Below are 71,863 nucleotides of genomic sequence, written 5' to 3' on the forward strand. Positions count from 1 at the left end.
TCTCTCACTACATCCTCTTCTACGAGCTGTGTGGGAGCAACACTCACGTGTGAACTCACTCACTCACACTCTCACTCACTCACACACTCACTCTCTCACACACACTCACACTCTCACTCACACTCTCACTCTCTCACACACACTCACACTCTCACTCACTCACTTACACTCTCACTCTCTCACACACACTCACACTCTCACTCACTCTCTCACTCACACTCTCACTCACACACACTCACACACTCTCACTCACTCTCTCACTCACTCTCTCACTCTCTCACTCAAACTCTCTCACTCACTCTCTCTCTCACTCACTCTCTCACTCACACTCTCACTCACTCTCTCACTCACACTCTCACTCACTCACTCACACTCTCACTCACACTCTCACTCACTCACACTCACTCACTCTCTCACTCGCACTCTCTCACTCACTCACTCACACTCTCACTCACTCACTCACACTCTCACTCACTCTCTCACTCACACTCTCACTCACACACACTCACACACTCTCACTCACTCTCTCACTCACTCTCTCACTCAAACTCTCTCACTCACTCTCTCTCTCACTCACTCTCTCACTCACACTCTCACTCTCTCACTCACTCTCTCACTCACTCTCTCACTCACACTCACTCACTCACACTCTCACTCACACTCTCACTCACTCACACTCTCTCACTCACTCACTCTCTCACTCTCTCACTCACACACTCTCACTCACTCACTCACACTCTCACTCACTCACTCACACTCTCACTCACTCACTCACACTCTCACTCACTCACTCACTCTCTCACTCACACTCTCACTCACTCACTCACACTCTCACTCACTCACTCACTCTCTCACTCACACTCTCACTCACTCACTCACTCTCTCACTCACACTCTCACTCACTCACTCACACTCTCACTCACACTCTCACTCACTCACACTCTCTCACTCTCGCACTCTCTCACTCACTCACTCACACGCTCACTCACTCACTCACACTCTCACTCACTCACACTCTCACTCTCTCACTCACACTCTCTCACTCACACTCTCACTCTCTCACTCACTCACTCTCTCACTCTCTCACTCACCCTCTCACTCACTCTCTCACTCACACTCTCACTCACACTCTCACTCACTCAAACTCAAACTCTCACTCGCACTCTCACTCACACTCTCACTCACATTCTCACACCCTCTCACTACATCCTCTTCTACGAGCTGTGTGGGAGCAACACTCACGTGTGAACTCACTCACTCACACTCTCACTCACACTCTCTCACACTTTCACTCACTCACACTCTCACTCACTCTCTCACACACTCTCACTCACACACTCTCTCACACACTCACACTCTCACTCACTCTCTCACACTCACTCTCTCACACTCACACACTCACTCACACTCTCACTCACACACTCTCTCACTCACACTCTCACACCACTCTCTCACACTCACTCTCTCACTCACACTCAAACTCTCACACTCTCTCACTACATCCTCCTCCGTGCAGTTCCCTTCCCCTCCTTCCTTCCTTCCGTCGCCTCCCTCCGCGTGCCTCCCCGCTCATCATGTGTACGTCCGTTGAACCTTAACGTAGCCAAGCCGCGTGAATCGGAGGAGCTCGGGGAGAAGGAACAAGAAGACACGAAAAGCAGTTCTAGAGGAATTGTTTTTTTTGAAATGCAGGGGACTATGAAAACGCGCAAGCTCCAGGTGGCCTCTTCATGTCGGACGGAAGAGCGTTCCAGACGGCCCTAGGATGCGCGCCCGAACGCGGCGGCCGCCGTCTTTGTCCGACGAGCCACCAAGCCGCCCCCCTGCGTGAGGGCGGCCGGGGAGGATTTTGTTTCGTGACGGGCTGTTTGTACGTACGTTGATCTTGTGCCGCGTCGGACGTAGCCAAAGCCGCCGCTGATCGATGGCGGCGATGGCGGTGGCGACTCATTGTCGCCGCCGCCATCGCCGCCATCGCCCTTTCATCATCCCCGACGTCGTGGTCCCAAGTTGCTCCTTCACCTCCGTCTCCCCCTCTCTTCCTGCTGCCGCTTGTGATCCTGGACCGTGCCTTCCTCCCTGTCCATCCTTCTCCGCCCACTGCACTCCCGACGTCCCTTCAGCAGTCCCGGCATCCCTTGAAACTGGCGCTCATTTATGTTTAGTTTCTCCGTACGGCAACGTCCCTTCCCGTGGTGGTGGTGGTGGTGATGGTGGTGATGGTGGTGATGGTGGTGGTGATGGTGGTGGTGGTGGTGATGGTGGTGGTGGTGATGGTGGTGGTGATGGTGGTGATGGTGGTGGTGGTGATGGTGGTGGTGGTGATGGTGGTGGTGGTGATGGTGGTGGTGGTGGTGATGGTGGTGGTGATGGTGGTGGTGATGGTGGTGGTGATGGTGGTGATGGTGATGGTGGTGATGGTGGTGGTGATGGTGGTGGTGGTGGTGATGGTGGTGGTGGTGGTCGTGGTGTAGCGGTTAGCACGCCGCGCTGCAAACCCGGGTCGACCCGAATTCGATTCCCGCTCACGGCTAGCAACACCAGTGACGGCTGTCTGCATCCATAATAGAGGTTGTTTGGGTTATATTGCCACGTAAATATAGAAATGTGTCGTTAAAACCCGCCACCACCCCCAGGCGCAGCCAACTAACGAGGGTTGTCACGTAAACAGAACGTGGCCAGTTGGTCACTAGTACAGCACTCGTGTGTAGTGTAGTGTATAATGTAGTGTATAGTGTAGTATACTAGTACAGCACTAGTGTATAGTATAGTACACTAGTACAGCACTAGTGTATAGTGTAGTATACTAGCACAGCACTCGTGTGTAGTGTAGTGTATAATGTTGTGTATAGTGTAGTATACTAGTACAGCACTAGTGTATAGTATAGTGTAGTACACTAGTACAGCGCTAGTGTATAGTGTAGTGTATAGTGTAGTACACTAGTACAGTACTAGTGTATAGTGTAGTATACTAGTACAGCACTAGTGTATAGTGTAGTGTATAGTGTAGTATACTAGTACAGCACTAGTGTATAGTGTAGTATATAGTGTAGAATACTAGTACAGCACTAGTATATAGTGTAGTGTATAGTGTAGTGTATAGTGTAGAATACTAGTACAGCACTAGTGTAGTGTATAGTGTAGTACACTAGTACAGCACTAGTGTATAGTGTAGTGTATAGTGTAGTACACTAGTACAGTACTAGTGTATAGTGTAGTATACTAGTACAGCACTAGTGTATAGTGTAGTGTATAGTGTAGTACACTAGTACAGCACTAGTGTATAGTGTATAGTGTAGTATACTAGTACAGCACTAGTGTATAGTGTAGTGTATAGTGTAGTATACTAGTACAGAACTAGTGTATAGTGTAGTGTATAGTGTAGTACACTAGTACAGCACTAGTGTATAGTGTAGTGTATAGTGTAGTACACTAGTACAGCACTAGTGTATAGTGTAGTGTATAGTGTAGTATACTAGTACAGCACAGTGTATAGTGTAGTGTATAGTGTAGTATACTGGTACAGCACTAGTGTATAATGTAGTGTATAGTGTAGTACACTAGTACAGCACTAGTGTATAGTATAGTGTAGTACACTAGTACAGCACTACTGTGTAGTGTATAGTGTAGTATACTAGTAAAGCACTAGTGTATAGTGTAGTGTATAGTGTAGTATACCAGTACAGCACTAGTGTATAGTGTAGTATACTAGTACAGCACTAGTGTATAGTGTAGTATATAGTGTAGTGTATAGTGTAGTATACTAGTACAGCACTAGTGTATAGTATAGTATAGTGTATAGTAGTGTAGTGTATAGTGTAGTATACTAGTACAGCACTAGTGTATAGTGTAGTGTCTAGTGTAGTATACTAGTACAGCACTAGTGTATAGTATAGTGTAGTGTATAATAATGTAGTGTAGTGTATAGTGTAGTGTACTAGTACAGCACTAGTGTATAGTGTAGTGTTGTACACTAGTACAGCACTAGTGTATAGTGTAGTATACTAGTACAGCACTAGTGTATAGTGTAGTGTATAGTGTAGTATACTAGTCCAGCACTAGTGTATAATGTAGTGTATAGTGTAGTATACTAGTACAGCACTAGTGTATAGTGTATTATATAGTAGTGTAGTGTATAGTGCAGTGTATAGTGTAGTGTAGTAGTACAGCACTAGTGTATAGTGTAGTGTAGTACACTAGTACAGCACTAGTGTATAGTGTAGTATACTAGTAAAGCACTAGTGTATAGTGTAGTGTATAGTGTAGTATACTAGTACAGCACTAGTGTATAGTGTAGTGTATAGTGTAGTATACTAGTACAGCACTAGTGTATAGTGTAGTGTATAGTGTAGTATACCAGTACAGCACTAGTGTATAGTGTAGTGTATAGTGTAGTATACTAGTACAGCACTAGTGTATAGTGTAGTATACTAGTACAGCACTAGTGTATAGTATAGTGTATAGTAGTGTAGTGTATAGTGTAGTATACTAGTACAGCACTAGTGTATAGTGTAGTGTCTAGTGTAGTATACTAGTACAGCACTAGTGTATAGTATAGTGTAGTGTATAATAATGTAGTGTAGTAGTGTAGTGTATAGTGTAGTGTATAGTGTAGCGTATAGTGTAGTGTACTAGTACAGCACTAGTGTATAGTGTAGTATATAGTGTAGTGTACAGTGTAGTATACTAGTACAGCACTAGTGTATAGTGTAGTATATAGTGTAGTGTATAGTAGTGTATAGTGTAGTATACTAGTACAGCACTAGTGTATAGTGTAGTATATAGTGTAGTGTATAGTGTAGTTTATAGTGTAGTATATAGTGTAGTATAGTGTAGTGTATAGTGTAGTATATAGTGTAGTGTATAGTAGTGTATAGTGTAGTGTACTAGTACAGCACACTGGTGTGTTGGAGAGCCAGTTGTAATTACTGGTGAAACGTCGTACTCAGATTGCCAATGTTGTGGCTTGGCTCTCCAACACACAACCGGTGTGCTGTACTACACTATACACTACTATACACTATACTATACACTACACTATACACTACACTATACACTAGTGCTGTAGTAGTACACTACACAATACACTTCACTATACACTAGTGCTGGACTAGTATACTACACTATACACTACACTACTATACATTACACTATACACTAGTGCTGTAGTAGTACACTACACAATACACTTCACTATACACTAGTGCTGTACTAGTATACTACACTATACACTACACTATACACTACACTATACACTAGTGCTGTACTAGTACACTACACTATACACTACACTATACACTACACACTAGTGCTGTACTAGTATACTACACTATACACTACACCACTATACACTACACACTAGTGCTGTACTAGTACACTACACTATACACTACACACTAGTGCTGTACTAGTATACTACACTATACACTACAACACTATACACTACACACTAGTGCTGTACTAGTACACTACACTACACACTGGTGCTGTACTAGTGACGAATTGGCCACGTTCTGTTTACATGACAACCCCTTACTGGTTGTCTGTGTCGGGTGGTGGCGGGTTTTAACGACACAACATTTATTTATTTCCGCGTCTTAACCCAAAAAAGACCTCTAATGGATGATATTGCCTGCGGAAACCTACGTGTTAAACTGACTCTCTGTATGCCTGTTGAAGTTCTTTCGCAACGCACATAGCCAACCGTGCTACTCGCTCGCTCGCTCAACCACCAGGTCATTCGCTCACCCACCCACTCGCTCACCTACCTACGAATCTGAACCGGTCCTGGGCCTCCCCTAGGTCGACTCGGCCCCCCAAATGAGTATCTTGCGCGGTGTGTGAACAAAACAAAAATCGCGACTGGGGAGACAAAGGCGGCCGGGCGTGGTTGCTGGCCACTCACCCCCCAACCCCCCACCCCCTCGTGTGCCGTACCGGCCTTAATAGGCGCTGCTACTCGCTAACGGCACTTGCCCCAACAGTCTGTTAAGGCTACACGGGGGATCTTTGTTTTGGTGGCGGCGGCGGCGGGCAAGGGAGCCTGCACCAGGCTCTAATCCCCGTAACGTCCTGGCGACGAACACCCGCGAGCAAGAGCGACAGCGCAGCGATCGTTTTGACTGTCAATGTAAATGTCGTGCACTGCTCCTCGTAAGGTTATTCACCGTATTTAATCAACGTTTAAGTTAACGAATTCCGCGGTAGCGGCGGCGGCGGCGATGGCGACGACGATGATGATGATGCCGCCGACGGAGTCTCAAGACAACAGGGAGGTTGCAGCTGCATTGCGAGGCGTTTGCGTCGGGCATTCGCGCCCGTGCCGCTGTGCGATTCTCTCCAGTGGAGCTTCCGGGTTGTGCCGGCTGCGTGCGTTGCTTGGCACGATGTACCGACGTTTCACTCCGTTGTCCTTGGGAGAGACTCCTCGGGGAGCGCGTTCAGTCACTCGCCAACCCACTCGTCCGCCCGTCCGCTCAACTGCCTACCGACTCGCCCGCTCGCTCACTCGCCTACCTACCCGTTGAGCCACTAAACCACCTTGCCCACTCGCTCAACCACCCGCTGAAACACCCATTCATGAAACCACCTACTCGCTCACTCAACCACCAGTTCATACACGCATCCACTGGACCACCTACCCGCTCACTCAATCGCCTGATGACCAGTCACCGAACTCACCCAGCTACCCACTCAATCACCCACTCAGTCGCCCAGCCGCTAAACCACCTACCTACCCACCTGCCCGCCCGACTCGCTCGCTCCCGAAGAATGGCCCCCCTTGCGCGTGGCGCGAAACGTCGGACACGCACGCTGTAAATATGTACACTTATGAGGATTGAATTATCGAGACGGAGACGTTTTATAGAATGTACTATTTGAATGCTGTACATATGCAAAACATGCCAGATACACACAGTTCATATACACACAGAACATATACATGTAACACGCATACACCATGCGGTACACTAGGACAATTATTGATATTGTCACATATACACACAGTTCATATACATGTAACACGTATACACCATGCCGTAAACTAAAACAATTATTGATATTGTCACGTATACACACAGTTCATATACACACAGAACATATACATGTAACACACATACACCATGCAGTACACTAGGACAATGATTCATATCGTCACATATACACAGTTCATATACACACAGAGCATATACATATAACACGCATACACCATGCAGTACACTAGGACAGTGATTGATATCGTCACATATACACACAGTTCATATACACAGAACATTTACACTCTGGCAAATCGCCCGATGATGCTGGATGTAATCACCAGCGAAACGCCACGGCACAACTAAAATTGTAAATGTTGCGGATTTACTCTCAAACACACCGGTGGGGCTGGAGTAGTAACTATTTGGCGTTTTGTTTCACGTGACAAATCCCTCACTAATTGGCTGTGTCGGGTGGTGGAGGGTTACGACACAACATTTACACTTTCGCGATATAACCCAAAAAAACTTTATTACGAATGATATTGGTCGCGAAAGCCTGCGGCGTGTTAAACTGAACACATCTTACATATAACACGTGTACACCATGCAGTGCACTAAGACAATATGATTCATATTGCCACGTACATGTACACAGTACATGTAACACGTGTAATGACGACTTGACACACTTACGCTTTGGTTCTTTCGGCAAAGTCACGTGGTAGGTATAAAATAAATTAAATCGCGACGTTTCTTGCGCAACACAAGCGCCCGTCATCAAGTGGAACAACCACAGCAAGAAACAATTGCTGATTGGCACACTTCTCTTGAGATGGCACTTTATTGAAGACACTTTCACTTGACATCAGGTGGAGATCCCCACCGCAACAACCCCGGGTCTCCCGTGTATCTCCCCCTTGTATACCAACAGGAGGCCACTCGCCCCTTCTCGATCATTCGCGCCGACTCTGGACGCTCGCTCCACCGGCAGACTCCACCAGCCTCTTCCATCGCCTGACCACGCTCCCTTCTCGAACATTCCCCGAGCCACCGGTCCCTTCGCACTCACGACTGATGCCCCTGTCATTACCTCCCGTGGCCACCAGTCCCTTCACATTCACAACTGACTCCCCTGTCATTACCTCCCGTGGCCACCAGTCCCTTCACACTCACAACTGACTCCCCTGTCATTACTTCCCGTGGCCACCAGTCCCTTCACACTCACAACTGATACCCCTGTCATTACCTCCCGTGGCCACCAGTCCCTTCACACTCACAACTGATACCCCTGTCATTACCTCCCGTGGCCACCGGTCCCTTCACACTCACAGCTGACTCCCCTGTCACTACCTCCCGTGGCCACCAGTCCCTTCACACTCACAACTGATACCCCTGTCATTACCTCCCGTAGCCACCAGTCCCTTCACACTCACAACTGATACCCCTGTCATTACCTTCCGTGGCCACCAGTCCCTTCGCACTCACAATCGATACCCCTGTCATTACCTCCCGTAGCCACCAGTCCCTTCACACTCACAACTGACTCCCCTGTCATTACCTCCCGTAGCCACCAGTCCCTTCACACTCACAACTGATACCCCTGTCGTAACCTCCCGTGGCCACCAGTCCCTTCACACTCACAACTGATACCCTGTCATTACCTCCCGTAGCCACCAGTCCCTTCACACTCACAACTGACTCCCCTGTCATTATCTCCCTTGGCCACCAGTCCCTTCACACTCACAACTGACTCCCCTGTCATTACCTCCCGTGGCCACCAGTCCCTTCACACTCACAACTGACTCCCCTGTCACTACCTTCCCATGGCCACCGGTCCCTTTACACTCACAAGTGACTCCCCTGTCATTACCTCCTGTAGCCACCAGTCCCTTCACACTCACAACTGATACCCCTGTCATTACCTCCCGTGGCCCCCTAGTCCCTTCACACTCACAACTGACTCCCCTGTCATTACCTCCCGTGGCCACCAGTCCCTTCACACTCACAACTGACGCCCCTGTCATTACCTCCCGTGGCCACCAGTCCCTTCACACTCACAGCTGACTCCCCCTGTCATTATCTCCCGTAGCCACCAGTCCCTTCACACTCACAACTGGCTCCCCTGTCATTACCTCCCGTAGCCACCAGTCCCTTCACACTCACAACTGATACCCCTGTCGTTACCTCCCGTAGCCACCAGTCCCTTCACACTCACAACTGATACCCCTGTCATTACCTCCCATGGCCACCGGTCCCTTCGCACTCACAACTGACTCCCCTGTCATTACCTCCCATGGCCACCAGTCCCTTCACACTCACAACTGATACCCCTATCATTATCTCCCGTAGCCACCAGTCCCTTCACACTCACAACTGGCTCCCCTGTCATTACCTCCCGTAGCCACCAGTCCCTTCACACTCACAACTGATACCCCTGTCATTATCTCCCGTGGCCACCGGTCCCTTCACGCTCACAACTGATACCCCTGTCATTACCTCCCGAGGCCACTAGTGCATTTGCACTGGAGGCTGACTCCCCTGTCATTACTTCCCGTGGCCACTAGTCCATTCGCACTGTCGGCTGACTCCCCTGGCATTACCTTCCGTGGCCACTAGTCCACTCACACCGCATACAGGCTCTATTGTCATTACACATGTTTCCACCATGCAGTACACTACAATAACAGGATTAATATCGTCAAATATATACATACACAGTACATATACATGTAACACGTATACACCATACAGTGCACTATACATATTTACGGGGGATGTGTTCCCCGATTTTCAATTAATTCCCCGAAGAAATGTCTTCGGATTGATGGGAAAATGACGTTATGATGCAGTAACGTGCCCTTCACGGTTATAATCCAGCGGCAGCCCTGGTCAACACTGCGGTGGCTACAAGATGTTAACTAGCTCGCCTGGTGTACAGGCGTTTGTGGGTTCAATCCCGACCCCCGACGCCTGCTGTATATTTGGAGTTTGCGGTGTCTCTCCGTCTGTCCCCGTGGTCGTGTGGATTTTCCTCCGGATCCTCCGGTGAAGAATCGACAACGCTCGTTTAGAGTTATTTAGCTGCTATAAATGTCAAATGTCAACGTGGTGGTGGTGATGATGATAAAGATAAGCCCACTTCGTTCCAGCTATCGTTTTGTGGGCAAGCCGCTTCCGAAAAAGAGCCACTATATATATAGCTCAGCGGTGGGCCTTGCCTGGTAAAATAGAATTTTAAAAAAATGCGTTTATCTTTTAAACGCTGCGGTCGCGCCTATTTTCCTTAGTCGCAATTCTACCTGGCGCAGTCCGCCGCCGCCGCTCCACAGCGGGACGTTACAGATCCCCGGTGGCGCCGTCCGCGTCACCGGGGATCGGCGAGCGGGGCCCGTCGTGTGCCGGGCGTCCGCTGTACACGCGAAGGCAAAAGATCCCCCTCCTCCCGTGCAGCCTTCCGCAGGCGGTCGGGGCGAGCGCTGCTAGCGGGCGGCGGCGCCTACCAAGGCCGCCACTGCGGCACGAGCGACGAGGTTGGCCCAGCGCCGCCGCCGCCGTCGCCGCCGCGCCCGGCCGTCACCGAGGCGCTCGTCTGAGGACGAGTCGGCCTCGTGGAGGTGCCGGGGACCGGGTCGGATATCCGCCGCTGTCATTGGCCGTGAGCGGCAATCCAACCGCGCTGCCAGCTGCGCCATCGCTCCCCCACGCGTATCCGGTCGGACACACACAGAACCAATAGGCGCGCACACGCACTCTGACACAGACTCGCGCTCGCGACACGCACGTCACAATCGCGCGCACACGTCACAACGGAACACTCGTCGCACGTCACAATCGCACACGTCACAATCACGCTCACGCTTCACAATCGCGCTCGCACGTCACAATCGCACACGTCACAATCGCGCTCGCACGTCACAATCGCACACGTCACAATCTCGCACGCTTCACAATCGCGCTCACGTCACAATACGGCTCACACGTCACAATCGCGTGCGCGCGCACGTAATACGCACGTCATACGCACGTCATACGCACGTCACAATCGCGTGTGCGCGCACACGTCGACGCACGTCATACGCACGTCATACGCACGTCAGACGCACGTCATACGCACGTCAGAATCGCGCACACGACGGTGCCGTCGTGATGCGCGGTGGGCCCGAGAGTCTCGAGTGACGCCACTCCACGCTGAGAACACACCCGACGTATTTATGGTTGATGTAACTAAACAACTTGTAATTAACAACGGATCTATTAAATTATTGCCTCTGGCTCTGGAGGGCCACACAAACGAGCGATTCTTTTTTCATGTCACGCCCCCCCCCCCCCCCCCCCTGCGGCTGATGATTTCAAGAGTGGCGCTTAAGATCCCTGCCTCTATGTATAGGTGTCTGTGTGTGGTCGTGGGGAGCGGTGGTGTAGTGGTGACTTTTGGGCCACCCTGTATAATGATAACAACCCTATGTGTCCTGACTTTTGGGCCACCCTGTATAATAATAACCCCTATGTGTCCTGACTTTTGGGCCACCCTGTATAATAATAACAACCCTATGTGTCCTGACTTTTGGGCCACCCTGTATAATAATAACAACCCTATGTGTCCTGACTTTTGGGCCACCCTGTATAATAATAACAACCCTATGTGTCCTGACTTTTGGGCCACCCTGTATAATAATAACAACCCTATGTGTCCTGACTTTTGGGCCACCCTGTATAATAATAACAACCCTATGTGTCCTGACTTTTGGGCCACCCTGTATAATAATAACAACCCTATGTGTCCTGACTTTTGGGCCACCCTGTATAATAATAACAACCCTATGTGTCCTGACTTTTGGGCCACCCTGTATAATAATAACAACCCTATGTTTCCTGACTTTTGGGCCACCCTGTATAATAATAACAACCCTATGTGTCCTGACTTTTGGGCCACCCTGTATAATAATAACAACCCTATGTGTCCTGACTTTTGGGCCACCCTGTATAATGATAACAACCCTATGTGTCCTGACTTTTGGGCCACCCTGTACAATAATGACAACCCTATGTGTCCTGACTTTTGGGCCACCCTGTATAATAATAACCCCTATGTGTCCTGACTTTTGGGCCACCCTGTATAATAATAACCCCTATGTGTCCTGACTTTTGGGCCACCCTGTATAATAATAATAACAACCCTATGTGTCCTGACTTTTGGGCCACCCTGTATAATAATAACAACCCCTATGTGTCCTGACTTTTGGGCCACCCTGTATAATAATAACAACCCTATGTGTCCCGACTTTTGGGCCACCCTGTATAATAATAACAACCCTATGTGTCCTGACTTTTGGGCCACCCTGTATAATGATAACCCTGTGTGTCCTGACTTTTGGGGCACCCCGTATAATAATAACAACCCTATGTGTCCTGACTTTTGGGCCACCCTGTATAATAATAACCCCTATGTGTCCTGACTTTTGGGCCACCCTGTATAATAATAACAACCCTATGTGTCCTGACTTTTGGGCCACCCTGTATAATAATAACAACCCTATGTGTCCTGACTTTTGGGCCACCCTGTATAATAGTAACAACCCTATGTGTCCTGACTTTTGGGCCACCCTGTATAATAATAACAACCCTATGTGTCCTGACTTTTGGGCCACCCTGTATAATGATAACAACCCTATGTGTCCTGACTTTTGGGCCACCCTGTATAATAACAACAACCCTATGTGTCCTGACTTTTGGGCCACCCTGTATAATGATAACAACCCTATGTGTCCTGACTTTTGGGCCACCCTGTATAATAACAACAACCCTATGTGTCCTGACTTTTGGGCCACCCTGTATAATAATAACAACCCTATGTGTCCTGACTTTTGGGCCACCCTGTATAATAATAACAACCCTATGTGTCCTGACTTTTGGGCCACCCTGTATAAAAGCAAACCGACCGCATGAAGCTAGTGTGGGGCCTGTAGCAATGTTATAAAAGGGCCCTAAATACAAAACAATTATCAAAACACACTTTTTTTGCTTGCATAGTAAAGTTATTGTATTTTTTCATTTATTATACAGCCAGACAATACGACAAATCGCTAAACTTAAACACCCGGTCGTTCATGAAAGTTGAAGGCGGTATAGTACTATATACTCTTACTAGCTGTACTACCCGGCTTCGCCAGAGAATTGGATTCATTACGCCCGGCCGCCTTTGTCTCCCCAGTGGCGATGTTCAGACACCACACGAGTTAATTGTTTGAGGCTGAGTCGACCTAGGGGAGGCCCAGGACCGGTTCAAATAATCGTCACTGGTGGTGGCCGTGAGCGGGAATTGAACTCGGGTCGCCGGGTTCGTAGCACAGCGCGGCGCTAACCACTACACTACCGCGTCCCCCATACACAGACACACAGACACACACACAGACAGCGCGCTAACCACTACACTACCGCTCCCCCCACAGACACAGACACACACACAGACAGCGCGCTAACCATTACACCCCCCCCGCCCACACACAGACACACAGACAGACACACAGACAGCGCGCTAACCACTACACTACAATGCGTTACGCTTCCACATGCGCGGGTCACGTGACAGATTTGACGTCACAGCTCACTTGCCGTGCAAAAAAATATCTGCATTATTGAGCTCCCCCCCCCCCCCCAAAAAAAAAACAAAAAAGTGAATTTTCATAATGTTTGCATGGTGTACAGTCTGGAAAGTACCCACATGGCAAATGTCAAGTTTGTTGCATGTCGGGAAGTACGCTAAACATTTTGAACAGACACACAACACATAATCACAACTTTGCCTTTTACGTATATATGGAGATGAACGCACAACTTTTTCTGCGATGAACGCTGCACTTTCCGTAGTTTTCCTGCAGGGGGCGCTGCAAACCTTCACGCGCCCCCTGCATGCGAACGACGGAGGCGCAGGAACAAGACGTTCAATCACGTTGGAATCGAACTGCAGACGGCGGTCTTATCGCGCGGCCACGCAGCTCCACGTCGCCACATCTCGATCCCGCGATCCCCAACCAGGTGAAAGTCCGCGTCGAACCGAACCCCCACGGCAAGGCCATCAGCTGCTTAACGACGGGGGAGAAAATTTCACGCGAAATTTCGTCTTTTCCACGTGTAAAATTACAGAAGCGTTTAATGAAGAAATACAATTATCCGATTCAAAACATAATACAATTCAAAGGTGTTTCACAACTTCAAAACGGAGTGTCGGGTGCTTGCGTGAACGCGTCGTTCGTGTGCCTTTCCTGGCCGAAGGCCGTAAATGGTTGTGAGGGGTGCCACGGGCTACCCCGAACACCCCATCGTTCGTTCAAGCTCAAGGGCGGTGTAGTACTATAGTAATCGAGCAAGTGCAGAATCACTGAACCGGAATTCACAGCTTGAAAGCGTTTAGCGCGGTGGCCCTTGAAAGTGCGGGGCCCCGTAGCGTTTGATACTTTTGCTACTACGATAATCCGACACTGACCTCATTACAGACCAATTCAGACCTAATTGCTCACCCCGTGCCCTAATAAATCTCAACGTTCATCCTAACAATGTCCCATCGCAAGGGAGAAACACAAAAAGACAAAAAACATTTTTGTGCCCGTATTGAAACGGCTGTGTATGGACCTGAACACTCGATTTTTCCTCGACAAGAATACGGGGTAAACTGTATGGGTTGCCAGCTATGGGTCGACACGGTACAGGTTGATGGCTATGGGTTGAAGCTATGGGTTGGCACCTGTGGGTTGTTTAAATGAAAAAATAATCGTGTGTGCCCTGACTTTTGGGTCACTACTGTTGTTAATGCTTCCACCCCTGCCCCCTCTTGAAAACGAGTGAAGAACACTAGGCCCATTGTTGCGATCGAAACGTCGTGCTCTAGAATTTTTTCTACCCACGTGACTTTACCGAAAGAACCAAAGAGTATGGATTCCTGCAGTCAACCAAAGCATCAACACAAGGCCCCTTTAGGGGCCAAGGTCCCCTTCGGGCCAAGGGCCCCTAAGGAGAGGCTAGGGCCCACGTAGCGGTGTGTGCGCGAGTTTTCGGTGGCCCTGGAACAGGAGGCGACTTCTCCCGCGCTGTAGCAACCTCCTCCGACTGGGGCAACCTCCTCCGACCGGGGCAACCTCCTCCGACCGGGGCAACCTCCTCCGACCGGGGCAACCTCCTCCGATCGGGGCAACCTCCTCCGACTGGGGCAACCTCCTCCGACCGGGTCTCGGCTATGGTGGCGGATTGTTGCGGGTGGTCGTTCGTGACACCGTCGCTCAAGCCTTCGAGACTTGAGCGACGTAAGTAAGTAATAAAAAAAGACGTGAAGGAAAAAATGCGTCACCTGCTCTGCGTTTTATTGTGGAAATAAAAGACGTGAAAAATGTATTGGTGACTTTGGGAGTTTCCCCTGTTCTGAGTTTTATTGTCAAAATAAAAAGGACGTTAATTTTTTTTTTACTTTGGGAGTTTCCCCTGCTCTGGGTTTTATTGTCGAAATAAAGGACGGCAAACATTATTTTTTTTACTTTGGGAGTTTGCCTGCTTTGGATTGTTGTTTCGTCCCGTTGCTTTGCTTTTGTTTTGGCTTGCGTGAACTCAAAATATACAATTGACGAGAGACAACCCATCATCCATCCACAAAGACGAAGATCCACCCACACACCCAGACACCAGACACCCAGACACCCACCCAGACACCCACCCACACACCCACCCAGACACTCACCCACACACCCACACACCCAGACACCCACATACCCAGACACCCATACACGTGAAGAACCAATGACATCTACAGAACGTGAAGAACCAGTGGCATCTACATCTGCAGAACGTGAAGAACCACTGGCATCTACATCTGCAGAACGTGAAGAACCAGTGGCATCTACATCTGTAGAACGTGAAGAACCGGCGGCATCTACATCTGCAGAACATGAAGATCCAGTGGCATCTACATCTGCAGAACGTGAAGAACCAGTGGAATCTACATCTGCAGAACATGAAGAACCAGTGGCATCTACATCTATAGAACGTGAAGAACCAGTGGCATCTACATCTACAGAACATGAAGAACCAGTGGCATCTGCAGAACGTGAAGAACCAGTGTCATCTACACCTGCAGAACGTGAAGAACCAGTGGCATCTACATCTGCAGACGCTGAAGAACCAGTGGCATCTACGTCTGCAGAACGTGAAGAACCAGTGGCATCTACATCTGCAGAACGTGAAGAACCAGTGGCATCTACATCTGCAGAACGTGAAGAACCAGTGGCATCTACATCTGCAGAACGTGAAGAACCAGTGGCATCTACATCTGCAGAACGTGAAGAACCAGTGGCATCTACATCTGCAGAACGTGAAGAACCAGTGGCATCTACATCTGCAGAACGTGAAGAACCAGTGGCATCTACATCTTCAGAACGCGAAGAACCAGTGGCATCTACATCTGCAGAACGCGAAGAACCAGTGGCATCTACATCTGCAGAACGTGAAGAACCGGTGGCATCTACATCTGCAGAACGTGAAGAACCGGTGGCATCTACATCTGCAGAACGTGAAGAACCGGTGGCATCTACATCTGCAGAACGTGAAGAACCGGTGGCATCTACATCTACAGAACGTGAAGAACCAGTGGCATCTACATCTGCAGAACGTGAAGAACCAGTGAAATCTACATCTGCAGAACATGAAGAACCAGTGGCATCTACATCTATAGAACGTGAAGAACCAGTGGCATCTACATCTACAGAACATGAAGAACCAGTGGAATCTGCAGAACGTGAAGAACCAGTGTCATCTACACCTGCAGAACGTGAAGAACCAGTGGCATCTACATCTGCAGTCGCTGAAGAACCAGTGGCATCGACATCTGCAGAACGTGAAGAACCAGTGGCATCTACATCTGCAGAACGTGAAGAACCAGTGGCATCTACATCTGTAGAATGTGAAGAACCGGCGGCATCTACATCTGCAGAACATGAAGAACCAGTGGCATCTACATCTGCAGACGCTGAAGAACCAGTGGCATCGACATCTGCAGAACGTGAAGAACCAGTGGCATCTACATCTGCAGAACGTGAAGAACCAGTGGCATCTACATCTGTAGAATGTGAAGAACCGGCGGCATCTACATCTGCAGAACATGAAGAACCAGTGGCATCTACATCTGCAGAACGTGAAGAACCAGTGGCATCTACATCTGCAGAACATGAAGAACCAGTGGCATCTACATCTGCAGAACGTGAAGAACCAGTGGCATCTACATCTGCAGAACGTGAAGAACCAGTGGCATCTACACCTGCAGAACGTGAAGAACCAGTGGCATCTACATCTGCAGACGCTGAAGAACCAGTGGCATCTACGTCTGCAGAACGTGAAGAACCAGTGGCATCTACATCTGCAGAACGTGAAGAACCAGTGGCATCTACATCTGCAGAACGTGAAGAACCAGTGGCATCTACATCTGCAGAACGTGAAGAACCAGTGGCATCTACATCTGCAGAACGTGAAGAACCAGTGGCATCTACATCTGCAGAACGTGAAGAACCAGTGGCATCTACATCTGCAGAACGTGAAGAACCAGTGGCATCTACATCTTCAGAACGCGAAGAACCAGTGGCATCTACATCTGCAGAACGCGAAGAACCAGTGGCATCTACATCTGCAGAACGTGAAGAACCAGTGGCATCTACATCTGCAGAACGTGAAGAACCAGTGGCATCTACATCTGCAGAACGTGAAGAACCGGTGGCATCTACATCTGCAGAACGTGAAGAACCGGTGGCATCTACATCTGCAGAACGTGAAGAACCGGTGGCATCTACATCTGCAGAACGTGAAGAACCGGTGGCATCTACATCTGCAGAACGTGAAGAACTGGTGGCATCTACATCTACAGAACGTGAAGAACCAGTGGCATCTACATCTGCAGAACGTGAAGAACCAGTGGAATCTACATCTGCAGAACATGAAGAACCAGTGGCATCTACATCTATAGAACGTGAAGAACCAGTGGCATCTACATCTACAGAACATGAAGAACCAGTGGAATCTGCAGAACGTGAAGAACCAGTGTCATCTACACCTGCAGAACGTGAAGAACCAGTGGCATCTACATCTGCAGACGCTGAAGAACCAGTGGCATCGACATCTGCAGAACGTGAAGAACCAGTGGCATCTACATCTGCAGAACGTGAAGAACCAGTGGCATCTACATCTGTAGAATGTGAAGAACCGGCGGCATCTACATCTGCAGAACATGAAGAACCAGTGGCATCTACATCTGCAGAACGTGAAGAACCAGTGGCATCTACATCTGCAGAACGTGAAGAACCGGTGGCATCCACATCTACAGAACGTGAAGAACCAGTGGCATCTACATCTGCAGAACGTGAAGAACCGGTGGCATCTACATCTACAGAAAGTGAAGAACCAGTGGCATCTACATTGCAGAACGTGAAGAACCAGTGGCATCTACAGGAAATTATACAACTTTTAAAGCCATTCCTCCGTGCTTAGTGTACATGCCGTGCAACACGTTTTGAATCGACAGGGGTAAAGTTGGACTTGCGAACAACTCGTCGAACGAACCTAACTCCTTTGTAAGGGGCCGTCCATAAATGACGTCACGCGATTTTGGACGATTTTTGACCCCCCCCGTCACACGGCGTCACAAAAAAGTCAGACCCCCCCCCTCAAATATGACGTCACAAAGCTCTGCCCCCCTCCCCCCCAAAAAAATATATAAACATGCTTCAAATCGCTTTAAACTATTGTCATTGTAGTGCGTATTTAATGTGGCGCTGCACTCTGATGTTGTAGGAGAAAACATTTATTAAAAAGTCTATTTAATTAAGTAGACGACCTGCTTGTCAGTTTTGATGTAGTTTCCTTATTCACAAAGTTCCTGTACCTGACACCATCGCAATCATTGAAGACTTGGTTCATAAAGGACTAAACACTGAGGTACCCCCCCCCCCCTGGTGAGACACTGCTTAACCAACACATACTTCACCTGGAATGGAACTTTCTACAAACAAACTGAGGGCACCCCAATGGGCTCCCCCCTATCTCCGGTTGTAGCCAACGTTTTCATGGAGAAATTTGAGACTGACGCCATCCAGACTGCCACTCTGCGCCCAACCTTATGGAAGAGGTACGTGGATGACACTTTTGTCATCTGGCCACATGGCCGGCCTGCTCTAGACCAATTCCTCGACCACATCAATTCCATACACCCAGCCATCAGATTTACCATGGAAGTCGAAAAAGATGGCAAGCTACCTTTTTTGGATGTCCTAATAAAAAAGAGACCTGATGGTACAATAAGCCACTCTGTCTACAGGAAAGCTACACATACGGATGCTTACCTGAAACCGGATTCCCACCACCATCCATCCCAGAAGAATTTCCTCATCAAGACTCTGCACCATAGAGCCCAATGCATATCCGACCAGGAACACATAGCCAGTGAACTCAAGCACGTACACCAAGCTCTTAATGCTAATGGCTACTCCGACTACACAATCTGCAAAGCTATCACTCCAACCATAAAGAAAGACCCTCTTGAGGAGCCTTTCAAAACCATCACTTTACCCTACATTGTGGGGATCACAAAAAAGATCTCCAAAATCTTGAATAAACACAAGATCCAGGTCCAATTCAACACATTACATAAAATCCGTGATCTGGTTCCATCTGTAAAAGATGTGATTCCGGACATACAGTACCCTGGCGTCTACAAACTAAGTTGCCTCTGTGGTAGTAGTTACATTGGAGAAATCAAGCGCCATGTCTCGGATCGCATTCGTGAACACAAAGCAGACCTAAAACACGAAAGGACCAACACCTCGGCCATGGCAGATCACTGTTATAATTCAGTAGGCTCACATGACATTGACTTTTCCAAGACAGAGGTTATCTGCAAGCCATCTGGCTACCATGAGAGATTCGTTCATGTGGCTATCCACATATACCAACACAGAGACAATTTCAACCGAGAAGATGGATTCTGGCTTAGCAATCATTGGAAGGATTTGATCAACCATTTCGGGTCTTAATTGATTGTTCACGCTTACGGTGGCTTTCAGACCGCATCCATTTTTGTCGTCTCCCCCCTCCTCTTTTCCGAACATAGATGGACTCGTCCATCTGAATAAACTGCCAAATCGCTCTCCGTGGTGCTAACGTTTAAAAAACGCCACTTTTTTCACATTTTCTTGTTGTGGTTTTCACACCTGATGATGATTGCTTGTGTTGCAGTCGAAACGTCGTGAGAATTTTTATTGTTTTTTAATTTTTATTATTTTATTGTTTCCCTTCTACGTGACTTTACCGAAAGAACCAAGAATAGAACGTGTTGTCTATATTTATTTAAAGTTGCGAATTTTGATGTGACGTCACATTTCTCAACCCCCCCCCCTCGTCACAAATGTCTGACCCCCCCCCCCCCCCCAGGTGAGTGACGTCATTTATGGACGGCCCCTAAGTAGAGGAGGACAGAGGGCCATGCTAATGCATGATTTTTCTTCTTTGAAGCTGTAGCCACGTGGTTCCCCCCCCCCACTCCCACTTACCCCTAGCAACGCCCCTTAGTAACGGACCAGAGCAATCGATACGCAGAAAGGGTGAATCGAAGGTGAGCGATTGCATTGACTCCCCCCATTCGACCGGATCGGCGATCCATTGGCTCGGTCTGACTCGTCCTGGCCTATGGGGCCCGCCGCGAAGTGTATTTACATTAGAATTATTTTATTTTTTTGTTAAAGTGAATAAAATATAATTAGCAACGAAAACAAAATACTGCTACCGCGGCGCGACCGCTGTGACCATGAAGACGCTGACGGAGTAAGATTGAATTTTGTCGCGGTCTTAAGAGTGTGGGGCCCTTCCAGCACTCTTTCCCCGTAGCCAGTCGGCCGAAGCCTCCGGGCTCGCCTGAGCGGCCTCTCGCCGGGCGCGAGGCGAGGGAGCTGGGTAGGGAGGTCAGGCAAGAGCGGTGGTTGCGGGGGTGTCTGGTTTCGGGTTGTCGCTAGGCCGCGAGGTCAAGAACCCCGTTAAGAACACAACGTAGATCATTGCAACATTATAACCATTGTACTGTAACGTTGTGACAATTTTACTGTAACGTTGTACTATAAGATTGTAACATTGTACAGCGACATTGTAACATTGTGCAGCGACATTGTAACATTGTAAAGCGACATTGTAACATTGTACAGCGACATTGTAACATTGTACTGTAACATTGTACTGTAACATTGTAACATTGTACAGCGACATTGTAACATTGTACAGCGACATTGTACAGCGACATTGTAACATTGTACAGCGACATTGTACAGCGACATTGTAACATTGTACAGCGACATTGTAACACTGTACAGCGACATTGTACAGCGACATTGTAACATTGTACAGCGACATTGTAACACTGTACAGCGACATTGTACAGCGACATTGTAGCATTGTACTGTAACATTGTACTGTAACATTGTAACATTGTTAGCGACATTGTAACATTGTACAGCGACATTGTAGCATTGTACTGTAACATTGTAACATTGTACAGCGACATTGTAACATTGTACTGTAACATTGTAACATTGTACAGCGACATTGTAACATTGTACTGTAACATTGTAACATTGTTAGCGACATTGTAACATTGTACAGCGACATTGTACAGCGACATTGTAACATTGTACTGTAACGTTGTACTGTAACATTGTAACATTGTTAGCGACATTGTAACATTGTACTGTAACATTGTAACATTGTACTGTAACATTGTAACATTGTACTGTAACATTGTACTGTAACATTGTAACATTGTACTGTAACATTGTAACATTGTACAGCGACATTGTAACATTGTACTGTAACATTGTACAGCGACATTGTAACATTGTACTGTAACATTGTAACATTGTACGGCGACATTGTAGCATTGTACTGTAACATTGTAACATTGTACTGTAACATTATACTGTTACATTGTAACATTGTACAGCGACATTGTAACATTGTACAGCGACATTGTAACATTGTACAGCGACATTGTACAGCGACATTGTAACATTGTACAGCGACATTGTAGCATTGTACTGTAACATTGTACTGTAACATTGTAACATTGTACTGTAACATTATACTGTAACATTGTACTGTAACATTGTACTGTAACATACTGTAACATTTTACTGTAACACTGTACTGTAACATTGTAACATTGTACTGTAACATTGTACTGTAACATTGTTCAGCAACATCCCTGTCAACTCTGTGCATAGTGTAGAGTCGACTTGCGCCCGTCATGGTATCGTGGAATTTCCCGCTCTGGCCGAGGGGACACACACATACAAAGATCCACCCCCCACCGTATAACCTCAACAGACTGTAGGGGCAAGTGCTGTTAGCGAGCACACGAGGGGGTGGGTGGCCAGCAACCACGCCCGGCCGCCTTTGTCTCCCTAGTGGCGATGTTTACTGCACACCGCACCAGGTCCTCATTTGAGGCTGAGTCGACACACACAGGCACACACACGTATACACACAGGCATGTACACACACGTATACACACAGGCACACACACGTACACACACAGGCATGTACACACACAGACACACACACATGTACACACACACGTACACACACAGGCACACACATGTACACACACATACACACACGTACACACACAGGCAGACACATGTACACACACAGACACACACAGACACACACACAGACACACACACGTACACACACACAGCCACACACACAGACACACACACAGCCACACACACGTACACACACACAGCCACACACACGTACACACACACGTACACACACACAGACACACACAGACACACACACGTACACACACACAGCCACACACACAGCCACACACACAGCCACACACACGTACACACACACAGACACACACAGACACACACACAGACACACACAGCCACACACACGTACACACACACGTACACACACACGTACACACAGACACACACACAGACACACACAGGCCGTCACAGGCACACACAGCCACACACACAGCCACACACACAGCCACACACACACATACACACACACGTACACACACACAGACACACACACAGGCACACACAGCCACACACACAGCCACACACACATGTACAAACAGAGACACATTGTCCACTCTTATCAGTGCCGGGTTTTAAAAGGCTTCCCTCAACGCCGTGTACCGCGGGGGGTTATTTTCGACCATACTTCACCCCGCCGGTCACTGCGGGGTTTGCGAAGGTTTTCACGCGGCGGCGGTGCGGGGAGGTGGGATTTTGGCTGGCTGGTGTCCACAGAGAGAGATGGTCCAGACGCACTGACCACTCCGCCACCGCTCCTACGGCCGGCCCGTGCATTTAACAAATATCATTCTTGCATACCTTATCAGTGCCTACCTTCATTTGAAGCTTTTCGTGACTGCAGGAATCCACACCCTTTGGCTCCTTCGGTAAAGGCGCGTGGGAGAGATCGCTAACACAAGCAGTCGTCATCGGGTGGGGCAACCACTGGCAAGAGAAAGAAAAAAAACTGCTGAAAGTATTAGTACAAACCCTACCTTAATAGAGACCAACTCAGACCGTATTGGACCCACCCCCGCGCGCCCCTTATGAATCTCAACGTTCATCCTACAAAGTCACCATCGCAAGGGAGCGACACACAAAACAGATGGACGCGAACAATGATTCGTGCCCGCGTTGAAACGGCTGTACGCCGTATGGAACGCTCAATTTCCCTGCAAAGCGAATACGTGGTAATCTTCACGGGTTGGCACGGCAATTGCTTTTGTGGCCACCGCAATGACCCCTATTTGTTTTTGAGGTAAGGCAGCGGCGTCGTTTTTCCTGCCGGAATCCTGCAATGAGCAATCACAATAACCTCCGGTCTTTTTTAAAGCGCCCCTTTCAAACGGGTAGGCTCAAAGGAGCCCGAACTCTCCACCTAGCCGATACAGTTGCCATCGTTTACGAAGCTGTATATTTACCCCCGTGCCGATGTTTTCACCAAATCCTGCCCGATGAATCCCTTCCTTGCAAGGCCAGGCCAGGCCAGTCTCCACTCGCCTCGGCATTCCTCAAAGTGCACCTAGCCTGGCGCAGACCCCCGCGTCCGCGTTCACGGCTCCTGTCCCCCACAGCTCCGCCGGGTGACGGGACGAGGCGAGGAGCTCCGGGCGAAAAGACGCGCGGCACGGAATCTCGGAGATAATGATGCCGGAACCGGTTCCGGGATCCCCAAGGTAAGTTCGGTCCCCCGTCGGTCCGTTACACCGCGCTAAAGCGATCGCCACGAATGAGGCAAGGCGACGCCTCGCCGATTTAGTCATGGTGCAGGCCGCATGGGACGCTCTTCCCTTCCGAGATGAGGAAGCCACTGGGTGCCGTGAGCTTTTCGATCGTCTCGTTTCAAAACCCATTTCTCTGCAACTGCTTTTTTGCCTTCGGTCTGTTATCCTTCCCCCGGCGCCTCCGATTAGCGCGGTCTACTGCAGTAGTACGGCGCGGGTCGAGAAGTTCCACGGGCGGACGTGCACAAGGCTCGCAGGCTGACGGACTTGAGTGGCGAAGGCAAAGGAGCATCCTCCGTAATTGCTTGCTCACGCGCTCCCGTTGTGTTTTCGTGTGTGTGTGCCGTTTGCTCTTGTAACTCGCTGACCTCGTGCCCATACCGGGCATCTGTGCCCAAGTGAACGTTGCGATCCTGTGGTGTTCCCTCTCGTGTCTCTGCCCACAGGATGAAGAACAGGGAGTCGCACAATGCAGGTGAGACACAAGCGCACGTTCAGTGTTGCTTCAGTCGACGATGACGTTGATGGGTGGACGACGGTCGTCAAGGCTGACGATGGTTACGACGACCCACGGCGACCACCATCGTCATCGTTATCATCACCACCACCAACATGATTACCATCAGCACCATCATCACCACCACCAACATCATTACCATCAGCACCATCACGACTGCCGCCACCGTCATTACCATCAGCACCATCACCACCACCACCAACATCATTACCATCAGCACCATCATCACCGCCACCATCATTACCATCAGCACCATCACCACCTCCAACATTACCATCAGCACCATCATTACCATCAGCACCATCATTACCATCAGCACCATCACCACCGCCACCGTCGTTACCATCAGCACCATCACCACCACCACCAACATGATTACCATCAGCATTATCATCACCACCGCCACCGTCATTACCATCAGCACCATCACCACCATCACCAACATCATTACCATCAGCATTATCATCACCACCGCCACCAACATCATTACCATCAGCACCGTCACGACTGCCGCCATCGTCATTACCATCAGCACCATCACCACCACCAACATTACCATCAGCACCGTCATTACCATCAGCACCGTCATTACCATCAGCACCGTCACCACCACCAACACGACTACAATCGGTAACCATCACCAACAGCAGCATGACAACGTGAGCCCGGCGGCCTAGCGAGGGAGCGCCTGCCCTGTGCTGTGCCGCCCTTTCCCCTGCGCCCGCATCAGTGGAGCGACACCGGAAGAAGAAAATCAACTACGGCATCAACAAGATCGGCGACCTGCTGCCCTGCTCGGCCGCGCTCAAGCAGGTAGCTTCACGCGCGCCGGCTTGCACGTACGCACGTGGGTCTCTGTGGGGCTCTATGGGTCTCTGTGGGGCTCTATGGGTCTCTGGTTGTGTCTGTGGGTGTCTCTGTGGGTCTATGGGTGTCTCTGTTGGGCTCTATGGGTCTCTGTGGGGCTCTATGGGTGTCTCTGTGGGGCTCTATGGGTCTCTGTGGGGCTCTATGGGTCTCTGTGGGTCTCTATGGGTGTCTCTGTGGGTGTCTTTGTGGGTCTATGGGTCTCTATGGGTGTCTCTGTGGGTCTCTATGGTTGTGTCTCTGTGGGTCTATGGGTCTCTATGGGTGTCTCTATGGGTGTCTCTATGGGTGTCTCTGTGGGTCTCTATGGTTGTGTCTCTGTGGGTCTCTATGGGTGTGTCTCTGTGGGTCTGTGGGTCTCTATGGGTGTCTCTGTGGGTCTGTGGGTCTCTATGAGTGTCTCTATGGGTGTCTCTGTGGGTCTCTGTGGTTGTGTCTCTGTGGGTCTCTATGGGTGTGTCTCTGTGGGTCTGTGGGTCTCTATGGGTGTCTCTGTGGGTCTGTGGGTCTCTATGGGTGTCTCTATGGGTGTCTCTGTGGGTCTCTATGGTTGTGTCTCTGTGGGTCTGTGGGTCTCTATGGGTGTCTCTATGGGTGTCTCTATGGGTGTCTCTGTGAGTCTCTATGGTTGTGTCTCTATGGGGGTCTCTATGGGTGTCTCTGTGGGTCTCTATGGGTGTCTCTGTGGGTCTCTATGGGTGTCTCTGTGGGTCTGTGGGTCTCTCTGGGTCTGTGTGGGTCTCTATGGGTCTCTGTGGGTCTATGGGTCTCTGTGGGTCTCTATGGGTGTCTCTGTGGGTCTCTATGGGTGTCTCTGTGGGTCTATGGGTCTCTGTGGCGCTCTATGGGTCTCTGTGGGTCTCTATGGGTCTCTGTGGGTCTCTGGGTCTCTGTGGGGCTCTGGATCTCTGTGGGTCTCTATGGATCTCTATGGGTCTCTGTGGGTCTCTGTGGGGCTCTGGGTCTCTGTGGGGCTCTGGGTCTCTGTGGGACTCTGTGGATCTCTGTGGGGCTCTATGGGTCTCTGTGGGGCTCTATGGGTCTCTGTGGGGCTCTGGGTCTTTGTGGGGCTCTATGGGTCTCTGTGGGGCTCTGGGTCTCTGTGGGGCTCTATGGGTCTCTGTGGGGCTCTGTGGGTCTCTGGGTCTCTGTGGGGCTCTGGATCTCTGTGGGGCTCTGGGTCTCTGTGGGGCTCTGGATCTCTGTGGGGCTCTGGGTCTCTGTGGGGCTCTGTGGGTCTCTGGGTCTCTATGGGTCTCTGGGTCTCTGTGGGGCTCTGTGGGTCTCTGGATCTCTGTGGGGCTCTGGATCTCTGTGGGGCTCTGGGTCTCTGTGGGGCTCTGTGGGTCTCTGGGTCTCTATGGGTCTCTGGGTCTCTGTGGGGCTCTGGGTCTCTGTGGGGCTCTGGGTCTCTGTGGGGCTCTATGGGTCTCTGTGGGGCTCTATGGGTCTCTGTGGGGCTCTGTGGGTCTCTGGGTCTCTGTGGGGCTCTGGGTCTCTGTGGGACTCTGTGGATCTCTGTGGGGCTCTATGGGTCTCTGTGGGGCTCTATGGGTCGCTGTGGGTCTCTGGGTCTCTGTGGGGCTCTATGGGTCTCTGTGGGGCTCTGTGGGTCTCTGGGTCTCTGTGGGGCTCTGGATCTCTGTGGGGCTCTGTGGTTCTCCCTGGGTGTCTATGGTCTGGATGTCCGTGGGTCTCTATGAACTGCTTTACGTAGCCAACCGTGCTAATCGGAAGGCGCGGGCTAAAGGGAAACAAACTTAATGCAATCAGCACTTGTAAAAGAATGTCGGTTTACAAGTGCGTAGCCCCAGTCCCACGTTGCAGACGGTGAGCGTCCCACGTTACAGCGAGGACTCTCCTCGCTTTGTTTCTCTCCCCGATCCTCGCTTCTCCTCGCTTCTCGCTTCTCCATGCTTCTCCGTGCTTCCCGATTCTCCTCGCTTCTCCTTGTTTCACCTTGCTTCTTCTCGCTTCTCCTTGCTTCACCTCGCTTCTCCGTGCTTCTCCTCGCTTCTCCGCGCTTCTCCTCGCTTCTCCTCGTTTCTCCTTGCTTCACCTCGCTTCTCCGTGCTTCTCCTCGCTTCTCCTCGTTTCACCTCGCTTCTTCTCGCTTCTCCTTGCTTCACCTTGCTTCTCCGTGCTTCTCCTCGCTTCTCCGCGCTTCTCCTCGCTTCTCCATGCTTCACCTCGCTTCTCCTCACTTCTCGCTTCACCTCGCTTCTCCGTGCTTACCGATTCTCCCCGCTTCTCCTTGCTTCACCTCGCTTCTCCTCGCTTCTCCTCGCTTCTCCTCGCCTCTCCTCGCTTCTCCTCGCTTCTCTGCGCTTCTCCTGGCTTCTCCGTGCTTCCCGATTCTCCTCGCTTCCCCTCGCTTCTCCGGTGCTCCCCCCCCCACCCCTCCCAATGGCCCCAGAGCAAGAACATGATTCTGGAGCAAGCGTCGATTTACATCACGGAGCTGAGGAAGAGGAATGAGCAGCTGCTGCTCAACAGCGGCACTCCTGAGCAGGGTGAGCAAATGTTGCTGGCTCACCAGCCGACGCTCACCAGCCGACTCTCACCAGCCGACACTCACCACCAACGCTCGCCACCGTCACTCGCTCCGACTCTCACCACCAACGCTCGCCACTGTCACTCGCTCCGACTCTCACCACCAACGCTCGCCACCGTCACTCGCTCCGTCTCTCACCACCAACGCTCGCTACCGTCACTCGCTCCGACTCTCACCACCAACACTCGCCACCGTCACTCGCTCCGACTCTCACCACCAACGCTCACCACTGTCACTCGCTCCGACTCTCACCACCAGCACTCGCCACCGTCACTCGCTCCGACTCTCACCACCAGCACTCGCCACTGTCACTCGCTCCGACTCTCACCACCAACGCTCGCCACCGTCACTCGCTCCGACTCTCACCACCAGCACTCGCCACTGTCACTCGCTCCGACCCTCACCACCAACGCTCGCCACCGTCACTCGCTCCGACTCTCACCACCAACGCTCGCCACCGTCACTCGCTCCGACCCTCACCACCAACGCTCGCCACCGTCACTCGCTCCGACTCTCACCACCAACGCTCACCACCGTCACTCGCTCCGACTCTCACCACCAGCACTCGCCACCGTCACTCGCTCCGACCCTCACCACCAACGCTCGCCACCGTCACTCGCTCCGACTCTCACCACCAACGCTCACCACCGTCACTCGCTCCGACTCTCACCACCAGCACTCGCCACTGTCACTCGCTCCGACTCTCACCACCAACACTCACCACCGTCACTCGCTCCGACCCTCACCACCAACGCTCGCCACCGTCACTCGCTCCGACTCTCACCACCAACACTCACCACCGTCACTCGCTCCGACTCTCACCACCAGCACTCGCCACTGTCACTCGCTCCGACTCTCACCACCAACACTCACCACCGTCACTCGCTCCGACTCTCACCACCAGCACTCGCCACTGTCACTCGCTCCGACTCTCACCACCAACACTCACCACTGTCACTCGCTCCGACTCTCACCACCAACACTCACCACCGTCACTCGCTCCGACCCTCACCACCAACGCTCACCACCGTCACTCGCTCCGACTCTCACCACCAACACTCGCCACTGTCACTCGCTCCGGCTCTCACCACCAACGCTCGCCACCGTCACTCGCTCCGACCCTCACCACCAACGCTCGCCACTGTCACTCGCTCCGACCCTCACCACCAACACTCGCCACTGTCACTCGCTCCGACTCTCGCCACCAATGCTCGCCACTGTCACTCGCTCCGACTCTCGCCACCAACGCTCGCCACCGTCACTCGCTCCGACTCTCACCACCAACGCTCGCCACCGTCACTCGCTCCGACCCTCACCACCAACGCTCGCCACCGTCACTCGCTCCGACCCTCACCACCAACACTCACCACCGTCACTCGCTCCGACCCTCACCACCAACGCTCACCACTGTCACTCGCTCCGACTCTCACCACCAACGCTCGCCACCGTCACTCGCTCTTCGTACCTCCCAACAGCACTCACCGTTCCCGCTCACTCACTCCACCATTCACTCAACGCCACTGCCATTCACTCAACCCAACACTACTCACCCCACCCACCCACTCGCCCACCTACTCAACACCACTACCATTCACTCAACCCAAGATTACTCACTCACCCGACCCACCCACTCACCCACCTACTCAACACCACTGCCACTCGACCAACACTACTCACCCGACCCACACACCACCCCACCACTGCCTCACTCTCCCCCCCTCCCCCCCTCCCTCCCCCCCCTCCCCCCCCTCCCCCTCCCCCCCTCTCCCCCGCCCCGCAGTGGAGGAAATCCACCGCCTGCGCTTGCAGCTGGAGGTGCTGCGCCAGGAGAATGATCGCTTCGCCCAGCTCCTCAGGGCCAACGACATCTGCCTCTTCGACGACCCCACCGTGCACTGGAAGGGCAAGGCCAAGGCCCGGCGGGGCCCGGCGCCGGCCGGGACGCCGGGAGTCGCCGCTCTCCTGGCGACGGCGCAGGGGGCGGCGGTGCCGGTGTTCGTGCCGCGGCCGCCGCAGGCGCTGATCGTTTACCCCGGGGCTCAGATCCACGGCCCCAACGGCAGCGCGCACGGCTCGGCGGCGGGGCCGGCGGTGACGGCGGGGGCGGTGGTGACGGCGGGGGCGGCGGTGGTGACAGCGGCGGGGCCGGTGGTGGCGGCGGGGCCGGCGGGGGCGGCTTGCGGGACGCTGGAGGTGATGGGCGCGGTGCAGACGCAGAGTGCCGTGGTGCAGACGCAGGGTCCTGTAACACAGACGCAGGGTCCTGTGGTACAGACACTGAGTCCTGTAACACAGACACTGAGTCCTGTAACACAGACGCAGGGTCCTGTAACACAGACGCAGGGTCCTGTAACACAGCCGCAGAGTCCTGTAACACAGACGCAGGGTCCTGTGGTACAGACACTGAGTCCTGTAACACAGACACTGAGTCCTGTAACACAGACGCAGAGTCCCGTGGTACAGAGTCCCGTAGCGCCCCCCGATCAGCCCGACATTCGCGGGCCCGTCGGCTCGAACGGAACGGGCAGCGGCCGCTACGACGGAGCCGCCGCGGGGGGCGTCGCGGCGACGGGGAGCCCCGGTGTCGCGGACGAGCGGGGGCCGCCCGCAGAACCGCCGCCGGACGTTGCCGCGCAGCCCGGCCCGCCGGCCGCGGCGTCGCCGCTGTCGTCGCTCTCGCCGTCGCCGTCCCCAGCCCTGCCGCCGTTCGCCTCGCCGCCGGACGCCCCGGCAACGGCGGCCGCCCGCGACGCCGGCGACGCCGGGGTCCCGCCGGAGAGTCCCCCTCCCCCGCGGGCGCCTCCCGGCGAGGAGCCGGCCGACGGTTCGGTTTCTGCGCAAGCTCCGTCGTCGGAATCTCCGGCGCCGGTCCCGCCGCCCGCGTCGCCGCCCGGAAATCCGCCGGCGTTTCTGCTGACGGCCCCTCGGGGCGCCGCGTCGGTCGGCGCGCCGCCGCCGCCCGACGCGGCCGCTCCGGTCGCGGGGACGTCGGCCCGGAACGCGACCGGCGCGCGGCGGCAGCAGCAGCGGCGGCGGCAGCAGCAGCGGCGGGGCGGGGCGGCGGGCGGCGGCGGCGAGGTCGGCGTCGCCGGAGCGCGGCAAACGCCGCTGCTCATCGTCCAGCAGCCCGGCGTGCGCGCCGGGCTGCTGCTGCAGAGGAGGGGAACGTCCCGGACCGGCCACGTCGGCGCGGCTGACAGGGCGCCCGCCGGTAACTCGGGCCGCAAGGGAGGCGGGCGCCCGCTCGTGAGCATCCTGCCACGACCGCCGCCCGCCGCCGCCGCCGCCGCCGCGGCCGCGCCGAAGCAGCGGGCGGCACCCGTGCCAGGTGTGCCGTCCCAGACGGTGCTGGTGAACGGGCAGCTGTTCAACATCCAGCCGCTCAGCCCCTCGCTGGCAGCGTCCTCCTCTTCCCCTCCTTATTCGTCGTCGTCGTCGTCGCCGTTCCTCTCCCCTTCCGTGGCTTCCTCCTCCCCGTCCTCCTCGTTGCTCTCCTTCGCCGACGGCCACGCCGCCCGGATGCAGATCCTACGGCCGGAACCGGGGGCCGACTCCGCCGCCGGCACCGGCGCCAGCGCCGCGCTGAGCGCCATCGCCTGCCTCAACCGCAGCATCTCGGAGGGGGCGCCGCTCCGCCCGGCGCCGTCGCCCTCCCGCGACGGCGCCGGCGTTGGCGCCGTCGGCGCCCTGAAGACGGTGCGGGCGCTGCTGGGCAGGAAGCGGAAGATGCAGGCGCGCGGGAGGAGGGAGTCGGCGCCCAGGCAGAAGCGCGGGCGCAGGAGGTGCCCTCCCGCCGACGGCGCCGGCGGGGAGAGCGGAGAGAGGAGCGAGATGCCGGAGAGAGCGGTTGAGGCGGCGTCCGTGGCTGCTACCGGGATGGGAAGGGCGGTGGCGGCGGCGGCGGCGGCGGCGGCGGGCGCTCCGTCTGGCGGAGGTCGCGATTTGACGGCGGTGCCGGCGGCGGCGTCGGTGCCGTCACCGGCGGCGGCGCCGACACCGGTGACGGTAACGGCACCACCGGCGCCAGCAGCGATAACGGCAGAAGCGTTGTCTCACTCTGCCTCGGTGATGTCCTTGGGTGGAGAAGTTTCCACACCAGTGGAAACTTCTCCACCCTCTTCCCTCGATCTTCCTCCTCCACCAACTCACCCGCCTCTGACTCCACCCCCTTTGACTCCTCCTCCATCTCTGGCTCCTCCGTCTATGGCTCCTCCGCCTCTGGCTCCTCCATCTCTGGCTCCTCCGCCTCTGGCTCCTCCGTCTCTGGCTCCTCCGCCTCTGGCTCCTCCAACTCTGGCTCCTCCATCTCTGGCTCCTCCATCTCTGGCTCCTCCACCTCTGGCTCCTCCGTCTCTGGCTCCTCCGCCTCTGGCTCCTCCATCACTGGCTCCTCCACCTCTGGCTCCTCCATCTCTGGCTCCTCCATCTCTGGCTCCTCCACCTCTGGCTCCTCCATCTCTAGCTCCTCCGCCTCTGGGTCCTCCACCTCTGGCTCCTCCATCTCTGGCTCCTCCGTCTCTGGCTCCTCCATCTCTGGCTCCTCCACCTCTGGCTCCTCCGTCTCTGGCTCCCCCGCCTCCTGCCCCCACGTCTTCCCCCACGTCTGCCCCTGTGTCTGCCCCCGTGTCTGCCCCCGTGTCTGCCCCTGTGTCTGCCCCCACGTCTGCCCCTGTGTCTGCCCCCGTGTCTGCCCCCACGTCTGCCCCCACGCTGTCCCCCGTTCTCGCCTCGTCCCCCACCGCGACTCTGTCCGCTCCCGTGGCCCCTGCGGCCGATCTTTCACCCCCTGCCCCCCCTCCTCTGCCGAGCCACCCCTCTTCTCCAGCCACCTCTTCATCTCTCCTCTCCCCTTCGCCTCCTGTTACCTCCTCCTCCGCCTTCTCTTCATCTCTCCTCTCCTCTTCGCCTCCTGTTGCCTCCTCCGCCTCCTCCGCCTCCTCCGCCTCCTCCGCTTCCTCCTCCTCCGCCTCCTCCGCCTCCGCCTCCGCCTCCTCCGCCTCCTCCGCCTCCTCCTCCGCCTCCTCCGCCTCCTCCGCTTCCTCCTCCTCCGCCTCCTCCGCCTCCGCCTCCTCCTCCTCCGCCTCCTCCGCCTCCTCCGCCTCCTCCTCCGCCTCCTCCGCCTCCTCCGCCTCCTCCGCCTCCTCCGCCTCCTCCGCCTCCTCCGCCTCCTCCGCCTCCTCCTCCGCCTCCGCCTCCGCCTCCTCGTCTTCGTCGTCACCTCTCCCGCCTCCCGCTGCTTCGCTCCTCCTCCTCCCCCGATCTTCACCTGCGGCCCCCTCGTCGCCTCTCGTCCCCCTCACCTCGTCGTCGTCGTCACCCTCCGCCCCCTCCGCCTTCTGCTCTCCCACTCTTGCTGCTGCTCCTGCTGCTCCACCTGCTCCTGTTGCTGCTGCTCCTCCTGCTGCTGATGATCCACCTGCTCCCCCTCCTGCCGCTGCTTCTTCTCCTGCTCCCCCTGCTGCTCCTCCTGCTGCTGCTGTTGCTCCCCCTCGCCCGGCCTCCGCTCCTCCGCCTCCCTCTGTCGCCCGCCGTGCGGCGCAGCCGTTTGCCGCCGTCCGGCCGCCCGCCGCTGCCGAGCACCCCGACGGCGACGCCGGCGGCCACGGCGCCGCGCCGGCGTCGCGGCCGCCGGCCGGCGCCGGCGACGCGGCGGTCGCGGCCGCCGGCTCCGGCACGGCGGCTCCCAGTTCCGGCACGCACGGATTCTCGGTGGCGTCGCTGCTCACGGTCGCGTCGTCCTCATCGCTCTCCTCCTCCTCCTCGTCGTCGTCGTCGTCGTCGTCCTCGTCGTCGTCGTTGGCGTCGTCTCCGGCGCCCGGCGATGGCGCCGACCGGGCCCCGACGCCGGACGCACGCTGGGCCCCTCCGTCGTCGCACGGCAACGGCCACCACCACCACCACCATCACCACCTCCACTACCACCGTCACTCCCAACAACAGCAACAGCAGCAGCAACAGCAGCTGCTGCTGCAACAGCAGCAGCAGCTGCGCCATCACCACCAGCAGCAACAGCAACAGCTGCTGCAGGCAACGGTGACGCCAGGGCACCAGCAGGGTGGGGAGGAGAGCCGGGGGAGCGAGGAAATTGGCGACGCCCACCGTGGGCGGCACAGCCAGGCCACGGTGGCGCCACCGCCGGTGTCCGTCGGCGATGCCGGTGACGGTTGTGTCGGCGGCGGCGGCGGCGGCGCCGGCGGTGGCTGCGAGGACAGCGCGGCGTTACCCGCGGTGGGGAGTTGTGCCGGGAGCCCGTCGACGACCGTGGCCACCGTTCGCTGCTGGGGGGCGACGTCGGGAAACGCGGGCGGCGCTGTGAGCGGCGCTGTGAGCGGCGCTGTGAGCGGCGCTGTGAGCGGCGCCGTGAGCGGCGCCGTGAGCGGCGGCGGCGGCGGTCATTTCGTGGGAAGCGTCGGCCTTGCCGGCAGCGCCAGGGGAAGCAGCAGCAGCAGCAGCACCGGCGGCGGCGGCGGCGGCGGCAGCAGCGGCGGCGGCGTCGGCCGCTGTGCTGAAAGCGGAAATGCGAGCGGCCTTGGCAGCATCGGCCACTTTGTCGGAAGCGGCGGCGGAGGCGTGCCGAGCGGCGTCGGCCACCTGATGGGAGGCACCGGCCTCGGCAGCTGCCGGAGCGCCAGCGACAGCATCTTCAGCCTCGGCGGCGCCGGCGGAAGCGTGCCGAGCGGCGTCGGCCACCTGGTGGGAAGCGCCGGTCTCGGGGATCCCGGAAATGCCGTCGCAGGCGGCCTCGGCAGTAGAAGCGCCGGCGGAAGCGTGTTTGGCGGCGCTGCTTCAAACAGCCTCGGCAGCATAAAGCACTTGGTCGGAAGCGGCGCCGGCGGCGGCGGCGCCGGCCTCGGCCTCGGCCTTGGCAGCAGCAGCGGAAGCGTGCTGAGCGGCGCGACCCATTTGGTGGGGAGCGTCGGCGGAGGCGCCGGCGGAAGCGGCCTCGGCATTGGAAGCGGCGGCGGGGGCGTCGGCCGCTTGGTCGGGGGCACGAGCCTCGGCGGCACCGGCGGCGTCAGCCACTTGGTCGGGGCCAACTTCGGCGTCGGGAGCGGCGGCCGCGGCGGCTCCGGTGGCTGTGGCGGGCCGGGCGGCAGAATCGCTCACTTGGTCGGAAGCACCGCCGGCGGAAGTGGCTTCGGCATCGGTAGCGCCCGTGGAAGCAACCTGAGCAGCGTCAACAACCTCGTGGGGAGCGCCGGCAGCAGCGCCGGCGTCGGCATCGGCGGCAGAAGCGCAGCGGAGAGCCTGGGGAGTCTGCTGGGGAGCGCCGGCGCGGTTTTCGGCGACCGGATGGCGCCCGAGCTGCCCGCCAGCGTCCAGAGCGGCGGCGGCGGAGGCGGCGGAGGCGGCGGAGGCGGCGGAGGCGGCGGGAGGTCGTCCCTGCTGCTGCTGCAACAGCCGGCGGCCGCCTGCGCCTTGCCGATCCGTCACGCGGTGCCCGAGCCGGGCCCGAAGCCGGCGGGGGAGAACCCGCTTGGCGTCGGCGGTAGCCCGGCAGGCGCCGTCATGGGACGCCTGCCGGGCTTGGCGCAGCAGCAGCAGCAGCAGCATCAGGCGGAACAGCAGCAGCAGCAGCAGACGCAAGCACTGCAGCAGTTGCAGCAGCTGTCAACGCGGCAGGGATTGCAGCAGGGCATCTCGCATCAGCTGCAACTGCAGCAGCAGGCGCTCGCTGTGCCACGGAAGCAACAGATGCAGCAGCAGCAGCAGCAGCAGCACTGCGACTTGAGCTGCGTCTCGTTCTCGGCCGTACCCGCGACCTCGTCCATGAGCCAAGATCACGGCACCGGGAGGCCCAGGGCTTCCGGTGCCGGCGGCGGCAGCGCGGCGGCCGAGAGCGGGAAGCGGCAGCTGTCGTCCACCTCGTCGTCGTCGTCGTCGTCGTCGAAGAGGAGGAAGCAGGGCGGCCGCTCGGCGGAGCCGCGCTCTGACAGGAGCCGGGCGGCGTTTGACCCGAGGACCTACGGTGGTTTCGTTGTTCCCGGCCAGCACCAGCTTCACCACCACCACCACCACCACCTCCAGCAACAGCAGCAGCAGCAACAGCAGCAGCAACAGCAGCAACAGCAGCATCTACTGGCTCAGCATAATGCACACCACCATCATCAGCAACAACAACAGCAGCAGCAACAGCAGCAGCAGCAGAGCCGAGGTGCGGTGGCTCACCGACATTCGTACCCGCTGGCTAACGCCGACGCGGCGTCGAACGGCGCGGCGGCAGCGGCCTCCGCCTCCGCCGGCGCGCCGCTGGCGTTCGCCGATCCCTTCTCGCCGGCGGGCGCCGCGGATGTCGGTGCATCGGCCGGCCGCTTTGGGCTGCATCAGCAGCATCAGCAGCAGCATCAGCAGCAGCATCAGCAGCATCAGCAGCAGCAGGAACAGCAGGAACAGCAGCAGCAGGCGGCCGCGGCTGCTGTCACGGGGCATCTGGCGCACTTTCGAAGTCTACAGCAGCCAGTGGGCAAGGACGGCTTCCAGGTGAGGTCTCCCCGTCAAAATGTAAGAATAGTCTTCTTTGGTTCTTTCGGTAAAGTCGCCACGTAGAATGGGAATAAAATAATAAATTGATAAAATAAAATAACACAATAAAATTCTCACGACGTTTCGGCCACAACACAAGCGGCCTTCATCAGGTGAAGGGACGAGACTGTCTGGAGGACAGCGCTGGAGTGAGAAAGCCACGCTCAGATCACGACCTTTAAGCTGTGTGAGAAGAAACAAAGCGCCTTGACAAAGGAATTAGCATAGAATTTAGCATTGAAATAGCTGAGTGATTAGCTTGCGACTGGTCACAGAAACGGCTATGTTAAAGTCAAAGCATACACATCCACAGAGGCACTCCTTAACAAAGGAAATTAGCATAGCATTTAGCATTGAAATAGCTGAGTGATTAGCTTGCGACTGGTCACAGAAATGGCTATGTTAAAGTCAAAGCATACACATCCACAGAGGCACTCCTTAACAAAGGAATTAGCATAGACTTTAGCATTGAAATAGCTGAGTGATTAGCTTGTGACTGGTCGCAGAAATGGCTATGTTAAAGTCAAAGCATACACATTCACAGAGGCACTTAGTACAAATCAAACAGGAGAATTTAGCATTGAAATAACTAGGAGAATTTAGCATTGAAATAACTAGTGATTAGCTTGTGACTGGTCACAGAAATGGCGACGTTAAAGTCAAAGCCTACACATCTGAGCTATTAACAGTAACTGGGTATACACTACACTATATAATGAATACTATATAGTAAACCAATAAAAACTAAAATATAAATTACCTCAATGTTATCAATAAACTCTATATATTCTCCAATCAGCTAAGCTACCAACAATAAGTCATTATATATCACAATGCTAAATGGCGAAAAAATGGGTGGATTCTTACCCTTAACTTTAACACCACGGATAGCTACGAGCCCTGTTCAGACGGACGAGTTCATCCATGGTCGGAACGGAGGAGGGGGAGAGAGACAGCTGCGAGGCGCTGTTATACTCCATGTTGTAAACCATACCATTAACCGTGGTGTGAGAGGTATTAAGAGTCAATGCCAGCGAAAGAGCTGCGGTCTGAAGGGCATCGTAAAATACAATTAATTAAGAACGGAAATGGTTTAAAACATCTTTCCAATGGTTACTAAGCCAGAATCCATCTTCTCGGTTGAAATTGTCTCTGTGCTTGTATATGTGAATGGCCTCATGAACGAATCTCTCATGGTAGCCGGTTGGTTTGCAAAGAACCTCCGTCTTGGAGAAGTCAATGTCACGTGAGCCCACTGAATTATAACAGTGATCTGCCACGGCAGAGGAGTTCGTTCTACCGTGTTTCAAGTCTGCTTTATGTTCGCGGATGCGGTCCGAGATATGTCGTTTGGTTTCTCCAATGTGGCTACTCCCACAGAGGCACTTTAGTTTGTAAACGCCCGGGTACTGTATGTCTGGAACAGCATCTTTTACAGATGGAACCAGATCACGGATTTTATGTACTGTGTTGAATCGGACCTTTTTAGTGACCTCTGCAATGTAGGGTAAGGTGATGGTTTTGAGTGGCTCCACAAGAGGATCCTTTTTCATGACTGGAGTGATGGCTTTGCGGATTGTGTAGTCGGAGTAACCATTAGCCCTGAGAGCCTGGTGTACATGCTTGAGTTCACTGGTAATGTGTTCCTGGTCGGAAATGCATTGGGCTCTATGGTATAGAGTCTTGAATGAGGGAGTTCTTCTGGGATGGATGGTGGTGGGAATCTGGTTTCAAGTAAGCATCTGTATGGGTAGCTTTCCTGTAGACAGAGTGGCTCATTGAACCATCATGTCTCCTTTTAATTAAGACATCCAAAAAGGGTAGTTTGCCATCTTTTTCGACCTCCATTGTAAATCTGATGGCTGGATGTATGGAATTGATGTGGTCGCGGAATTGGTCTAGAGCAGGCTGGCCATGTGGCCAGATGACACAAGTGTCATCCACGTACATCTTCCATAAGGTCGGGCGTAGAGTGGCAGTCTGGATGGCGTCAGTTTCAAATTTTTCCATGAATACGTTGGCTAAAACCGGAGATAGGGGGGAGCCCATTGGGGTGCCCTCAGTTTGTAGAAAGTTCCATTCCAGGTGAAGTATGTGTTGGTTAAGCAATGTCTCACCAGGGGGGGGTACATCAGTATGCAGTCCTTGATGAACCAGGTCTTCAATGATAGCGATGGTTGTCAGGTACCGGGATATTGGTGAACAAGGACACCACATCAAAACTGATAAGCAGGTCGTCTGGGGACAGGGAAATGCCTTTGATTGTCGATACCAGGTGAGTAGAATTTCGTACCGCAGAGGTGGTTTTTCCAGTGAAAGTTCGCAGTACATCAGCAAGAAAACGTGCCAGTTTATAGGTGGGGGAGTTGATAGTAGAGACGATGGGACGAAGGGGTGTATCTTCTTTGTGTATCTTTGGAAGGCCATATAATCTTGGTGGTCTGGCAGCAGAGGGTTTCAATGAGAACTGTTTGGTCTGATCAATTAATGCTGTTTAATCAGAGATGATTTTGTTCGTTTTGGTAACCAGGCTGTTGGTGGGATCTCTTTTTATTTTTGTATAGCTGCCATCGTTGAGTAGTTCTTGAATTTTGTTGTTATATTCTGTTTTGTCCATGATGACAGTGGCATTGCCCTTGTCGGCAATGCCACTGATCGAGTTCGGTGCGTGTAAGTCAGACTTACACGCACCGAACTCAATCAGTTACACAAGACACTCTACAAATCACACTTAACATTGACAGCAATAATGTCTACATCGGATTGGGAACATGTAGCCAATATGACTACCTCTTCGGCTGCCACTATGTCGACCAAATGTAGGGACAATTTGATTTCCAAATTCAATCACCTCTCCAACAAAAAATCGGATCCACACACCGAAAAGATAGACGTCAACAAAGTCGTAATTAATCACAGTAACAGTTCCATTTCTGATGGTCTGAAATCCGTTTTAGCTAAAGGTCTAAACTTTGCTGTCACACCGAGACACATACCGGTTAATGATATCATTGCCCATGTCGACGTTGCACTCAAGGGCTTGAGTCACATCTCTGCAGACGTAGCAAGATCTGAAATCGCTGCAACCCTCAAAAACGGTAAGTTGCCACCTAGCAACATCAGCAAAGATGAACGCTTTGAATTATCTCAATTAAAAAAGAGAGGTGATATTGTCGTCCTCTCAGCCGACAAGGGCAATGCCACTGTCATCATGGACAAAACAGAATATAACAACAAAATTCAAGAACTACTCAACGATGGCAGCTATACAAAAATAAAAAGAGATCCCACCAACAGCCTGGTTACCAAAACGAACAAAATCATCTCTGATTAAACAGCATTAATTGATCAGACCAAACAGTTCTCATTGAAACCCTCTGCTGCCAGACCACCAAGATTATATGGCCTTCCAAAGATACACAAAGAAGATACACCCCTTCGTCCCATCGTCTCTACTATCAACTCCCCCACCTATAAACTGGCACGTTTTCTTGCTCATATACTGCGACCTTTCACTGGAAAAACCACCTCTGCGGTACTAAATTCTACTCACCTGGTATCGACAATCAAAGACATTTCCCTGTCCCCAGACGACCTTGTTCACCAAAGTCCCGGTACCTGACACCATCGCTATCATTGAAGACCTGGTTCATCAAGGACTGCATACTGATGTACCCCCCCTGGTGAGACATTGCTTAACCAACACATACTTCACCTGGAATGGAACTTTCTACAAACAAACTGAGGGCACCCCAATGGGCTCCCCCCTATCTCCGGTTGTAGCCAACGTATTCATGGAAAAATTTGAAACTGACGCCATCCAGACTGCCACTCTACGCCCGACCTTATGGAAGAGGTACGTGGATGACACTTTTGTCATCTGGCCACATGGCCAGCCTGCTGTAGACCAATTCCGCGACCACATCAATTCCATACACCCAGCCATCAGATTTACCATGGAGGTCGAAAAAGATGGCAAACTACCATTTTTGGATGTCTTAATTAAAAGGAGACATGATGGTTCAATGAGCCACTTTGTCTACAGGAAAGCTACCCATACAGATGCTTACTTGAAACCGGATTCCCACCACCATCCATCCCAGAAGAACTCCCGCATCAAGACTCTATACCATAGAGCCCAATGCATTTCCGACCAGGAACACATTACCAGTGAACTCAAGCACGTACACTAGGCTCTCAGGGCTAATGGTTACTCCGACTACACAATCCGCAAAGCCATCACTCCAGTCATGAAGAAGGATCCTCTTGTGGAGCCACTCAAAACCATCACCTTACACTACATTGCAGGGGTCACTAAAAAGATCTCCAAAATCCTGAATAAACACAAGATCCAGGTCCGATTCAACACAGTACATAAAATCCGTGATCTGGTTCCATCTGTAAAAGATGCTGTTCCAGACATACAGTACCCGGGCGTTTACAAACTAAAGTGCCTCTGTGGTAGTAGCCACATTGGAGAAACCAAACGACATATCTCGGACTGCATCCGCGAACATAAAGCAGACTTGAAACATGGTAGAACGAACTCCTCTGCCGTGGCAGATCACTGTTATAATTTAGTGGGCTCACATGACATTGACTTCTCCAAGACGGAGGTTCTTTGCAAACCAACCGGCTACCATGAGAGATTCGTTCATGAGGCCATTCACATATACAAGCACAGAGACAATTTCAACCGAGAAGATGGATTCTGGCTTAGTAACCATTGGAAAGATGTTTTAAACCATTTCCGTTCTTAATTAATTGTATTTTACGATGACCTTCAGACCACAGCTCTTTCACTGGCATTGACTCTTAATACCTCTCACACCACGGTTAATGGTATGGTTTACAACATGGAGTATAACAGCGCCTCGCAGCTGTCTCTCTCCCCCTCCTCCGTTCCGACCATGGATGAACTCGTCCGTCTGAACAGGGCTCGTAGCTATCCGTGGTCCTAAAGTTGAGGGTAGGAATCCACCCATTTTTTCGCCATATAGCATTGTGATATATAATGACTTATTGTTGGTAGCTTAGCTGATTGGAGAATATATAGAGTTTATTGATAACATTGAGGTAATTTATATTTTACAGCAGCAGCAGACGTCAGGGTCGGGATCGAACTCACGACCTCCTGTATACAAGGCGAGGTTGTTAACATCTCCGAGCCACCGTGATGATGATGAGAAAGAGAGAGACGCGTAAACTCCAAATATACAGCAGCAGGCGTCAGGGTCGGGATCGAACTCACGACCTCCTGTAAACCAGGCGAGGTAGTTAACATCTCCTTGCCACTGTGACGATGATGAGAGAGAGATGCGTAAACTCCAAATATACAGCAGGTGTCAGGGTCGGGATCGAACTCACGACCTCCTGCATACCAGGCGAGGTAGTTAACATCTCCTAGCCACCTTGATGATGAGAGAGAGAGAGAGACACGCAAAATGCAAATATACATCGAGATCTTGGAACGCCACTCGGAACCTGACAGGTGACCGATGGAGAGACTCAAGCACAGGGGTGTCCAAGCAGGGACTCCGCCAGCCCCATTCTGCACGTTCTGGAGGCGGTTTAACAGCTCGTGGTGGGGAGAGGGGGGGGCCCGACGCCAGCTCATAATGCGTTGCAAAAATATCGGCGCGTGGGAAGGCAGACGCGTGAGCCAGCTTCTTGAGCTCGCGACGGCGGGAGAACGGGGCGCAATCTGGCCAATGTTTCTGAGGTCAAAGACTGCAGCCTCTAATGGGCTCAGTAATGTGGCGCTCCGATGGTTTGGTGAGCGATCGAGAGATAGCACCGTGGCCATCGGTGAACACGCTGACCGGGGGGGCCCAGCCTTCAGGCGATTGATGACGGGACCCAGCAAGCGGCAGCTATCTTGTCTCATCAGCTCTCAACTGAAGGAAGTTAGACTGCATCCGAAGCCTGAATGGTCACAAGGGAGGATGGCATGCCAGGTGACACTGCTGCGTCGAGGGAGGATTCCACGTTCGCGTAAACTTGAGCGTCGGCGTGACAACGGAAGCAGAAAGTCCAGGTTGGCGTACGGTATGGCCAAGCCGGGGGGGGGTGGTCAGGTGCGTGCAGAACGAAAGTGGCCCAAGGACTGAACCCTGGGGGACACCGAGAGGAACGGGGCGCGTGTCTGAGTGTTTCCCTCCCGGGCTGACAAACTGTTTACGCTCGGAGAGGTAGGAAGTTAACCGGCGCCAAAACGCTCGAGCAAAATGGAATGAATCGGTGGTGTCAAAAGCGGGACTCGTTTTGGCAGTTTCCTTTCCCGAGGGGAGAACTTGTCCACCCCTCGTGGTGACTGGAGCCAGAACCGACCTGCCGGACCTCCTGTGTCCCACAGAGGTCCCAGGCGGTAGCGGTCCACCTCCCGACACAGGAGTGGCAGCCTCTCCTCCGCAAAGAGACTCCGAGCATTCCACGTTGGCCAATCGCAGCGGGGGGGGGGGGGGTGGGGTTCAGACTGGCCAGAAGGCGTCAAGGACGCCTGTCCCCCTGGGGTCTCCTAGCACGAGTTTGTTTCGGTGTATCCACGGCGGTGCTTGGTAAAAGAAGTGCCTGGTTGGAGGGGTTAGCAGCCCCCCTCTCGTGGGTTTTACCGCGGCGCCGGCATCGCCTCCGCCCTGATCTATGGGCGCGTTGGGGCAGCGGTCTCGGCCGCCGTCGCTCGTCAAGACGGTCGTCGTGGGCGACATGAATAGGATGTTGTGGTACGTCTCCGTCGCCGATTTGCGTTAACGGCGTTGCAACGCCTTGCGGATGTTTCCCAGGGGTCGCAGAAGTCTTCTTCTTCGTCTTCCGAATCGTCATTGTTGGCCGTGAGGGACAACCAGCCGGCCTTCGCGTTCGAGCAACAGCAGCAGCAGCAGCAGCTCGTTCAGCACCACCACGGCCTGCAGCAGCAGCAGCATCACCAGCACCACAGCAGCCATCATCATCACCCCCATCACCAACATCACCGACTGCAGCAGCAGTTTGGAACGGTCTCATCTTCGGCTGCCACTTCAGCCCTAACGGATGACTGCACGCAGCAGAGCGGCGGGGGTCTGTTGCAACAGCAGCAGCAGCAACAACTGCAGCAGCAGCAGCAGCTCCCTTTCTCAAACATGACGCCTTACCAGCATCCCACGGCAGCCGGCGGATTGTTCGGCTTGCGCGCGAAGACACAAGAAGGCCACTTCCAGCAGCAGCAGCAGCAACAGCAGCAGCAGAGGCAGCAGCAGCAGCACCAGCAACAGCAGCAGCAGCAGCAGCAGGGCGGCGTTGCCAACGTACGTCCCGATCGCAGCCGCACTTCCAGCTACTCGGCCGAAGCGCTCATCGCCGGAGACGCGCACCAGCACCAGCCGCCGCCGCCGATGCCGGCAGTGCCGCCGGCATCGGCGTCTCAGCGAGCCAAGCTCAACCCGCCGTGCTTCCCGCCGCCGGTGCACGACGCCCAGCGCCTATACGCCCCAACGCTCGCGCCCGATGGGTGTCTGGCGACACAGCGGGCGGTCCCACAGCATTCGCATCAGCAGCAGCAGCAGCAGCAACAGCAGCGGGGGTACCAGCTGCACGGCAGTGGCAGCGCAACCGTGACGGCTCGGCCTGCGTCGCTGAGACACGCGGACGGGGCCGAGGCTGTGGTGACGACGGCGGCGACGCCGTCGTCGGAGGCGTACGCCTGCAAGACAGACGGCCTGTTCGAGGTGGCGCAGAGAGACGCCTCCGGCAGAAGGGACGCGGCCGCCGCTGCTACCGTGGAGTCGCTGCGGCAGAGCTCCGAGCAGCAGCAGCAGCGCGGGAAGTCGCAAGACGCTCAAGTTGCGGTCGGCAAAGCGGGCAGCAGACCGAGTGGCGGCGGCGGCGGCGGCGGTGGCCGGCAGGCCAAGACTTTCTGCCGCCCGAGCTCGGCGGTGGCGGCGGTGGCGCCGCACGCCCGGCACGGCCCGGCGACCCACGTCCCGTCGTCGTCTTCGTCGTCTTCGTCGTCTTCGTCGTCGTCGCTGTCCGGATCGTCGGCGCCGCCGCTCGGCGCGTTCTTGGGCGCCGAGGGCGTGCTGTCGCCGGGCCGCCACCACCACCACCATCACCACCACCAGCACGGAGCGTTCGCCGCGCAGAACTTTGCCGGTTTCCCGTTCGTCCCGGACGTGGCGGGCGCTGGGACGCCGGGAGTGGGGAACCCGTTCATGGGCCGGGCCGACTCTGCCGGCGTGCACCACCACCCTCACCATCCTCACCATCACCCTCACCACCACCACCCTCACCATCACCCGCACCACCACCCGCACCACCACCCTCACCACCCGCACCACCACCACCACGCGGCGGCTTCGCTACTCCCGGTGGAGGGAGCCCCGGCAAACGTGGCGCCGCCGTACTTCCCCGCATACTCCCCGGCGTCGCGGCCCGGCCTCTCGGCGGAGATCCCCATCACCTACTTCCCTAACCAGCTGTTCGGCACCGGCGCTGCCGGCGGCGGTAACATCGGCGGGGCCTCGGCGGCGGCCGAGAAGGTCGTCGGCTGCGGCCTCGGCTCGCAATCGGCAATGACGCAACCGGCGCAGCCTCAGCCGCAGCTGGCAGCGCCTCCGCCGTCGTTCGGCGCTGTCCTCTCCCCTTCCCGCGCCGTCGGCTTCACGCAGCCGGGTTTTTCGCTGCTGCCCGATGTGCCGAGCCGAGTTGGCGGCGGCGGCGGCACGGCGGTGGGGCCGACGGTGGGGCCGGGAGGCCTGGCGCACGCGGCGCACCTCTCCAACTTCAACCTGACGGCGCTCTTCCCCGAGATCACGGCCCCCGTGGTGGTGCCGGTGGCCTCGCCGGCGCTCGGTGCGGAAGGCGGCGGCGGCGGCGGCGCGTTGCTGGGTGTGGCCGTGTCGGCGGCGGAGGCGGTCAAACAGCAGCAGCAGCAGCACCAGCAGAGCAGCCGACCGGCGCACAACATCAGCCGGATACTGGGGCACAGTGGCAACTCGCTTTGAGTCGTGTGGCACCCGGGAGACGTGACGAGCGGAGAGACGCTTTGAAAACCTGATTGAGACTCGGGGAGACCGGCTTTCACGATCAGAGGAGTCTTGATTGAGACTCTGATACTGGGGTCTCGGCCTCTGAGACCTGTTTGAGATACAGGGAGAGACAGGGGTCTCAGGATGTTGGAGTCTCCTTTGAGACTTTTAAAATTGCCATCGTTTAATCCTGCGTATAATTGCTGGAACGGCGTAAACGTCACTTAATTTATGAATATACACGAATGCATATATATAAAACAATAATGACAATAACAATCGCGAAGTTAATTGGCCAGAGTTGATGAATGTAGTCACTTTTTTTTTAAACCTTGAGTCTTAAACGTTGGGAGCTCTTCGCTCTCTCGCCTGGAGAATTGAGGTAAGGAGAAGGCTGTGTAAAATGAAACCCGTTTGGAATAAAACCTTCCGATATTTTTAGCACAAAGGCAGCTCCATCCGATGGCGTTGGTGAGACGATGACGATTGTCACACGGGGGAGGGGGGGGGGTGGCAGGAGTGGGTAGCAGGGGTGGGTGGGTGGCAGGGGTGGGTGAGTGGCAGGGGTGGGGTGTCCCGTTCCCCGCCGCATCTCTGGACGCGCGCAAGCCGGCTCGATGTTTCGTTTTATTTCAGAGAGACGTGGTAGCCGGCAGCAGCGCCGTTGTTTTTCAAGACGTCGTTGCTCGCCCGCAGAGAACCGTAGCGATGTGACCGCCGCCACTCTACGATAGCCGGCGCCAAAACTGTGCCGCACGCCTCCTCTTCCCCAGCGTGGGCCCTCGCGCGAGCCGGCACGGTTATGTCGGCGGCGACGATGACCTGAAGACGGGTCGCCGATGAAGTTGTCTCGTAGGTGCGGAATCGAATGAGAAACAGGTGACGTGGGCGTACGTAGTCGTGATGGGTAAGGGCTTAGCAGGCGAGCCGTTTGTTTGTGGCGTATGGTGCTCCGTGGTTCCTTACCGACTTGGCTGTAGGCGATTTTGGCTGTAGGCGATTTTGGCTGTAGGCGATTTTGGCTATCGGTGATTTCGGCTCTCCGCGAATTGCAGTCTGGAACTCTTGCACGACTACTGCATCGGGAAAAAAAGACGTAGGCCTTGGTGGAGTGTTTTTTTTTGTGCTGTTGGGTTCGATCGCGGAAATACGAAGGAAAGTGACGAGGGAGATTGCGATGCTGGAAAGTGATCAGAGAGAGAATGTGAGAGGGAGCCAGAGAGAGGAGAGGAGAGGGAACTTCCCGGAGCTTTAAGAAGCGTCTGCCCCGACAGTCTGTTACAGGAATCTTTGTCTTTGCAGTGCCGACAGTGTGCTGGCCCCGCAGGCGAGCTGAGTTGTAGTTGCTGCGGGAAATGATGCCGAGAGCCGCGGCTCCCAACCTCTGGACCCCTGGTGGTGTGTGAGGGTACTACAGGGGGGGGTGCGTGGACCCCTGGTGGTCTGTGAGGGTACTACAGCGGGGTGCGTGGACCCCTGGTGGTCTGTGAGGGTACTACAGGGGGGTGCGTGGACCCCTGGTGGTGTGTGAGGGTACTACAGGGGGGTGCGTGGACCCCTGGTGGTCTGTGAGGGTACTACAGGGGGGGGGTGCGTGGACCCCTGGTGGTCTGTGAAGGTGCTACAGGGGGGTGCGTGGACCCCTGGTGGTGCGTGAGGGTACTACACAAGGTGAATGAGAGTGGGTGAGTGACAGTGGGTGATTGACAGTGGGTGAGTGAGAGTGGATGAGTGGGTGGGAGAGTGATAGCGTATCTCTCGGTGTGGATGAGTGAGAGTTAGTGAGAGTGAGTGTCTGGATGAGTGTGAGTGAGTGGCTATGTGTGGGTGAGTGTGAATCTATGAGTTGAGTGTGTGTGGGTGAGTGTGAGTCTGTGTGAGTAGTCTGTGTGTGTGAGCGGCTGTGTGTGGGTGAGTGAGAGTGTGAGTCTGGGTGAGTGAGTGGCTCTGAGTGAATGCGTGTGTGTGTGAGCAATCTGTGTGTGTGTGAGGGAGCGGCTCTCTCTGTGGGCGTGAGTGTCTAGTCCCCCTCTTTAAGAAGGGGGACCGCACAGACTGTAACAACTACAGGGGCATCTCACTCCTCAGTGCACCGGGAAAGGTCCTGGCAAGGATTATTCAACATCGCCTTTCCAGGCACGCTGAGGAGAGGCTTACGGAGCCCCAATGCGGTTTCAGACCAGGGCGGTCCTGCACGAAATGCCATATTTTTTGTCCATCTGCTACGGCAGAGGTTTAGGGAATTCCAACACATCTGCTTTATTGACCTGGTCAAGGCCTATGATAGTGTAGTGTCAACGATTCAGAGACAGAGTTTCTAGGGGGCACTTTATTCACTTTCACGGCCTCGTCCACACACTCCACAGTAGCTCGGCCTAGGCTGTACACAACCCTAAGCGTCAAGCACGGATGGTGCCGACTGAGGTAGCCAACTGCTCTCCTTCGTAGCGCAGCGTCTAGCGGAGACGTTGAGCGACGACGACGGCGACGAGACGACAGCAACGACGAGACGGGTCCACTCCCAGAACCGGCAGCCTCGAGCCCCCCGCTCTCGCCTCCTTTTATGCTCCCAGCACGGCCCTGGCTCCGCCCTGACCGCGCCTCCCTTCTCGAACCCGCTAGCAGGTTCCAGGGCCCTCCAGATGGGGTCCTCCGTGACCATTGCCCCAGTTCCTCCGCCCTGCCAACACACCGTGCACACCCCCACCGGCGTGTGCGCAGCCTGTCCACCACAGTTGCCGCTGCTGTCCAACAGCCAGCGCTATTACATTACAGCAAGGCCGTAGCCATGGAGTCAACATTGGGGGGGACCAAATCTTCCAGGGGGTCTGGGGGTCCCCCCCCCCCCAGAAAAAAACATCTAAATTTGAAAACGGATTTCCTGCCTAAAATATTAAAAAATTCACTAACACATAGGATGGACTTTTTTATTTCTTACAATAATGTCTAATCGTGTTATTGTATTACAATGCTCTGTTTTATTTTTGTATCTTTTCTTGTTTCATTGTATGTAATGGCAGAGATTAGTGATTGATAAAGTACAACCATAACCACAATCATATAAACAGAAATATATTTTATAGCAATATATTGGGGGGGACATTTTGAGCATATTTGAATATTGGGGGGGATGTGTCCCCACCTATATTTATTATAATTACGGACTTGCATTACAATACCATCAGTAGGCCTGGGCTCTAGGTTGCTCTGCTCACAATCATTAAGGACCTTCACGATGGTGAGCGGGCCTGGGTAAAACTACGTGGCCAGGAGTCGGAGCCGTTCCCTGTTCACCTTGGGGTGCGACAGGGATATCCTCCGGCTCCCACATTATTTAGCATCTATTTCGACCAAGTACAGTGAGGGAAAAAGTATTTGATCCCCTGCTGATTTTGTACGTTTGCCCACTGACAAAGACATGATCCGTCTATAATTTTAATGGTAGGTTTATTTGAACAGTGAGAGACAGAATAACAACAACAAAATCCAGAAAAACGCATGTCAAAAATGTAATACATTTATTTGTATTTTAATGAGAGAAATAAGTATTTGACCCCCTCTCAATCAGAAAGATTTCTGGCTCCCAGGTGTCTTTTATACAGGTAACGAGCTGAGATTAGGAGCACACTCTTAAAGGGAGTGCTCCTAATCTCAGCTTGTTACCTGTATAAAAGACACCTGTCCACAGAAGCAATCAATCAATCAGATTCCAAACTCTCCACCATGGCCAAGACCAAAGAGCTCTCCAAGGATGTCAGGGACAAGATTGTAGACCTACACAAGGCTGGAATGGGCTACAAGACCATTGCCAAGCAGCTTGGTGAGAAGGTGACAACATTTGGTGCGATTATTCGCAAATGGAAGAAACACAAAAGAACTGTCAATCTACCTCGGCCTGGGGCTCCATGCAAGATCTCACCTCGTGGAGTTGCAACGATCATGAGGACGTTGAGGAATCAGCCCAGAACTACACGGGAAGATCTTGTCAATGATCTCAAGGCAAATGGGACCATAGTCACCAAGAAAACAATTGGTAACACACTACGCCGTGAAGGACTGAAATCCTGCAGCGCCCGCAAGGTCCCCCTGCTCAAGATAGCACATATACATGCCCACCTGAAGTTTGCCAATTAACATCTGAATGGTTCAGAGGACAACTGGGTGAAAGTGTTGTGGTCAGATGAGACCAAAATGGAGCTCTTTGGCATCAACTCAACTCGCCGTGTTTGGAGGAGGAGGAATGCTGCCTATGACCCAAAAAAAACACCATCCTCACCGTCAAACATGGAGGTGGAAACATTATGCTTTGAGGGTGTTTTTCTGCTAAGGGGACAGGACAACTTCACCGCATCAATGGGATGATGGACGGGGCCATGTACCGTCAAATCTTGGGTGAAAACCTCCTGCCTTCAGCCAGGGCATTGAAAATGGGTCGTGGATGGGTATTCCAGCATGACAATAACCCAAAACACACGGCCAAAGCAACAAAGGAGTGGCTCAAGAAGAAGCACATTAAGGTCCTGGAGTGGCGTAGCCGGTCTCCAGACCTTAATCCCATAGAAAATCTGTGGAGGGAGCTGAAGGTTCGAGTTGCCAAACGTCAGCCTCGAAACCTTAATGACTTGGAGAAGATCTGCAAAGAGGAGTGGGACAAAATCCCTCCTGAGATGTGTGCAAACCTGGTGGCCAACTACAAGAAACGTCTGACCTCTGTGATTGCCAACAAGGGTTTTGCCACCAAGTACTAAGTCATGTTTTGCAGAGGGGTCAAATACTTATTTCCCTCGTTAAAATGCAAATCAATTTATAACATGTTTGACATGCGTTTTTCTGGATTTTTTTGCTATTATTCTGTCTCTCACTGTTCAAATAAACCTACCATTAAAATGATAGACTGATCATCTCTTTGTCAGTGGGCAAACGTACAAAATCAGCAGGGGATCAAATACTTTTTTCCCCTCACTGTAGTTTGTGAAGCCTTCGATGGCTGTACCGAAGAAATTTCCATCTGGTACAAGTACAATTTGGAGGCTAATCGATGCCCGGGTGCGGTCAAGGGATGGCTCCCTATTGGTCAACCACGTTATGTATGTAGTGTGTTATTACTGAGGCGCGCACACTTGTTTGAGGCAACGGGCTGAATAAACAACCTCACTGATCACCCAGTTCAACAGTTAAGCTTGGCTATCCAAGACTGTTTGCTATGTGTGTGTGAGTTAGCTGAGCGAACGGGCCAGCCAGCACATACGCTGCCTGACCCACGATCCCCAGCTAAGACTCTACGGCGAACAAAGAACGAAAATCGAAGAGCGACGACCCCTTGAGTTGATCTCCCACAAACGAGCCCCGAATCCTCGAACGCGTCCCCCTTTATCCCATGGCCCCGGCCCCGCCCATTGCTGTATCATGGACGGCGCCCCCACATCCGGCCACGTGTCCTTAACTCCTCCAATCGAGACACCGCTTCCGGTCACGTGTCCATAGCTCGTCCAATCGGGGCACCCGGCGCTCCTCCAGCACTGTGGCTAGCGCGACCCACAGAGACATCTGTGTCTCTACACTTGCAGTAGTAGCTGTATCCACGACACGACACATATGCCGATCATCTGGTAATTGCTGCTCACTTAGAGGAGGAGTTGGAGATGCTGCTGCTGAGACTGGAGCGTGCCGCTAAGAGATGGGGCCTTACCATCAGCCCCACTAAAACTAAGCACCTGCCTGGGTATTTTGTACCATCGGACACTCCACCCCCACAACTCCCAATCGGTGATGGGGCAGTTGTGGAGGGAGTGGAGAGTTTCCCATACCTGGGCAGTGTGCTTATGACCGGCTCCAGTTTAACAGCAGAGGTCTCACTCCAAAACAGTCGAGCGGCAATATATTTTCATCGGTTGCGTAACGCTGTGTGGAAGCTACCTGGTCTGTCGCTCCGCACTAAGCTTCAGGTCTGCTCGGCCACGGTCATTCCCTCCCTTCTCTACGCTTGCGAAACGTGGACCCCCCTAATGGAACATCTTCGCCGGTTAGAAACATTTAGGCTGGCCTGCCTACGATCCATCCTGGGTTTAACCAGGCTGGATTGTGTGAGGACCTCACAAATCCTTGAAAGATCTGGGCAAGGTCCCATCGATGAGCTCCTCTGGCAGGCAAGGCTGCGTTGGCTGAGTCATGTAGCCCGCATGCCCAGCCACCGCATGCCTAAACAGCTGGCTGAGGTGTCATCTGTTGAGGAAGTACTGAAGGCGATCTGGAGTCTGAGACCAGGAAAGGCACCGGGCAGAGATGATCTCCCAAGCGAAATGCTGAGGGAGGGTGGCGTTTGTGTAAAGACTGCCCTATATGACATCATAACAGTCTGGACCACTGGACGGGTTCCGCAGGATTGGAAGGATGCCCTCGTGGTCCCCCTCTTTAAGAAGGGGGACCGCACAGACTGTAACAACTACAGGGTCATCTCACTCTCAGTGTGCAGGGAAAGGTCCTGGCAAGGATTATTCAACATCGCCTTGCCAGGCACGCTGAGGAGAGGCTTGCGGAGCCCTAATGCAGTTTCAGGAAAGGGCGGTCCTGCACAGATGCCATATTTTCTGTCCGTCTGCTACAGCAGAGGTGTAGGGAATTCCAGCAAGACCTACATCTCTGCTCTATTGACCTGGTCAAAGCCTATGAAACCATCAGTAGGCCTGGGCTCTGGGTTGTTCTTCGTGCTTTTAGAGTCCCTGACCCTCTGCTCACGATCATTAAGGACCTTCATGATGGTGAGTGGGCCCGGGTAAAACTACGTAGCCGGGAGTCAGAGCCATTCCCTGTACACGTTGAGGTGCGACAGGGATGTCCTCTGGCTCCCACATTTTTTTACATTTATTTTGACCACGTAGTTCCTGAAACCTTCAATAGCTGTACCGGGGGAATCTCCATTTGGTACAGATATAATGGGAGGCTGATCGATGCCCGGGTGTGGTCAAGGGATGGCTCCCTATTGCTCAACCACGTTATGTATGCCAATGATTTGGTAATAGCTGCTCATTCAGAGGAGGAGTTGGAGACGCTGCTGCTGAGACTGGAGCGTGCCACTAAGAGATGGGGCCTTACCATCAGCCCCACCAAAACTAAGCACCTGCCTGGGTATTTTGTACCATCGGACACTCCACCCCCACAACTCCCAATCGGTGATGGGGCAGTTGTGGAGAGAGTGGAGAGTTCCCCATACCTGGAAAGTGTGCTTATGACCGGCTCCAGTTTAACAGCAGAGCTCTCACTCCGAATCAGTCGAGCGTCAATATCTTTTCATTGTTTGCGTAACTCTGTGTGGAAGCTACCTGGTCTGTCGCTCCGCACTAAGCTTCAGGTCTTCTCGGCCACGGTCATTCCCTCCCTTCTCTACGCTTGCGAAACGTGGACCCCCCTAATGGAACATCTTCGCCGGTTAGAAACATTTAGGCTAGCCTGCCTACGATCCATCCTGGGTTTAACCAGGCTGGATTGTGTGAGGAGCTCACAAATCCTTGAAAGATCTGGGCAAGGTCCCATCGGTGAGCTCCTCCGGCGGGCAAGGCTGCGATGGCTGGGTCATGTAGCCCGCATGCCCAGCCACTGCATGCCGAACCAGCTTTTGTTCGGCCGGATCGAAGGGGCTAAACGGGCGTGGCACGGGCTAGAGAAGAGATGGAGTGATGTGGTACAGGAGGACGTGGAGCTGAGTGGACTTGCCGATGACTGGTACCAGCGGTGTCAAGATCGGCCTCTGTGGAGGAGGCTCGTGAAGGACGCTACTGGGCAGTTGGAGGCAGTCGCCCTCCAACAACAACGGAGGGCGGAGGAGCGACGCTCACAACAACGAGCGGAGCGCCGGGTGGCTAAAGCACAGCAGGTTGGCACAGTAGGGGGCACAGGTGGTGCATCAGCCAGTCATCTCAGTCAGTCGACCCGTGGCACCTGGGTTTGCCCCGTGACCTCCTGCCAGCGGGCATTCGACACTTCACGTGGCCTCAAGGTGCACATGGCCTGGTACAAGCGTCGTAGTGACGTCACCGCCACTTAGTGGCGAATGGCGGCTGTTGTGTGATTGTGTGTGTGAGTGTATGTATGTGTGGGTGTGTGAGTGTATGTGTGTGAGTGAGTGTGTGAGTGTGTGTGTGTATGTGTGAGTGTGTGAATGTGTGTGAGTGTGTGTGAGTGTGTGTGTGAGTGTGTGTGAGTGTGTGAGTGGGTGTATGAGTGTGTGTGTGAGTGCGGTGTGTGAGTGAGTGTGTGTGTATGTGTGTATGTGTGTGAGTGTGTGTGGGAGTGTGTGTGGGTGTGTGTGTGTGAGTGTGCGGGTGAGTGTGTGTGTATGTGTGTGAGTGTATGTGTGAGTGAGTGTGTGAGTGAGTGTATGAGTGTGGGAGTGAGTGTGTGAGTGACTGTGTGAGTGTGTTAATGTGTGTGGATGTGTGTGGGTGTGTGTGTGTGAGTGAGTGTGTGAGTGAGTGTGTAAGTATGTGTGGGTGTGAGTGTGTGAATGTGTGTGGGTGTGTGTGAGTGAGTGTGTGAGTGATTGTGTGAGTGTGTGAATGTGTGTGGGTGTGTGTGTGTGAGTGTGTGAGTGAGTGTGAGTGTGTGTGGGTGTGTGTGAGTGTGTGAGTGAGTGAGTGTGTGAATGTGTGTGGTTGTGTCTGTGAGTGAGTGTGTGTGGGTGTATGTGGATGTGTGTGTGAGTGAGTGTGTGAATGTGTGTGTGTGAGTGTGTGTGAGTGTGTGAGTGTGTGAATGTGTGTGGGTGTGTGTGAGTGAGTGTGTGTGAGTGTGTGAGTGAGTGTGTGAATGTGTGAGTGTGTGTGTGAATGTGTGTGAATGTGTGTGGGTGTGTGTGAGTGTGTGTGTGAGTGTGTGTGTGAGTGTGTGAATGTGTGTGAATGTGTGAGTGTGGGTGTGAGTGTGAATGAGTGTGTATGAGTGTGTGAATGTGTGTGTGTGTAAGTGAGTGTGTGAGTGAGTGTGTGAATATGTGTGTGAGTGAGTGAGTGTGTGAATGTGTGTGGGTGTGAGTGAGTGTGTGTGAGTGAGTGTGTGGGTGTGAGTGGACCCTGGAGACCTCTGTATGGAATCTACATCACAATGGGCGCAGAGCCTCCCTCACTCATTCCTCGCTTTTCACTCTACACAAAGACAAAGATCCCCCCTGTAGCCTCAACGGACTGTTGGGGGCAAGTGCTGTTACCGAGTAGCACCTCCGAAAGCCGGCACGGTGGCACACGAGAGGGGGGGGGGGGGGTGGTGGTGGCCAGCACCACGCCCGACCGCCTTTATCTCCCCAGCGTTCGATGTTTACAACACCGCATCGTGTACTCATTTGAGGCTGAGTCGAAATAACGTCGCCGGTGTTTTTGGCCTGTAAAGCGGGAATCGAACTCGGATCGTCGGGTTCGTAGCGCTAACCACTACCGCTACCGCTCCCCCACGCAGTAGGTCTTGCTGTGAAGCCTCAACAGAATGTTGGGGCAAGCGCTGTTGGTGAGCACACACACACACACTCACCCACACACACACATTCACACACTCACACACTCACTCACACATTCACACACACACACACACTCACCCACACACACACATTCACACACTCACACACTCACTCACACATTCACACACACACTCACCCACACACACACATTCACACACTCACTCACACACTCACTCACACACATACTCACACAATCACACACTCACACACATACACAATCACACACTCACACACACACATTCACACACACACACTCACCCACACACTCACACACACATTCACACACTCACACACTCACTCACACACTCACTCACACACATACTCACACAATCACACACTCACACACAATCACACACTCACACACAATCACACACTCACACACACACTCACCCACACACTCACACACACTCACACACATTCACACACTCACACACTCACTCACACACATACACAATCACACACTCACACACATACACACTCACACACACACACTCATACACGAGCACACACACCAGCAACAACAACAACCGCCATTCACCACTAAGTGGCGGTGACGTCACCACGACGCTTGTGCCAGGCCATGTGCACCTTGAGGCCACGTGAAGTGTCGAACGCCCGCTGGCAGGAGGTCACGGGGCAGACCCAGGTGCCACGGGTCGACTGACTGAGATGGCTGGCTGATGCACCACCTGTGCCCCCTACTGTGCCAACCTGCTGTGCTTTAGCCATTCGGCGCTCCGCTCGTTGTTGTGAGCGTCGCTCCTCCGCCTTCCGTTGTTGTTGGAGGGCGACTACCTCCAACTGCCCAGTAGCGTCCTTCACAAGCCTCCTCCACAGAGGCCGATCTTGACACCGCTGGTACCGGTCATCGGCAAGTCCACTGAGCTCCACATCCTTCTGTACCACATCACTCCATCACTTCTCTAGCCCGTGCCGAGCCCGCCTAGCCCCCTCGATCCGGCCGAACAAAAGCTGTTTAGGCATGCGGTGGCTGGGCATGCGGGCTACATGATCCAGCCAACGCAGCCTTGCCTGCAGAAGGAGCTCACCGATGGGACCTTGCCCAGATCTTTCAAGGATTTGTGAGCTCCTCACACAAATCAGCCTGGGTTAACCCAGGATGGATCGTAAGCAGGCTAGCCTAAATGTGTCTTACCGGCGAAGATGTTCCATTAAGGGGGTCCACGTTTCGCAAGCGTAGAGAAGGGAGGGAATGACCATGGCCAAGAAGACCTGAAGCTTAGTGCGGAGCGACAGACCAGGTAGCTTCCACACAGCGTTACGCAACCGATGAAAATATATTGCCGCTCGACTGTTTTGGAGTGAGACCTCTGCTGTTAAACTGGAGCCGGTCATAAGCACACTGCCCAGGTATGGGAAACTCTCCACTCTCTCCACAACTGCCCCATCACCGATTGGGAGTTGTAGGGGTGGAGTGTCCGATGGTACAAAATACCCAGGCAGGTGCTTAGTTTTGGTGGGGCTGATGGTAAGGCCCCATCTCTTAGTGGCACGCTCCAGTCTCAGCAGCAGCGTCTCCAACTCCTCCTCTGAATGAGCAGCTATTACCAAATCATCGGCATACATAACGTGGTTGAGCAATCGGGAGCCATCCCTTGACCGCACCCAGGCATCGATCAGCCTCCTATTATATCTGTACCAAATGGAGATTCCCCCGGTACAGCTATTGAAGGCTTCACGAACTACGTGGTCAAAATAGATGTTAAATAATGTGGGAGCCAGAGGACATCCCTGTCGCACCCCAAGGTGTACAGGGAATGGCTCTGGCTCCCGGCCACGTAGTTTTACCTGGGCCCGCTCACCATCATGAAGGTCCTTAATGATCGTGAGCAGGGGGTCAGGGACTCCAAAAGCACGAAGAACAACCCAGAGCCTAGGCCTCCTGATGGTATTATAGGCCTTGACCAGGACAATAAAGCAGAGATGTAGTTGTTGTTGGAATTCCCTACACCTCTGCTGTAGCAGACAGACCGAAAATATGGCATCTGTGCAGGACCGCCCTTTCCTGAAACCGCATTGGGGCTCCGCAAGCCTCTCTTCAGCGTGCCTGGGAAGGCGATGTTGAATAATCCTTGCCAGGACCTTTCCCGACACACTGAGGAGTGAGATTCCCCTGTAGTTGTTACAGTCTGTCCGGTCCCCCTTCTTAAAAAGGGGGACCACCAGGGCATCCTTCCAATCCTGCGGAACCCGTTCAGTGGTCCATACTGTTGTAATGATGTAATATAGGGCAGTATGTGCACAAACGCCACCCTCCCTCAGCATTTCGCTTGGGAGATCATCTCTGCCCGCTGCCTTTCCTGGTCTCAGACTCTGGATCGCCTTCAGTACTTCCTCATCAGATGGCACCTCAGCCAGCCACTCACAGGGGGTGACTTCTTCCAATTTTTGAGGCACCGCAGCCTCAGCAGGATCATCCTCACTTTGTGCCACGATGTTTTCCTGGCTGAGGGATTTTCCCTCCCCCAGGACCTCACAGAAATGCTCAGCAAATCTGCAAACCTGTTCCTGGGGGTCAAAGATTGGATCACCGTTTTTTCCCCTAATGATGGTAATAGGTGTGGTGCTGCAGATTACTTTTTTGATGGAGTTAAATAGAGATTTGTGATCACGGGCCACTGAGGCAGACTCCATCTCCTCAGCAACCCGCGACCACCACCCATCATTGCAGCGCCTCACGGCTCTCCGAACCTCCGAGCGAAGGCTGCGGTAAGCCTCTTCATTCTCTGACGTGGGACTCTGTAGCCGATGACATTGGGCCTGTCGCTTTTTCTCAACCATTCTGAACACCTCCTCTGTCAGCCAGGGTCTCTGAGGAGGTCTGGACCGCGTTCCCAAAGCAGCCATTGCAGCTGCATGAGTCACAGTCCTAAACCTCGCCCATTTACCCTCGACATCAGGAGGAGTCGGGGACGATGCCAATCCCAGCCGCAGGCGATGATGAAATTCTCGCTACCAACTTTCATCAGATAACTGAGACCAGGCCACTTTAGGTTGGAATGGGATCCTGGGTGTACACCCACCACCGGAGTGGAAGAATGGCAGGCGCATCTTACAGAGGACTAGTCGATGGTCAGAGGGCAGATCAGCTCCACGGTAGGTCCTGGTGTCAAGGACATGGACTAGCACACACACACACACTAGCACACACACATACTAGCACACACACACTACCACACACACACTAGCACACACACACACACTAACACACGCAATAAAACACACACTAGCACACAACAACAACCGCCATTCGCCACTAAGTGGCGGTGACGTCACCACGACGCTTGTGCCAGGCCATGTGCACCTTGAGGCCACGTTAAGTGCCGAACGCCCGCTGGCAGGAGGTCACGGGGCAGACCCAGGTGCCACGGGTCGACTGACTGAGATGACTGAGATGACTGGCTGATGCACCACCTGTGCCCCTACTGTGCCAACCTGCTGTGCTTTAGCCACCCGGCGCTCCGCTTGTTGTTGTGAGCGTCGCTCCTCCGCCCTCCGTTGTTGTTGGAGGGCGACTGCCTCCAACTGCCCAGTAGCGTCCTTCACGAGCCTCCTCCACAGAGGCCGATCTTGACACCGCTGGTACCAGTCATCGGCAAGTCCACTCAGCTCCACGTCCTCCTGTACCACATCACTCAATCTCTTCTCTAGCCCGTGCCGCGCCCGTTTAGCCCCCTCGATCCGGCCAAACAAAATCTGTTTCGGCATGCGGTGGCTGGGCATGCGGGCTACATGACCCAGCCAACGCAGCCTTGCCTGCCGGAGGAGCTCATTGATGGGATCGTGTCCAGATCTTTCAAGGATTTGTGAGCTCCTCACACAATCCAGCCTGGTTAAGCCCAGGATGGATCGTAGGCAGGCCAGCCTGAATGTTTCTAACCGACGCAGATGTTCCATTAGAGGGGTCCACGTTTCGCAAGCGTAGAGAAGGGAGGGAATGACCGTGGCCGAGAAGACCTGAAGCTTAGTGCGGAGCGACAGACCAGGTAGCTTCCACATAGCGTTACAACACATGCTACGCACACAAAGGCACACACACGTGCATACACCCCGAGACACACACACACACACGTGCATACACCCCGAGACACACACACACGTGCATACACCCCGAGACACACACACACACACGTGCATACACCCCGAGACACACACACACACGTGCATACACCCCGAGACACACACACACACACACGTGCATACACCCCGAGACACACACACACACGTGCATACACACCGAGACACACACACACACGTGCATACACCCCGAGACACACACACACGCGCACACACACACGTGCATACACCCCGAGACACACGCACGTGCATACACCCCGAGACACACACACACGTGCATACACGCGAGACACACACACACACACGTGGACCCATATAAAAACACACACGTGCATAGGGGTAATGGGGAAAGTGAGTGGGTGTGTGATGTTGGTAGTGGTGATGGGGGTGTAGTGGATGGTGGGTGGATGAGGGTTAGTAGTGAGTAGCGGTGTTGGTGAGTCTGTGTGTGATGTGTGTAGTGGTGGTGATGGTAGTGGTGATGGGGGTAGTGGTGATGGGGGGGGGTGCTTGTGATGTCTCATCGGCGATGGTGGTGAGGGTGATGGTGGAAGTGATGGGGGGGGGGGTGATGGGGGTGGGGGTGATGGTGGAAGTGATGGGGGGGTGATGGGGGTGGTGATGTCTCGATGGTGATGGGGGTGATGCTGGGAGGTGGTGATGGGGGGAGGGTGTTGTCTGGATGGTGATGGGGGTGATGGTGGGAGTGATTAGGGGCTAGTAATGGGGCTAGTGATGGGGGGCTGGTGATGGGGGTAGTGATGGGGGGCTGGTGATGGGGCTGGTGATGGGGCTGGTGATGGGGGTAGTGATGGGGGGCTGGTGATGGGGGTAGTGATGCGGGTGGTGATGGGGGTAGTGATGGGGGCTAGTGATGCGGGTGGTGATGGGGGTAGTGATGGGGGGGGTAGTGATGGGGGTAGTGATGGGGCTAGTGATGGGGGGGTGGTGATGGGGGTGGTGATGGGGGGGTGGTGATGGGGGTAGTGATGGGGGCTAGTGATGGGGGGGTGGTGATGGGGGTGGTGATGGGGGTAGTGATGGGGGTAGTGATGGGGGGGTGGTGATGGGGGTAGTGATGGGGGCTAGTGATGGGGGGGTGGTGATGGGGGTGGTGATGGGGGTAGTGATGGGGGTGGTGATGAGGGGGTGCTGATGGGGGTAGTGATGGGGGAGTGGTGATGGGGGTGGTGATGGGGCTAGTGATGGGGGTAGTGATGGGGGGGTGGTGATGGGGGTGGTGATGGGGGTAGTGATGGGGGGGTGGTGATGGGGGTGGTGATGGGGCTAGTGATGGGGGTAGTGATGGGGGGGTGGTGATGGGGGTGGTGATGGGGCTAGTGATGGGGGTAGTGATGGGGGTGGTGATGGGGGTGGTGATGGGGGTAGTGATGGGGGGGTGGTGATGGGGGTGGTGATGGGGGTGGTGATGGGGGGGTGGTGATGGGGGTGGTGATGGGGGTGGTGATGGGGGTAGTGATGGGGGGGTGGTGATGGGGGTGGTGATGGGGGTAGTGATGGGGGGGTGGTGATGGGGGTGGTGATGGGGCTAGTGATGGGGGTAGTGATGGGGGGGTGGTGATGGGGGTGGTGATGGGGCTAGTGATGGGGGTAGTGATGGGGGTGGTGATGGGGGTGGTGATGGGGGTAGTGATGGGGGCTAGTGATGAGGGGGGGTGGTGATGGGGGGTAGTGATGGGGGTAGCGATGGGGGTGGTGATGGGGGTGGTGATGGGGGTAGTGATGGGGTAGTGATGGGGGTGGTGATGGGGATAGTGATGGGGTAATGATGGGGCTAGTGATGGGGCTAGCGATGGGGGTAGTGATGGGGGTGGTGATGGGGGTGGTGATGGGGCTAGCGATGGGGGTAGTGATGGGGGTGGTGATGGGGGTGGTGATGGGGGTAGTGATGGGGGCTAGTGATGAGGGGGGGTGGTGATGGGGGGGTGGTGATGGGGGTGGTGATGGGGGGCTGCCGATGTTGTCTCGCTGGTGGGGGAGGGGAAGTCTCAGAGTAAATTCCTGAGTCTGAGCGCGGAGACGGAGGAGACAACGCGGTAGGAGTGAGACGTGGGGACAAAGACGCCTCGGAGAGAGACACGGAGACTCGGAGAGAGACAAAGACGCCTCGGAGAGAGACACGGAGACTCGGAGAGAGACAAAGACGCCTCGGAGAGAGACACGGGGACTCGGAGAGAGACACAGAGACTCGGAGAGAGACACGGGGACCTGGAGAGAGACACGGAGAGAGACACAGAGACTCTGAGAGAGACACGGGGACTCGGAGAGAGACACAGAGACTCGGAGAGAGACACGGGGACTCGGAGAGAGACACAGAGACTCGGAGAGAGACACAGAGACTCGGAGAGAGACACGGGGACCTGGAGAGAGACACAGAGACTCGGAGAGAGACACAGAGACTCGGAGAGAGACACAGAGACTCGGAGAGAGACAGAGACTCGGAGAGAGACACGGGGACCTGGAGAGAGACACAGAGACTCGGAGAAAGACACAGAGACTCGGAGAGAGACACGGGGACCTGGAGAGAGACACAGAGACTCGGAGAGAGACACAGAGACTCGGAGAGAGACACGGGGACTCGGAGAGAGACTCAGAGACTCGGAGAGAGACAGAGACTCGGAGAGAGACACAGAGACTCGGAGAGAGACTCAGAGACTCGGAGAGAGACAGAGACTCGGAGAGAGACACAGAGACTCGGAGAGAGACACAGAGACTCGGAGAGAGACACGGGGACCTGGAGAGAGACACAGCGACTCGGAGAGAGACACGGGGACCTGGAGAGAGACACAAAGACTCGGTGAGAGACACAGAGACTCGGAGAGAGACACAGAGACTCTGAGAGAGACACGGGGACCTGGAGAGAGACACAGAGACTCGGAGAGAGACACAGAGACTCGGAGAGAGACACAGAGACTCGGAGAGAGACAGAGACTCGGAGAGAGACACAGAGACTCGGGGAGAGACACGGGGACCTGGAGAGAGACACAAAGACTCGGTGAGAGACACAGAGACTCGGAGAGAGACACAGAGACTCGGAGAGAGACACGGGGACCTGGAGAGAGACACAGAGACTCGGAGAGAGACACAGAGACTCGGAGAGAGACACGGGGACTCGGAGAGAGACTCAGAGACTCGGAGAGAGACAGAGACTCGGAGAGAGACACAGAGACTCGGAGAGAGACACAGAGACTCGGAGAGAGACACAGAGACTCGGAGAGAGACAGAGACTCGGAGAGAGACACAGAGACTCGGAGAGAGACACGGGGACCTGGAGAGAGACACAGCGACTCGGAGAGAGACACGGGGACCTGGAGAGAGACACAAAGACTCGGTGAGAGACACAGAGACTCGGAGAGAGACACAGAGACTCTGAGAGAGACACGGGGACCTGGAGAGAGACACAGAGACTCGGAGAGAGACACAGAGACTCGGAGAGAGACACGGGGACTCGGAGACAGACACAGAGACTCGGAGAGAGACACAGACTCGGAGAGAGACACGGGGACCTGGAGAGAGACACAGAGACTCGGAGAGAGATACAGAGACTCGGAGAGAGACACAGAGACTCGGAGAGAGACACAGAGACTCGGAGAGAGACACGGGGACCTGGAGAGAGACACAGAGACTGGAGAGAGACACAGAGACTCGGAGAGAGACACAGAGACTCGGAGAGAGACACAGAGACTCGGAGAGAGACACGGGGACTCGGAGAGAGACACAGAGACTCGGAGAGAGACACAGAGACTCGGAGAGAGACACGGGGACTCGGAGAGAGACACAGAGACTCGGAGAGAGACACAGAGACTCGGAGAGAGACACGGCGACCTGGAGAGAGACACGGGGACCTTGAGAGAGACACGGGGACTCGGAGAGAGACACGGGGACCTGGAGAGAGACACGGGGACTTGGAGAGAGACACGGGGGTGGTGTTGGCGGGACACGCGATAGTCCAAGTGAAGGAGCCCCAGGATTTTCGCTGCTGCCAAAGAACAGGCGAGGAGGGCTACCGCGGGAGTGAGCGGAGCGGGTGAGTAGAGTGAGCTGGTGAGTGAGCTGGTGAGTGAGTTGGTGAGTGAGCTGGTGAGTGAGTGAGCTGGTGAGTGAGTGAGCTGGTGAGTGAGTTGGTGAGTGAGCTGGTGAGTGAGTGAGTTGGTGAGTAGAGTGAGCTGGTGAGTGAGCTGGTGAGTGAGCTGGTGAGTGAGTTGGTGAGTGAGCTGGTGAGTAGAGTGAGCTGGTGAGTGAGCTGGTGAGTGAGTTGGTGAGTGAGTGAGCTGGTGAGTGAGCTGGTGAGTAGAGTGAGCTGGTGAGTGAGTTGGTGAGTGAGTGAGCTGGTGAGTTGGTGAGTGAGTGAGCTGGTGAGTGAGTTGGTGAGTGAGCTGGTGAGTGAGTTGGTGAGTGAGTGAGTTGGTGAGTTGGTGAGTGAGTGAGCTGGTGAGTGAGTTGGTGAGTGAGTTGGTGAGTGAGCTGGTGAGTGAGTGAGCTGGTGAGTGAGTGAGCTGGTGAGTGAGCTGGTGAGTGAGCTGGTGAGTGAGTTGGTGAGTGAGTGAGCTGGTGAGTGAGTGAGTGAGCTGGTGAGTGAGTGAGCTGGTGAGTGAGTGAGCTGGTGAGTGAGCTGGTGAGTGAGTTGAGTGAGCGGGTGAGTAGAGTGAGCTGGTGAGTGAGTTGGTGAGTGAGTGAGCTGGTGAGTGAGCTGGTGAGTGAGCTGGTGAGTGAGCTGGTGAGTGAGTGAGCTGGTGAGTGAGTTGGTGAGTGAGCTGGTGAGTGAGTTGGTGAGTGAGCTGGTGAGTGAGTGAGCTGGTGAGTGAGTGAGTTGGTGAGTGAGCTGGTGAGTGAGCTGGTGAGTGAGTGAGCTGGTGAGTGAGCTGGTGAGTGAGTTGGTGAGTGAGTGAGCTGGTGAGTGAGCTGGTGAGTGAGTGAGCTGGTGAGTGAGTGAGCTGGTGAGTGAGCTGGTGAGTGAGCTGGTGAGTGAGTGAGCTGGTGAGTGAGTTGGTGAGTGAGTTGGTGAGTGAGTGAGCTGGTGAGTGAGCTGGTGAGTGAGCTGGTGAGTGAGTGAGTTGGTGAGTGAGTGAGCTGGGGAGTGAGTGAGCTGGTGAGTGAGCTGGTGAGTGAGTGAGCTGGTGAGTGAGTTGGTGATTGAGTGAGTGAGCTGGTGAGTGAGTGAGTGAGCTGGTGAGTGAGTGAGCTAGTGAGTGAGTGAGTGAGCTGGTGAGTGAGTGAGTGAGCTGGTGAGTGAGTGAGTGAGCTAGTGAGTGAGTGAGCGGAGAGGGTGAGTGAGTGAGCTGGTGAGTGAGTGAGCTGGTGAGTGAGCTGGTGAGTGAGTTGAGTGAGCGGGTGAGTGAGTGAGTGAGCTGGTGAGTGAGTGAGTGAGCGGGTGAGTAGAGTGAGCTGGTGAGTGAGCTGGTGAGTGAGTGAGCTGGTGAGTGAGCTGGTGAGTGAGTGAGCTGGTGAGTGAGTTGGTGAGTGAGTGAGCTGGTGAGTGAGCTGGTGAGTGAGTGAGCTGGTGAGTGAGTTGGTGAGTGAGTGAGCTGGTGAGTGAGTGAGTTGAGTGAGCTGGCGAGTGAGTTGGTGAGTGAGTGAGTGAGGTAGTGAGTTGAGTGAGCTGGTGAGTGAGTGAGTGAGCTGGTGAGTTGAGTGAGCGAGTGAGTGAGTGAGTTGGTGAGTGAGTGAGCTGGTGAGTGAGCTGGTGATTGAGTGAGTGAGCTGGTGAGTGAGTGAGTCAGCTGTTGAGTGAGTGAGGGAGCTAGTGAGTTGTGTGAGCGGGCGAGTGAGTGAGTGAGCTGGTGAGTGAGTTGAGTGAGCTGGTGAGTGAGTGAGCTAGTGAGTGAGTGAGTGAGCTGGTGAGTGAGTGAGTGAGCTGGTGAGTGAGTGAGTGAGCTAGTGAGTGAGTGAGCGGAGAGGGTGAGTGAGTGAGCTGGTGAGTGAGTTGAGTGAGCTGGTGAGTGAGCTGGTGAGTGAGTGAGTGAGTTGGTGAGTGAGTGAGTGAGCTAGTGAGTGAGTGAGCGGAGCGGGTGAGTTGAGTGAGCGAGCGAGTGAGTGAGCTGGTGAGTGAGTGAGTGAGCTGGTGAGTGAGTGAGTGAGCTGGTGAATGAGTGAGTGAGCTGGTGAGTGAGCTGGTGAGTGAGTTGAGTGAGCTGGTGAGTGAGTGAGCTGGTGAGTGAGTTGAGTGAGCGGGCGAGTGAGTGAGCTGGTGAGTGAGTGAGCTGGTGAGTAAATGAGTGAGCTGGTGAGTGAGTGAGCTGGTGAGTGAGTGAGCTGTGAGTGAGTGAGCTGGTGAGTGAGTGAGCTGGTGAGTGAGTGAGTTGAGTGAGCGGGCGAGTGAGTGAGCTGGTGAGTGAGTTATTGAGCTGGTGAGTGAGTGAGTTGAGTGAGCTGGCGAGTGAGTTGGTGAGTGAGTGAGGTAGTGAGTTGAGTGAGCTGGTGAGTGAGTGAGTGAGCTGGTGAGTTGAGTGAGCTGGTGAGTTGAGTGAGCGGGTGAGTGAGCGAGTGAGTTGAGTGAGCGGGTGAGTTGAGTGAGCGGGCGAGTGAGTGAGCTGGTGAGTGAGTGAGTGAGCTGGTGAGTGAGTGAGTGAGCGGGCGAGTGAGTGAGCTGGTGAGTGAGTGAGCTGGTGAGTGAGTGAGTGAGCTGGTGAGTGAGTGAGCTAGTGAGTTGAGTGAGCGGGCGAGTGAGTGAGCTGGCGAGTGAGTGAGTTGGTGAGTGAGTGAGTGAGCTTGTGAGTGAGTGAGCGGAGCGGGTGAGTTGAGTGAGCGGGCGAGTGAGTGAGCTGGTGAGTGAGCTGGTGAGTGAGTGAGCTGTTGAGTGAGTGAGTGAGCTGGTGAGTGAGTGAGTAAGCTGGTGAGTGAGTGAGCTGTTGAGTGAGTGAGTGAGCTGGTGAGTGAGTGAGCTAGTGAGTGAGTGAGCTGGTGAGTTGAGTGAGCTGGTGAGTTGAGTGAGCAGGTGAGTGAGTGAGCGAGTGAGTTGAGTGAGCGGGCGAGTGAGTGAGCTGGTGAGTGAGTGAGCTGGTGAGTGAGCTGGTGAGTGAGTGAGCTGTTGAGTGAGTGAGTGAGCTGGTGAGTGAGTGAGCTAGTGATTGAGTGAGCTGGTGAGTGAGTGAGCGGAGCGGCGAGTGAGTGAGCTGGTGAGTGAGTGAGTGAGCTGGTGAGTAAGTGAGCTGATGAGTGAGTGAGCTGGTGAGTGAGCTGGTGAGTGAGCTGGTGAGTGAGTGAGCTGGTGAGTGAGTGAGCTGGTCAGTGAGTTGAGTGAGCGGGGCGAGTGAGTGAGCTGGTGAGTGAGTGAGCTGGTGAGTGAGTGAGTGAGCTGGTGAGTGAGTGAGCTGGTGAGTGAGTTGAGTGAGCGGGCGAGTGAGTGAGCTGGTGAGTGAGTTATTGAGCTGGTGAGTGAGTGAGTTGAGTGAGCTGGCGAGTGAGTTGGTGAGTGAGTGAGTGAGCTAGTGAGTTTAGTGAGCTGGTGAGTGAGTGAGTGTGCGGAGCGGGTGAGTTGAGTGAGCGGGCGAGTGAGTGAGTTGGTGAGTGAGTGAGTGAGTTGGTGAGTGAGTGAGCTGGTGAGTGAGTGAGCTGGTGAGTGAGTGAGCTGGTGAGTGAGTGAGCGGGTGAGTGAGTGAGCGGGTGAGTTGAGTGAGTGGGTGAGTTGAGTGAGCGGGTGAGTGAGTGAGCTGGTGAGTGAGTGAGTGAGCTGGTGAGTGAGTGAGTTGGTGAGTGAGTGAGTGAGCTAGTGAGTGAGTGAGCGGAGCGGGTGAGTTGAGCGAGCGGGCGAGTGAGTGAGCTGGTGAGTGAGTGAGCTGTTGAGTGAGTGAGTGAGCTGGTGAGTGAGTGAGCTAGTGATTGAGTGAGTGAGCTGGTGAGTGAGTGAGCTGTTGAGTGAGTGAGTGAGCTGGTGAGTGAGCTAGTGAGTGAGTGAGTGAGCTGGTGAGTTGAGTGAGCTTGTGAGTTGAGTGAGCGGGTGAGTGAGCTGGTGAGTGAGTGAGCGGAGCGGCGAGTGAGTGAGCTGGTGAGTGAGTGAGTGAGCTGGTGAGTAAGTGAGCTGGTGAGTGAGTTAGCTGGTGAGTGAGCTGGTGAGTGAGCTGGTGAGTGAGCGGGGCGAGTGAGTGAGCTGGTGAGTGAGCTGGTGAGTGAGTGAGCTGGTGAGTGAGTGAGTGAGCTGGTGAGTGAGTGAGTGAGCTGGTGAGTGAGTTGAGTGAGCGGGCGAGTGAGTGAGCTGGTGAGTGAGTTATTGAGCTGGTGAGTGAGTGAGTTGAGTGAGCTGGCGAGTGAGTTGGTGAGTGAGTGAGTGAGCTAGTGAGTTTAGTGAGCTGGTGAGTGAGTGAACGGAGCGGGTGAGTTGAGTGAGCGGGCGAGTGAGTGAGTGAGTTGGTGAGTGAGTGAGTGAGCTGGTGAGTGAGTGAGCTGGTGAGTGAGTGAGCTGGTGAGTGAGTGAGCTGGTGAGTGAGTGAGTGAGCTAGTGAGTTGAGTGAGCGGGCGAGTGAGCTGGTGAGTGAGTGAGCTAGTGAGTAAGTGAGTGATCGGAGCGGGTGAGTTGAGTGAGCTGGTGAGTGAGTGAGCTAGTGAGTAAGTGAGTGATCGGAGCGGGTGAGTTGAGTGAGCTGGTGAGTGAGTGAGCTAGTGAGTGAGTGAGCGGAGCGGGCGAGTGAGTGAGCTGGTGAGTGAGCTGGTGAGTGAGTGAGCTGGTGAGTGAGTGAGTGAGCTGGTGAGTGAGTGAGTGAGCTGGTGAGTGAGTGAGCTGGTGAGTGAGTGAGCTGGTGAGTGAGTTAGTGAGCTGGTGAGTGAGTGAGTTGAGTGAGCGGGCGAGTGAGTTGGTGAGTGAGTGAGTGAGCTGGTGAGTGAGCTGGTGAGTGAGTGAGCGGGCGAGTTTGTGAGCTGGCGAGTGAGTGAGCTGGTGAGTGAGTGAGTGAGCTGGTGAGTGAGTGAGTTGAGTGAGCGGGCGAGTGAGTGAGTTGAGTGAGCTGGCGAGTGAGTTGGTGAGTGAGTGAGTGAGCTGGTGAATGAGTGAGCTGGTGAGTGAGTGAGCGGGTGAGTTGAGTGAGCGGGTGAGTTGAGTGAGCTGGTGAGTGAGTGAGCTGGTGAGTGAGTGAGTGAGCTAGTGAGTTGAGTGAGTGAGATGGTGAGTGAGTGAGTGAGCGGGCGAGTGAGTGGGCTGGTGAGTGAGTGAGCTGGTGAGTGAGTTGAGTGAGCTGGTGAGTGAGTGAGTGAGCTTGTGAGTGAGTGAGCTGGTGAGTGAGTGAGTGAGCTGGTGAGTGAGTTGAGTGAGCTGGTGAGTGAGTGAGTGGGCGAATGAGTGAGCTGGTGAGTGAGTGAGCTGGTGAGTGAGTGAGTGAGCTTGTGAGTGAGTGAGTGAGCTGGTGAGTGAGTGAGTGAGCTGGTGAGTGAGTTGAGTGAGCTGGTGAGTGAGTGAGCGGGCGAGTGAGTGAGCTGGTGAGTGAGTGAGCTGGTGAGTGAGTGAGTGAGCTGGTGAGTGATCTGGTGAGTGAGTTAGTGAGCTGGTGAGTGAGTTAGTGAGCTGGTGAGTGAGTGAGTGAACTGGTGAGTGAGTTAATGAGCTAGTGAGTGAGCAGAGTGGGTGAGTGAGTGAGTGAGCTGGTGAGTGAGTGAGCTGGTGAGTGAGTGAGCGGGTGAGTGAGTTGAGTGAGGTGGTGAGTGAGTGAGCTGGTGAGTGAGTGAGCTGGTGAGTGAGTTAATGAGCTGGTGAGTGAGCGGAGCGGGTGAGTTGAGTAAGCTGGTGAGTGAGTGAGCTGGTGATTGAGTGAGCTGGTGAGTGAGTTAGTGAGCTGGTGATTGAGCAGAGCGGGTGAGTTGAGTGAGCGGGCGAGTGAGTGAGTGAGTGAGCTGGTGAGTGAGTTAGTGAGCTGGTGAGTGAGTGAGCTGGTGAGTGAATTAGTGAGCTGGTGATTGAGTTCGTGAGCTGGTGAGTGAGCTGGTGAGTGGGCAAGCGAATGAGTGAGTAAGCTGGTGAGTGAGTGAGCTGGCGAGTGAGTAAGCTGGTGAGTGAGCTGGCGAGTGAGTGAGCTGGCGAGTGAGTGAGCTGGTGAGTGAGCGGGCGAGTGAGTGAGCTGGTGAGTGAGCGGGCGAGTGAGCTGGCGAGTGAGCTGGCGAGTGAGTGAGCTGGTGAGTGGGCAAATGAGTGAGCGGGTGAGTGAGAGAGCTGGTGGATTAGTGAGTGGGCGGGTTAGTGCGTGGGTGAGTGAGTGGTTATTGATTGGGTGAGCGCGCATGTGGGTGAGTGGGTTAGCGGATGAGTTGGTGAGTTCGTGGGTGAGTCAATGGGTAATTGCTTGGGCGAGCGAGGGTGAGTTGGATAACTGAATGAGTGGGTGAGTGAATGATCGGTGATTGAGTCGGTGAGTAAGTGAGTGGATGAGTTAGTAAGAGGGTGAGTTTGCCAGTGAGTGGGTGTGCGAGTGAGCAGCTGAGTATGTTAGTTGGTGAGTGGTGGCAGTGATTGAGTGGGTGTGTGAGTAAGTGGGTGAGTAAGTGAGTGAGTGGTTGAGTGACTGATTGAGTGGGTGAGTGAGTGGGTGAGTGAGCGTGTGAGTGAGTGAGTGGGTGAGTGAGTGTGTGAGTGGGTGAGTGTGTGGGTGAGTGTGTGAGTGGGTGAGTGAGTGGGTGAGTGGGTGAGCGACTGAGTGAGTGGGTGAGTAAGTGAGTGAGTGGGTGAGTGAGTGTGTGAGTGGGTGGGTGAGTGGGTGAGTAAGTGATTGAGTGGGTGAGTGAGTGGGTGAGTGAGTGGGTGAGTTGGTGAGTGAGTGGGTGAGTGTGTGTGTGAGTGGGTGAGTGAGTGTGTGAGTGGGTGAGTGTGTGAGTGGGTGAGTGAGTGGGTGAGTGGGTGAGTGAGTGGGTGAGTGAGTGTGTGAGTGGGTGAGTGAGTGAGTGTGTGAGTGAGTGTATGTGTGGGTGACTCGTGGTTTCGTGATCACAAATCTCTATTTAACTCCATCAAAAAAGTAACCTGCAGCGCCACACCTATTACCATCATTAGGGGAAAAAACGGTGATCCAATCTCCGACCCCCGGAACAGGTTTGCAGATTTGCTGAGCATTTCTGTGAGGTCCTGGGGGAGGGAAAATCCCTCAGCCAGGAAAACATCGTGGCACAAAGTGAGGATGACCCTGCTGAGGCTGCAGTGCCCAAATATTGGAAGAAGTCACCCCCTGTGAGTAGCTGGCTGAGGTGCCATCTGTTGGGGAAGTACTGAAGGCGATCCGGAGTCTGAGACCAGGAAAGACAGCGGGCAGAGATGATCTCCCAAGCGAAATGCTGAGGGAGGGTGGCGTTTGTGCACAGACTGCCCTATATGACATCATAACAACGGTCTGGACCACTGGACGGGTTCCGCAGGATTGGAAGGATGCCCTGGTGGTCCCCCTTTTTAAGAAGGGGGACCGCACAGACTGTAACAACTACAGGGGCATCTCACTCCTCAGTGTGCCGGGAAAGGTCCTGGCAAGGATTATTCAGCATCGCCTTGCCAGGTACGCTGAGGAGAGGCTTGCGGAGCCCCAATGCGGTTTCAGGAAAGGGCGGTCCTGCACAGATGCCATATTTTCTGTCCGTCTGCTACAGCAGAGGTGTAGGGAATTCCAACAAGAGCTACATCTCTGCTTTATTGACCTGGTCAAGGCCTATGATACCATCAGTAGGCCTGGGCTCTGGGTTGTTCTTCGTGCTTTTGGAGTACCTGGCCCTCTGCTCACGATCATTAAGGACCTTCATGATGGTGAGCGGGCCCGGGTAAAACTACGTGGCCGGGAGTCAGAGTCATTCCCTGTACACCTTGGGGTGCGACAGGGATGTCCTCTGGCTCCCACATTATTTAACATCTATTTTGACCACGTAGTTCGTGAAGCTTTCAATAGCTGTACCGGGGGAATCTCCATATGGTACAGATATAATGGGAGGCTGATCGATGCCCGGGTGAGGTCAAGGGATGGCTCCCTATTGCTCAACCACGTTATGCCGAAACAGCTTTTGTTCGGCCGGGTCGAGGGGGCTAAGCGGGCGCGGCACGGGCTAGAGAAGAGATGGAGTGATGTGGTACAGGAGGACGTGGAGCTGAGTGGACTTGCCGATGACTGGTACCAGAGGTGTCAAGATCGGCCTCTGCGGAGGAGGCTCGTGAAGGATGCTACTGGGCAGTTGGAGGTAGTCGCCCTCCAACAACAACGGAGGGCGGAGGAGCGACGCTCAGAACAACGAGCGGAGCGCCGGGTGGCTAAAGCACAGCAGGTTGGCACAGTAGGGGGCACAGGTGGTGCATCAGCCAGTCATCTCAGTCAGTCGACCCGTGGCACCTGGGTCTGCCCCGTGACCTCCTGCCAGCGGGCGTTCGACACTTCACGTGGCCTCAGGGTGCACATAGCCTGGCACAAGCGTCGTGGTGACGTCACCGCCACTTAGTGGCGAATGGCGGTTGTTGTTGTTGTGTGAGTGAGTGGGTGAGTGAGTGTGTGAGTGGGTGAGTGAGTGGGTGAGTGAGTGAG

At 54.4% G+C, this 71,863-nt stretch overlaps 2 protein-coding genes across 3 annotated transcripts in view; both read left to right on the plus strand.

Annotated features, from left to right (window-relative positions):
- Positions 1 to 20,596: 20,596 nt before the first annotated feature.
- Positions 20,597 to 46,223, plus strand: LOC116955849 (uncharacterized). The gene is made up of 7 exons (XM_076053683.1): positions 20,597 to 20,825; positions 24,163 to 24,264; positions 24,759 to 24,787; positions 25,560 to 25,642; positions 28,113 to 28,209; positions 30,031 to 36,731; positions 43,556 to 46,223. The coding sequence occupies exons 2-7, from the start codon at positions 24,233 to 24,235 to the stop codon at positions 45,749 to 45,751; spliced, it is 9,138 nt and encodes a 3,045-aa protein (XP_075909798.1). The 5' UTR covers positions 20,597 to 20,825; positions 24,163 to 24,232; the 3' UTR covers positions 45,752 to 46,223.
- Positions 46,224 to 63,355: 17,132 nt separating this feature from the next.
- Positions 63,356 to 71,863, plus strand: part of LOC116955890 (uncharacterized) — an 86,924-nt gene continuing 78,416 nt past the window's right edge. For both annotated transcript variants that reach the window (XM_076053685.1, XM_076053687.1), the window contains exon 1: positions 63,356 to 63,423. The gene's annotated coding sequence lies outside the window, so the exon portion shown is untranslated. The remainder of the gene's footprint in view (positions 63,424 to 71,863) is intronic.

This window comes from Petromyzon marinus, chromosome 62, assembly GCF_048934315.1.
Source record: "Petromyzon marinus isolate PM22_M1 ecotype Great Lakes invasive population chromosome 62, UKy_Petmar_22M1.pri1.0, whole genome shotgun sequence".
NCBI lineage: Eukaryota > Metazoa > Chordata > Hyperoartia > Petromyzontiformes > Petromyzontidae > Petromyzon > Petromyzon marinus.

Excerpts from the sequence above, each read along its gene's own strand:
- LOC116955849 (XM_076053683.1), top strand. The coding sequence starts at position 24,233 with ATGATGCCGGAACCGGTTCCGGGATCCCCAAG. Across the intron at positions 24,265-24,758 it reads CCGGTTCCGGGATCCCCAAG|GATGAAGAACAGGGAGTCGC; the intron begins GTAAGTTCGGTC and ends CTCTGCCCACAG. Across the intron at positions 28,210-30,030 it reads CAGCGGCACTCCTGAGCAGG|TGGAGGAAATCCACCGCCTG; the intron begins GTGAGCAAATGT and ends CCCGCCCCGCAG.